Raw genomic sequence first — 72,089 nt, 5'->3', positions numbered from 1 at the left:
GGTGTGGGGGGGTCTTCCCTCTTTTCTTTCTACGGGAGTGGCTTCCTGAGGCCAGCAAAATGGAAGATTTGAGATATTTTCCTCTTTCCTTTCTGCTGGCGGTGGCTCCCCGAGACCAGCAGAATGGAAGGTGGTAACATCTCCCTTTCCAGGAAATCTTCCCTTCCTAGTTTCTGCTGGTGGCAGCTACCCGAGGCCAGCAGAATAGAGGGGGGCAGATCTTGTGAAAGCCATTTAAAGATAACATTCCATATAACTGGCTTTTGCAGGTGGCACCATGCGCGAGTGAAGTCCAAGTGGTGAGTTCCCCACTTTCAGGTGAACTCACCGCTTGGACTTCATTCATGTGTGGCTTGCAAAAGCAATTTAAAGGGAATGCTTGGAAGCTGGGGGGGGGGCAAAAGGGATTGCTGAAATGGCTTACATCTACTTCTGCCTAACAGCTGCTGGGCGCACCAACCCCACTGTTAGGCTGAAATGGATGCATGCCATTTCAGCTATCCCTCTTGCTCCTACCACGAACCTCTGAAAACCACATGTAGGGTTGTGGGAGGGTCACTAGGGATGGGCGTGAACTTCAGTTTGTGAACCACAAACCGGTTATGTTTGTCACGAAATTAGGTTTGTGATGAGGTTCGTGCCCATCCCTAATTGTGACTACACATGGATACCATGCGGTACAAACTTAGTTGTGTGTGTGTAGGTACTACTATTAATATAAGTATTCAATGTGACATCACTAGGCTCCACCCCATGACATCAGGCCCTATCCAATGAATCTCAGCATTTAGGATGATGGGAACCTGGCAACCTCCCTTTCAGTGTACTCATTCTCCTTCACCATAATATTTCTGGCTACAGGCTTGCATCTTCATAATATAATTAAGTAGTAGAAATGTATTAGAACACAGGGTCAGGGTTGGAGACAGGCAAGAACTATTGGAATTATTTGATATTTGGACATTTTAATCGTATATAAATTGATGCTACCTGCTCTGAGCCAGTCATCGGGAAAGTGGGGTATAAAATAAATAGTGATAATCTCTCTTTGGATTCAAGTTCAAGTACTCCAAATTCTTGTCAGAGAAACTGCAAATAGATCACACAGCTAACAGTCAGATTATGAGAGCCCTTTCCTCCTTCCTCACAGTTAAATGGAGCTTCTGCTCTCAGGTACATGTACATTCATTGGATTTGTGGTTTCTGTCATCTGTATATAGGAGACGCAAGGACAGGTGGAGGAAAGAGATGGGGGTATGCTTTAGAGTTATTAGAAGAGCTCTTAAGTGTTAGCTGTCTTTGCAATGCTCAAGTGTGGCGACCTGAGTTTCAAGCTAGAAGTAATGTTTAGCAGCATCTCTATTGTTGGACCTGCATATAAAATAAGATACCATGAACCTCTGTTTAATCATTTTAATCCAGGCCATTTCATCAAGAGCTTCATAGACTTCAGAAAAATAGGAGGTTTCTGCATTAATACCGTGCATTCTTTTTCACTTGCTACAGAAGATGGATAAATCTGAGGCAAGCAAAAGGAGTCAGTGAAAGGCTGTTGTGTACAAACGCCTTTCCTTCTTGTTACAGGGGCAAAGGAGGTTGAGAGACTCCCAGTCTGGGCCGAAAACCCACAAATGTTATGTATTCTGCAATATTTCAAAGTAGCTTTTTTTTACATCAGGTCCTAGTTCTACTATACAGATACCCCTTTAGGTCAAAGCAGTCTTCAGATTTGTAGTAATTCTATCTCACTGAACAAATGTGGTTGCATGGCTTCATACTCTGAGGGCAGCTGCCCTACAGGTCACCAGGTCAAGGAAGGCCTCCCCACCCAGTAAAACAAAACAATTTACTCTGCACTGCATCTGTAATGGCAGTTCATTTCTTATTGAAATACTTGATTTTTCCAAGCCATGGGAAACAATGTCATACTAACATCTCCCAAATGTTGGTCATCATCATTGGACAGCGGTTGGCTGACCCTGTGCTGCTGCTCCATGCCTTGGAGTGGCTGTTCAGCAGGTCAGAGCAAGTGCTAAATGGTTCTAAGTTTGTTTGTTGAATGTTGGTTTATATAACAAAATAAAAAGTTATTTTAAAAAAAGAAATGCTGCCCCTCCCCCTGCAATGGGTCACTAAAGAAATGTCGTAAGAGAGTTCTTCTGTCCTTCTGGAGGGCCGGGAGCTCTGAAAGCATAAGATACAGGAACATGCCAGGGGGCTCATGATTGACATTGGTTATGAACATAAACTTCCACTCTTGGTTCTCAGATTTCAATTTTTATTTTCTAGCCTTAAACAACACACTTCTTTTAAATTTTCTCATTGTTTATTTCTCATCCTTGCTAGTTACTTCACATAATGACCTAGAAAATTATTTGTAGGGCAATTCTGTATGTTGAATGTGGTAACATTTTTAATAAGAAGAGATTGGATTTATACCCTGACTCAGAGCGGCTTACAATCACTTTCCCTTCCTCTCCGCACATCAGACACCCTGTGAGGTAGGTGGGGCTGAGAGAGCTCTGAGAGAACTGCTCTTGTGAGAACAGCTCTGAGAGAACTGTGACTGACCCAAGGGCACCCAGCAGCTGCATGTAGAGAAGTGGAGAATCAAACCCAGTTCTCTGGATTAGTCTGCCACTCCTAACCACTACACCAAACTGGCAATTTAAAAACAAACCCACTGTTTTTGAGGACTCTGGTTTGTTTGTTGTTTTTAAAAAATCTGCTAATTCGTCTGTCAAGTTTTTTTAAACATAAGATTTTATATCTGTATTGATTTTTGACTTGAGGGTCAGTTAACAAGGATGTTGCTAATACTTCCTGGCTGAAGGCAAGAATCTTCAAACAATATCCATTCTGTCAGTGAATCTTTGTGATTTTGCTTTGGGCACTGGCCGTTTTTCTCACTGACTATTTTAGCTTCTCCATAGCCTGTAAGTTCTTGGCTATCCACAAATATATTTTCAGAATTAATAGAATCAGAGTACTTACAAATATTCAAATGATTTCACTTGGATTATCTCAGTAAATTTTACAACAGCCCTGTATAAAAGCCTAGTATGGTGACTATACCTTTGAACTAAAAGATAAGTTTACTGTCTTAAAACCTGAGAATTCTTTTAACCTGATTACTTCATATATGCTAAACAATGCAAATTAATATAGTATTGTCTTTTTAATCATTTATTTAAGCTTCATCAAATTCACATTTCTGTTGAAGCCACTAAAACAATCAATGTGATTTATTAGGGCACACTAAGACATACTTCGTAAAGGTTTTTTGTTTGTTCGCTAGCTAGAATACACCTCCCAGCTAAATTTTATACAATACTGTTCTATTGTATATAACTCTCACAGAAAGTGCTTATATTCTTCCATTTCAGCCTGAAGAAAAATCCCTCTTAAATCTAATAGTTTGTTGCTTGGTACTGGTTTATGCTTACATTTGTTCCTCCGTCTCTAGCAACCAGTGCCCAAGTTACCCTAAAAGACCTGTATCTCTCTGTTATGGAAGTAGATATTTTTAGACCAGTTCACTGTAAAATGGGAGCGGGCAATAGATCTGCTTTATCAGCACTGCATCTTTGGTCTTTTAATACAGAGATGCTTGTTTATAACTTTACTTTCCTCTGAAGATAAATTTCTTGTTATATTATTTTGGCAGTAGCTAGTTTCTGCAGCATACAGTACTGGCTCACTGTCGCAAGCACTTTACTAATGAACACTGGTTACTCCTGTCCATATACCTGAAATAAGAATATGTATTTTGCCCCTTAAGCAGTAGTTCCCTGGGACACCTTTAGTGATTCACATTGAGATCTTAATGACCCTGCAGTAGTCAAAGAGGGGGGCCTGTTAAAAATGCCTCTGCCAAGACAGTATTTATCTCCAAGTTTAACTGAAGAGGGAAGTGGGCACCAGCTGAGGAGGCTGAAGGAGAATATTGGTAACAGGGACAGAAAGGTATATAAAGAATGGTTTTGTCTCAGGTGGCTTGTGGCGAAGTTATATTGTCCCAGACACACACTGTGAGTTTGGAAGGTAGAAAAGAGACCGGGATAGATTTTTCCGTCTGAAATCAGTATTGTAGGCTGTGTACAGACAGATCTTTTCTGCAGAACAAAGACCAAAGCCCTACAGTATCACCTTGAAGTCTCTGAAGATTTGTCATCTGTACAGCTTCACTTTGGGGGCTTGCATGATCTCTCCAGGTACCCAGGAATGGTACCCAGGAACACAGTTCAGGGTCTAGTTATGTCAACACTGATGGTATTGGAAGCAGAATAGTTTATTTTAATCAGGGAATAGATGTTTGGCATCAAAAGCAAACCATTGGAGCATTTTAATTAACTCTCTTTGCTTGATTTCTTGTTGGTAAGTTTGTTGCCTTTTGCAGGTAGTTTTGAATGTTTGTCTGATATATTCTCACAGTTTTTACAGACAAATATAAATATTCTTTGACTGTGGCATTATATTTCCAGTCTGCACTGTCATTCTTTCCTATGTAAAGAATCATACTTGCCTCCTGTATTAACAAGAATGTACTCATACATATGAAGATTTGAGATTGTAATTTCTGAACCAGTAACTTCTCTTTGTGTAATAAAACTTCTTTCCTGTTTCTGAATTTCTCTATAGATGCTTGACTTATCTGTACTTTTATACTGACTTTCTGAATTCCTTCTCCTTTCTCTCATTAAAAGCTGTATTTCCTCCATCTCTCTGCTGTGTTTGTCATACCGATTTTTGAACCTGATACTGATTTACTCCTTTGATTACATCTTTTTACTCCACACTATTTTAAACTACTCTCGTAACCAGTATCTGGCTCAATATGCTAATGTAAGTTCAAATCTTGACACCACCCCTTCTGTGCCTTTTAACTTCTGAAATTCTATCCATTTTTGTACTGGAGACCCTAGTTTCACAGAAGTCTCCACCAGTTATGGCATTTTATTTTCTCATTTACTCTAGAATTTCCCCTGCAAGATTAAGAACTGATAAAATACTAGTCTTGGTGGAAACATCCTCTCTTGTAACAGTCAGAACCCCAACCATTTCATACAGCTGAAGGCTCTCTGTAGGAGATGTGTGATCTGGGTCCCATGGCACTTTTTAAAGCATAAAGTAATGCTGGGGGGGGGGCAGAATCTGATTTGAAGGGGTGTAATCTGTGATCTAACTCCCAGAAGCGGCAGCTGTACTCTGGTGAAACAGGAGGCTGATTCACACATATTACAAAGTCCCAATGTCTCTCATTTGTCCACATCATTCCTTTTGATCAGGCGTGCACTGGAAGTTCCATGCTCAGAACTTCTCAGGCCCGTGTGGGCTGGGTTCTGATAAGGACGGCTGCACATGGGGAGAGGAAGCTGCAATCTCCATATGCTGGTTTCCCAGCAGGAAACAGTGACAGGGAACCACTATATGCCCTGTTGGGGAAACTTACTGTACAAATGGTCTACGTATAAGTTTCCCCAATGAGACATATAACAGCTCCCCGAGGTTGTTTCTAGTTGGAAAAATGGTACATAGGGAAGCTTAAGCCTTTCTTCCCATGTTTTATGGTCTCAATGTAAGTTGGGCCCAAGCATAGAAATCCCAAAGCTTATACCTTCAAAAGGACTGAGGTGGACATGTGGGAGGTACAAACACTTTGTAGTGTGTGAATTAGCACTACTGTATGGGTAGCTGTATGTTCCTTCCCCAGCAAAACTTACATTTATTCAGCCTTGGGCTGTCTGTCTGTGTACGTATTAACAAAGCAATTCCCTTGAAGATAGTATGACAGGGCCATAACCATAAGAGACTGTATCTGTTTCCAGTTCCTTCTGAAGGCCTCACTAACTATGGACATTTACACTATGCTGGAAGGGATAAGGTTTTCCCAGAAAAGATATTTATGTTTTAAGAAACGTGTTTAAGAAACTTAAGAAACCCAAATCACAGGGTATCACTATGATTTATTCTTTTTTTACTTAACAAAATAAATCAAAGACAAGGCAGCAGACAAAATTATTCCAATATACTTGCAGAACAACAGCCCAGCAGAGCCTAGAAAAGACAGCTTTGACCTTACAAAGGCTTTATGAAATAAATATACCTTCAAGGCAGTGCAGGGTCAATAGGACAGGGGGGCAGATAAAAGTAGGTTGGCGGGTGGGGGGGGTGAGAAGGAGAGCAGGTAGCAAGAAAAGTGGAGAGGCTATGGGGCTTTCAGGGAAGGAAATAGGGGAAGCGAAATTGACATACCCGCGCCAAGCCCCCGCAGGTCTCCCACCTTGTAAAGTATGATACTTGAATCTATAATCAGTGGGTAAACAGTATCTGTTATTGTAGTTACTCCTGGTTAGTTCAATTTGTTTTTGAAGGTTCTTAAAATAAAAAAAATAATGGAGAGGAAAAGCCACTTTTCAAAGAAAATGAAGATGTTAGGTTATTGGCAGAAATTATAACCAATAGACATATTAATCTCAAGACATACAGAGGCCTCAAACTTAATCTCGCTTGGTTGTCATATTGTCGATTCTAAACTGGACAGAAGGCACTACCAAAAAGCATACCATACTCTTGCACAGGGACAGCACAGCACGTGTAATCTCCCTCATGTGTGTTCAGAACTGAGGATGGGACTACAGATGACACTGCGTTACTCACAGCGGTCACTTCCACACAGGGCTTTTCCCTCTGAATGGAAAGCAGCTTGCTCCCGTGTGCTTCCTTTTAGTGCCCCCACACGAAAAGAGCCAGACTAATTTTCATCTTCCTGGGCTATGATGGCAGCGTGACCAAAGTGGTTGTTTGAAGCAGCCATTTGGCAGGGGGCATCATGGGGGATGAAGGGACAGGCATGGCTTGCTCCTCTCAACTTGCCCGGCTCCAAAGGGCTGCAGAATTAAATATGCTTAGGATTGGAAGGTAAATATATAAATGTAGCTTTGGCTTAACTGGTTATGAAATACGTTAATTATGGACTCCAGTGCTAGAAACATTATTTTCATCCAATCCTCATATGGTTGGCTACAGTTAATGTGTACTGAAAAACTGGCATATTGGTTGCATAAATAGACATGACAAGAAAGGGGACCTGCGAAAATCGTGGGGGGAGGAGCGGGGGAGCTCCACACAGAGCAGGCGGAGGAGGAAGATGCAGGTAAGCTTCCCCCCCATTCCGTCGGTTCCCCCGTCTCCTCCACCCCCCCTCCACTACCACCCCCAGCTTGCTGCGCCCCCCTCCCCCGGCTCCGAAGCAAGGCCCCGGGCCTCGCCAGTCTCTCTCTCTTCCCCCCCGCTCCAAAGTGAGGCCTGCGCGGCTTACAGCCGCCGGGCCTCGCCAATCTCCCCCCCCACTCCGAGCAGCCTCGGCAGTCTCTTCCCCCCCTTTGCCTCCGAAGTGAGGCCTGCGGCTGTCGCCGGTCTCTCTCTCCCCTCCCCCCGCACTGAAGCGAGGCAGTTCACAGAGCGTTCCCTGCGCATGCGCAGGGGACGCTCTTTTACTTTTGGGGGAATTAAATATCCCCCCAATACTTTTTTACAGTTTTCAGATTTTTGTGCACACCTGGGGACTGCTCCAAGTGTGCACGAAAATCCCCCCCAGGTGCCCCCGATGTGCGGAAATAAGTATCCGCATGCAGGGGGCGCCTTTCGCTATTAGATATATAGATAGTAATTGAAACACCATACATTTGTCTCTTACAGGAATTACTTGCTCAGCTATGCAGAGCAAATGTATTTCCAGTCTAGTTTGAACTGGGAACAAGCTAACTCCCAAGATACTTAAAATAACTAAAACATTGCTGAAGAAGTGGCTGCAATGATTCAAAATGGAAGGAAGATTTAATCGTATAACCTGAATAGTTGACTAGATATATTATAGATTAACAGGGGCCCTCTGCTGGGCAAATTTAGAATTTACAGTGTCATATAGTCAAAGCGCTTTGGTACAACTGCTTTTGTTCCAATTCCTTGAAAGATTTACACTGGGAATGCTTACCTATCATGTAAATTAAATAAACAGAATCCCACTGGTCACCTACAGCTTCCAACAAAAAACACCTCAATATATTCTCCAGCCTTCCTGGACAACAACACTTTTCTTCTGCAGAGCTTGGATGGTAGTGCTGTGCTGTCCTCTCTTACAGACAACTCCCTAACCTAAAACACCTCCTCAGAAACAATACTGGACTACCTAACAGGCCCTGAAACAAGCCTAGATGTGCATCTGTCATAACACCAGCAGCACTAGTGTAAGGCCTGATAACGAACTAACTAGCATTACAAAGACTAGTTCCTATTTTAATACTGCCCTCAGCTGGATAGCCCCGGGCCAGCCTGATCCTGTCAGATCTCAGAAGCCAAGCAGGGTCGATCTGAGAGATAGTATTTGGTTGGGAGGCCACCAAAGAATACCAAGGTCGCGATGCAGAGGCAGGCAATGGCAAACCACCTCTGAATGTCTCTTGCCCTGAAAACTCCACAGGTGCGGCATAAGTCAGCAAAAATGATGGCAAAAAATCAATCATACCATTAGGACCGTATTCATTTGCTCATCCTCCAATGTAACAGATGAAATTACACGCTAATAATCCCCTTCTGTAGTTCACAGGGGGCAAACATGCCAGTCTCAATTCAAAATGCCAAATGGACACAAATGTGACAAAAAGGGCAACATTCTGAAACCAGCAGAGACCATTCAAATGAGACTGAGGGGTGTTTCAGTGGTCAGTTTAGAATGCAGTGTGAGAGGGGGAAGCAAGGAACTCCCACTCTGCAGACAGAAACCTCTTCCATTAGTGGGAATTTACTCCCTGTGTCTTTAACTGAACAGTGTGCAAATAGTGGGCCACGAAAGAGGAGTTGCAACCCACCAAAATCGTGCCAGAGGCAATGTTGTGCCATTTTGCCAACAATGTGCCACAGTGGTCTGTAAACTCATTTGCAGAGCTGATGTCATATTTCAGCAGGTGAAAAGGGTCCCAGTGACCCTACAGTAACAAAGGAAGGGTCATTATGGGAATATGTCAGCAATCTTATTTTATCAGTTGTCAGAGCACAATGTTCCCATTGAACAAGTTCACATTAAAGGAATTGGATTACTTTGCTCTTTGCTGCTTAGACTGGCAACTGTCCCAAGCACATTTAACTTAGTGAGGGAATTCCTAATTATCAGTTTGTCCCTCAGGTGCATTCTTCATTTCAAAACAACAGAGTCATTCTTACTTGTTTGTATCTGAACCAAACAGGAAATCTCAACATTTATGCTCAGAACAGTTTCCTTCATCTGGATCTCTTAATCTTTTATATCCCAATCCTAAACAAATTACATCGAAGTAAGTTTCATGAAACAAAAATCAAGTGCCAACTACTGCATTTCTTTGTACTTGTTAAGAGACATAAAATTCCTATCTAGCTAAATGGTTTTGCACAAACCGTTGGGGATATCAGTGTGTGGTCAGAATATGTATTCTAGACATGTGTCAGTATGAATGCAGACACCTTGTTCTTTCACATATTCGTCTCTCTTAGCAAGTTAGCAAAGGAAAGTGTCCATACAGCAAAGTGTCCATACAGCAATAAAGTTGCTTCCTTTGCTTTGAATGTGCCCAAGAGTGACTTAAACATGGCAAAACATTGATTACAGTAATGAATTCCACTACTGCTATGTTATAGGAGAGAGAGTAACAGGTATAATTGTAACTGCCTGAGGCAAATGGAGAATTAGAAACTCCAGACACTTGGAGAAGGGGCAGCCATCATAATTCGCTTAAATGTGAGGAAAAGAGACAGGTATTATTAATATGGACTGTCATAGTGAGCTACAACCACTGCCATGAGTTTTAGTGTAGGACTTCCACTGTCTCTTAGAAAGTTCTGCAAAACTGAGATATTCAAATGTCTAATGCTGTTTTAGTTGTTGACTTGTTTTAGTCTTGTGTAAGTACTGAAGGATATGATTTTAATATTATATTCATGTTTGAGTCTCACTATTTTAATACAATAATACTTTAATTAGTTTAATAAAAATAAATATTTACTGATAATAAGATCCAACAGACAATCAAAATACCACAAGTTGAACCCTCTTTCAGTAAAGCAATTTGGCCCTGGGTACACAGCCAAGTGATAATGAGGGTTTAAGTGTGGAGGAATGTGAGATAAAATGGGGGTATTAATCCACCCCTTATTTTTAATGAGCTCACGGCATGGGAGAAACTATGTGGGTATGTATTTTATTAGAAAAAAATTGTAATGTGTGTTGCCTGTCTTTTGAAAATGCAGCTAAAAAGACCAAAGATGATAAAGATACAAGTAATTGGAGGGGAGACCTACAAGGAATACTAGGTCTTGGGACGAAGAGGCAGGGAATCAAGCCACCTCTCTGAAAATGTCCACGTCCAATGTCCAAGTTACCATGATTTCCAGATATGCAAGCACACACGTACACACAACCCCCCCAAAAAAAGAAATCTACAGCGGAAAATCAAGAATATCCTAGAAAATTGGATGGAATATTACCACATAGCTTTAGGTCAGTCCTTAATTTAGCAGCATAAATATTGGAGGATGATGTTAATACTTCTAAATACATTTTTATTTTGTCAGGCGTTTAATTGGAGGGAGTTTGGTTTGCACATATTGCAGCCTGATGTTAAATGCTATAAAGATCTATAGCTATCTGTATTTCTTTTTGCTGTCAAATCTCAGCTGACTTCAGCTGGTGCTTCTGCAGGGTTTTCAAGGCAAGAGACATTCCGAAGTGGTCTTCCTTGGCGGTCTCCCATCCAAATAGTCAGGGCCAACCCTGCTTCGCTTCCAAGATCTGATGAGATCAGGCTAGTCTGGCTATCCAGACCAGTGTGTGTGTGTGTGTGTGTGTGTGTGTGTGTGTGTATGTGTGAACGGATCCATTAAAAGACCAAATTAAATATTACAGTGCCCCTGTGCATAACAGTAACGACTTTTCCCTTGCAAAGCACCTTCAGGAGGAGGCAGTTTGCAGGGGAAATTGGGTGGAATGAGACAGATGCCAGCTAGTTGCTCTTGAAATTTCCCCACCATGCCCTTTCTCCCACAACCCCCACCTGCAGGTTTCTGAAGCTGTGTTGACCTCAGACTTTCCTCTCATCCTTCTTCACTGCAAATTGCCTTTTCCTGGTGGTACACTTTCCTGGGTCTGTCCCTGGATCTGGAAGATGTGGGACTGTGCTGTGCAAGGAGAGAGGACACCAAGGCCTCTGTGTCAGAATACCTCCCTCGGTTCTGATCCGCTCCTGTTTGCAACCTAATACAGACAGTGTCATCTGGGACTTTCAGGTAAAAGCAAAAGAAGTTAGTGTATGTTTATCCACCAAATGATTCTGCAGCTGAGAGAAAAAGCTTTGGTGTCATGCTGAATTTAGATTACGCGGGCAAAGATAACATTCCATAGTTTGTTAAAAATTGATAGCTTCATATGACTTCTGTTTTTCTGGAACTGTAAAGTTAATTTTAATAAATTTGTGTGGAATAATTTTTAAATTGACTTTTTCAAAATGAAAGTAGCAAACTATTATCATACTAGTTCCATATCTTAACAATTATGATTGCAGCTGCCAGATTGTCTCATTTAAGACTTTGTTGCAGTTCAAAACCTTGAGTTGATGAAGACTAACGTTCCCACTAGTGTACAGAATATATGCCTTACTATTATTTTATTTTTATTTTGTATCCCACTTTCCTTCCCAAAGCAGACTACATTACAAAAAAACCCAGAAAATATAATAGCAATAAACAAGAGAAAGAGAAGAGGAATACTGAGCAGGTCTTCCTGTCACTACTGACAGCTTAAGTCTGTGATCCTTAAGCACTCTTGGCCACTCCCAGACCTGGGGAACTCTGGGCTGGAGTCTCCAGGTATTCCCAGACCTGTGGGACAAGAGGTGAATGAAGTCAGCTTAGTGCTATTCAGCTGCTTCTTGCCAGCTAGCAGGCTCTTCCCCAGTTCCTACCCTCTCAAACACCACTCAGACACAATTGTACAGCATTTATATCTTGGATGGGTAGTTGAAATAAGACAATTGGATCCATTTCATGTAACAAGAATGTAATGGAACATTCAGACATCACAACAAGCTGAGATCAAGCACAAACTCCTTCTCTTCTTCTTGTTGTTGCCATGCTCATAATCTCTCCTTGCTCCTTCCGACTCTTATGGAGCTTGAATCAAAACTTTCTGGTGTCATCAAGCTCCATATTGTGTAGTGGGTTTGCCACATGGACGAAAGACAAAGACTGGCATAGTGCATAGCACGCTTTATTGGTACACAACAAGACAAGGGACTAACGGCCGGCTGGCCAACTATATACACCCCTGGGGACACACCCCTGGGTTCCATTGGTGGGTTTGAATCTCCCACCACGGTTCCCATTGGCTCCCCTAGTGGAGGGACTAGGAGCCTAGCCCCTATTGTTCTCCCAGAGTCAAGCTCTGGGGTAATCGCTGGCCCTGTGCTGGTCAGCGGACACAACACTCCAATTCAATGTGATGTCTAAATGCAGGCTGTTTGGCAAACTGGGTTTTGTTTATTCCTTCCAAGCCCAATTCTAAACCAAGGGGCCTTCATTTGGATAGTGTTTGTACAATGGAAGTTTTTTCACACAGGGAGAAAAGAGTTGGGACTCAGAGTAATGTAGGTGCTCCAGCGTAATAGCACATTGTGTTCATGCCCCACCTCAGTTTAATCATGGGTTGTGGTAATGTCCAAATGCAGTCAATAGCTTTGCATTTTAGCAACATCCTTATTTCTTAGCTATACAAGACGTTTCCAATGCAGTCTTGGCTCTGAAGAACATGCAGGATGTCCTGGGATCTATCACTGGCATAACCAGTTAAGGTTTTGAGAAGCAGGTGCTAGGAAAGACCTTTTTGCGCCTGAGACCTTGGAGGGCCTCTACTGGTCAGTAGACTGTACTGAGCTAGATGGACCAACAGTCTGACTTAATACAAGGCAGCTTCTTGTGTTTATGCGGTCACTACAGGTGTTTCTATTGGCTTCAGTTACTCTATTTAATCTACAGGTGATTGAATCTGATTATTTGTGGTTATTTTTATTTACTGAAAAAGAAATATGTACTCATGTTGGCACTGAAAAAAGAAAACTAGTGCAACATTTCCTTGTGGAGTATAATTTACTAGAACTGGGCTTCATGTGATCTGATCAACTAGATTTTACTCCTCTGTTTACTTGCATGAGATCAGAGAAATGGCAAACTGCAACTAGGAAAGTTAACCAACCCCCCCCCCCCAGCAATCCTCCTCACTCACACCCAGGGGTCATTTCCTGTGGGAGCGCACAGGAGCGGAGCTCCAGCAGTAAGGAGCCCAGGGGGGCGGGCACATGCAACAAGCCCCGCCCCCTGCTCCCAGCAGCCCTCAGTCGGGCCACAAGCAGCAAGAAGCAGCCAGGTAAGTTGCAGAGCCCCCCCAACCTGCCTTCAGGTACAAGCTCCCCCCATAGCTAGCAATCCAAAAGAGTCCAGTGGCACCTTTAAGACCAAGGTTTACTCAGGTACAAGCTCTCCCTCCTCTGGGAGGACAGATCTTCACATTCCCCCCCCCCAATAGCTAGCAATCCAAAACAGTCCAGTGCAGCCTGAGCGGTGGGTGTTGCCTTCTAACACACTTCCAGTGATGTCAGGGGGTGTGTCATATGCAAATAAGTTATGCTAATGAGTTATGCTAATGAGCTCCTGCACCTCTTTTTCTACAAAATGACCCCTGCTCACACCTTGCATTTGTAAAAGTATCAACCTCCTGATACAGGATCAGGGTAATAGTAGGTAGTACTATGGTAGCACTTGGAGCAAGTTGCTGCTGTTGCTGCTGTTGCTCTGTAGAAATAATTGTTTGTGCCTCAGAATCATAGGCAATAGCAGTTGGAGATCCCTAGTTATGCAACAAAATAGCAAAAGACTCACATATCTGACCGCACTCAGTTTTAAACTGTCTTCAGAACTGGTTTAGCCACTTTAGCTATTGCTAAAGGATGCAAAGAATTAGTCCTAATCTGGTGCGTTCCCCTGTTCTACAGGACCATATTAGATTTTCAGATAGCCATGAATTTCAATTAAAATCAGCGCAAATATTTTTTTAATAGTATCTTTCTGTGATCAGTTGCTATAAGGCTATATTTTCAGTTTTGTTCTTTGAATAGGGATGGGCATGATCCAGGAAAATGTGGTTCGGTCGTGGTTTGTGACATGCCCCATTTGAGAACCACAGACTGTCACAAATTTTTAGCTGCCTCATGAATCAGCTCAGTTTGTGAGGTTTGTGAGATGGTAGAACGGCCCCCTAGCATGCTAGAGACACTAAAGTAGCATGTGATCTCTGGCTGACTCTCCTCTATCTGCCTGCTAAGTTTGGTGAGGATTGGGTTTACGAGGTCTGAGTTATGCCCCCCCCCCCCCAAAGAAAGTGCCCCAGGAAACTGCTCTCTGGGGGAATGACTGCCTGTCATTTTGACAGGTGCAGGTTCAGGAGGTTCAGGAGTGTATAGAATGGGTCTTATGCAAGCTAGAGATACCAAACATGGGGGACATGTAGATGAGCATTCAGGGGAGGTCCACTGTGAGTTTGGTGTCCCTAGCTTGCACAGGATCCATTCTATACACTTTTGAACTTTCTGAACCTGTGCCTGTCAAAATGACTGAGGTCCAGGAGTGTATTGAACAGATCCTGTGCAAGCTAGAGACATCAAAGCTGCGAGAGATCTCCCCCAAATGCTCCTCTACATGCCCTCCAAGCTGTTGCTTTGAAGTTCTGTACACAGAGCAGAGACTGTCTGGGAATGTCTCCACTCACAAACTGGCAGAAACCTCCATGAACAACTTGAAAGTTCATGGAAAATTCATGCTGGGTGACTTGCCATGAACTTGACTTCATAAAGCACAAACTGGCCAAAATTAGGCATGAACTTTAGTTCATGAGCCAGTTCATGAAAATCTCTATCGTTGAACAAAAATATAAATGTTCATACTAACTTGGGCTAATGCAAGAAGAAAAGCAAAAGTGAATTCGGTTTTGTTCCTTTTACATGAAACTGGAAATATTGTTTTTCAGGTTCAAGAACAAAAAAAATGTTTTCTGGAATTTAGCAACCTCAATCCTCTAAGGCCAGTTCTGTAGTTAGATAGCTCAACATAAATGGCACCTAATCCTCATAGGATATGTGCTCTCCCCTCCTTCCCACCAGCAATTGACCAGGAAATGGGCGCCAGAAAATGATGTGTTAGACTTGTGCATTGGCTTTGAAAACTAGTGTGATGAAAATATTCATTTCCAACTTAGGTTACTCTAATGTTTGCCACATTCTTGTTTTCAGAATCTGATATTAGATTTCAGTGAGCAAATGCTGGGACTGCATTCTTATTTGCAATTTTTTAACATGTATTTAGAGTCAATATTTGTGTACTACAAAGCATTTGTAACATAATGTCAGCTTCTCGGGGAATCCTAGGAATCCTGGGAATTGTAGTTCTGGAGAGCAGGGACAGGGTATCTTTAACAGTGATTGAGCAATTCTCAAAACTGCCGTTTACAGAATGATCTGTATATTACAGTAAGAGTTGTGCAGCAGTGGAATCAGCTGCCTAGGGAGGTGGTAAGCTCCCCCTCACTGGCAGTCTTTAAGCAACGGCTGGACAAACACTTGTCAGGGATGCTCTAGGCTGATTCTTCATTGAACAGGGGGTTGGACTCAGGCTTCCCAAGTACTTACCGTGATTCAGCGGGGGACACAGACGTCCTCGCAGGATCATTCCTGCGGGGACAACAGACGCGCCGCACCATGCTGTCGCCAGGAAGTGATGCCAGGCAATGCTCTGGCAATGGGGCTGGAAACTCTATGGTACCATTGACTTTTCAGTCCCATTGCCAGAGCGTCGCCCAGCGTCACTTCCTGGTGATGGCATGGTCTGGCCAGGGGAGCATGTTTCCCCCGCCGGATCACGGTAAGAACTTAGGAACCCTAGTTGGACTAGATGGCTTGTATGACCCCTTCCAACTCTGTGGTTCTATGATTCTATGACACATGATAGAGTCTAATTACTGAAGCTAGGAGAAGATGAGCTTGGGAAGTGCCTGAGAGAGAAGAGCAGCTTGGAATCATAATGGTTAGGTTGTGTGTGCAAGTGAGAGGGAAACAAAGGCAAGAGGGAAGATATCATTTATAGATTGCTTTTTTGACTCAGCTGGAAAGCAGATAGACTTTCTTTAGAAGATCAGGCAGGTGTAGATTCCACTGTTCAGGGAAACATTCCTAGTAAAACTTTCCAACTTTTATCTGTGCTTCCTTACATGACTTTATTCTCATGGCAGTGAAAACTCATAGTGTTCATTCATCATACACCACATGTCCTGTTGTCCTTCGAAGAACAGTGCTGGGAGATGAAGGGAAGATATGCTGGTGTAGCAATAATCAGATTCCTTATGTTATAGACCTGGAGTATAATCATATTGCTAACAACCAGGTGTCTTCTCCAGAACAAATTACTGTGGTCTGTGTGACATCTTCTCTGAGGGTGATAGGTTATGATCCAAGCTCAGATAAGCGTCTAGACCAGCTCTATGATACAATGAACAAGAACAGGAATATGCCCTGTACAGAGGTGAGTCTTTCTGGTGTTCGTGTCCCAGCCACCATGTTGCCACCATTTTGACTTGCTATTTTCTCTTACCGTCTGTTTGAAACCATGGAACCAGCTTCTGTCTGCTAATCATGAAATGCCAAGAAACAGGTTTTCTGTTTCTCAGCATCTCAAAAGACAAAGAACTAGCAGATGAGGTAGAAGCAGGCCATGCAATCCATTCTTAAGTAGAGTTTACACCTTCTAAGCCCATTGACCAACAGACTTAGAAGGGTCTCAGGCCTTAGGATCTTAAGTGCAACCTATCACACAGTGTGTGTGGATGCTTGGATGATTTGGCTGTTAACGTGGACATTCTGATTTTGCTGTCATCACTGTATCCTTGATATAATGTGGACTGCTTGGTTTTGCTAATTCTCTAGGAAATTTTGTTCCCCGCAATATAGTGTTCCCCTCAGTAAGCTTTGTTTCCAGTTTCATTCTATCCGGATTCTCAGTATTCCATCCAAACTTATTGTGGAGCTTCTCCATGTTGTCAGCATATTGATTTTACCTTTTGTGTATGTCACTAGTCAGATTAGGGGCTTTCCTTAAACTGGGTGCAACAGGCGTTCCTTTGGCATATTAGTAAAAGGCAGCAGAAAGAAAGGCTTCTTCAATATACTAAGGTCATTTTACTGTGCATTTGCACCAAATTGGAAAGTGGGCCACCCATATCTCTAACACCAAAAGGCAGCTGGTTGTTTGTTGGTTTTTGTCTCAGAGATATGGTTCAAAGTAAAGCTGCTTGAACTGAGTTTTCAGTATTAAGAGACTCTCTAGAATTTGTGTCTGAAGAATGAAGGATAGCTATGCTGTTCTCTGTTAACGGTCTTTTTAAAATGTTCTCTTTTGCTGCATCCACTTTTCAGGGTGTTTGACTAATGTAATATATCCAGTCCCGACCGCATGGCAGACGGGGGCTCCACGCGGTCCTGCTAAACCTCTGAGCTTTGCTCCAGGAAACAATAGACTAAGCGGATCCTAGCCCGCACCAATCGGAGGGCTAGGCTCCCGGCCGAGAGCCCATGGAACTCTCGGCCACTGTAAATAGCCTATTACAGTGTGGGGGTGTGTTTTGGGTGGTGGTTTCACTGGGAATATAAGCCGGCCTGTGAGCCAGCTAAAGTTGTCTTGTTCTGCATGAATAAAAGTACGAGAGCTGAAATCATTCGTCAGTCTCAGTACTTTTCAACTAAATTACAAAAAAGTATAAAGCTATTGAACTTGGCTGATAAGTCTCATAATTAATCATGGTTTCCATTAAGAGAGGTCATGGATTAGAATGCTAATGAAGAAAACTATATGTATAGCTAAGGGCAATAGTTGTTACTCTAGGGAACTGCCGGGGGGTATGGTGGTGATGGTTCTTTCTCTCTCATTTCCTAGGTGTTCCAAGCATTATTTTTATACTCATGTGAATATTCGGTACCTGAAATTTCATAATGCTGTTAAGTATTGTGAATGAAGCACCTGTGAATGTGTGTTAAGTGCTATCAAGTTGCTTCCGACTTGTGGTAACCCTATGAATTAATGACCTCCAAAACATTGAATTGTTAACAGCCTTGCTCAGGTCGTGCAAACTGAGGGCTGTGGCTTCTTTTATTGAGTCAATGCATCTCACGTTGGACACAAAAGACCATACCATGTGTACAGACTGAAAGACAGGAGGAAGTTCCCATTACAGCCCAAGAACCACTTCAGTTAAGCAACAGAATACACAAGTGCATGGAAAATGTTGTTCTTTCATAAGTGTGATGATATATATTGTCTAATTGTTAAGGGGATCTGTATTTCCATGCCAAAACATCAAGAAAAAAATATATTTTGCAGGCAGTTGTATATATAATATAGATGTGAATTTTGTATTTTAATACTAGGCAGGGAAGGAACAGGATTATTTTAGCAGACAGTGGTCAAGCACTGTAAAAGAAAAAGAACCTCAGTACTTAGCAACATACATAAAGGAGGATTAATATGAATTTATGTGGAAGTCCAGTGATATACTCTGGAAGCTCATCAGAACAAAAGAATTGTTTTGTGGCACCTTTGAAGGCTAATTAAATTATTGTGGCATAAGCTTCCATCAACATGCGTCTTCTTCATCAAATGCATCTGACAAAGTGGATTTACGCTCACAAAAGCTTATGCCTAAAGACATTTGTTAGTTTTCAAGGTCCTACAAGGCTCTTCATTATTTTGACTGCAACAGACAAATACAGCCACCTATCTGGAAATAACTGGAACAGGCACTCTTACCAAAAGCTTCACCTGTTTAATATATCTCATCTTATCTTTATCTGACAATAAAATTAACCCCAAATTGAATTCTTTACACTGTCTGATGCATCTATTTTCTATTTCCAAAGCATAGGACTGTTGCATTAGTCAGCAAGGGATAAAAAAACCCTGTCTTTTCAGAAAGAGTTATTTCTATTACTTATATTTCCTTCCTTTAGAAAGCACAGAGTATTTGAAAGTGCTGTTAAGAAAGGGCAGAGTATCTAGTAAGTCTGAAAGAGTCTTTGTTAGATTCCCCCCCCCCCCTTCCTGGCATGATGATAAATCGGCTGCTGCTGCGCAGCAATGAACCACTTTATATGGGCTTCACTGTAAAGCTTGTCTTTAATTAGCCAAATTGCTGATGATAAGACAAAAAACCCAGCAGATGTTATAAAAGAGGAGAATGTCTGACTTTGTTTTCCTTTTGATCAGGGGAAAACACCCACATTTCTTCCCTGATCCATATTAATAAAATCTGTGGGCTCTTAAAAAAACATGAAATATCCACAAATGGTGCAGTGTGTACAGAAACATTGCCATGAAGTTGGGATAGAGCTGAACAAGCAGGTCAGTTCCAGACTCAGCTGCCCTTGCTCACCCCTCAGTACTTGTGTCCAGTTTACATGGTACAAAGTCCATGTGCACCTTATACAGACATGTCCTGGGAGTTCCTAGTTGTAAACCTAATTCCCAGATGAACATGAGTGTGATGATTCAACTTGTGGCCACAGCACACAAGGGGCTTCAGCTCTTTCCCCCATGCCATTTTCTCAAACAAAAATTGGCCTGCAGAGCCATTAGTTTCCCATTGGAGAAACTTATATAGTGGTTCTCCAGGGTCATTTCAGATTGGGAAAATGTGTAAGTGTCATGAATGGCGACGATAGTGCTGAGTCCCCGCTTGAGTTGGCATCGCAGCTAGAGGCGCCGGCATTGCCAGAACCAGAAGCTGGCCCCTCTGACTCCTCACAAGTTGATAGTTTGCCAGCGCCTGAGCCTGTAAACCCTGCACCTGGTCCTGCAGCAGCCAAGGAGGCACAGGTGCAATCAGGGAGCCCACCTGACTTACCTCCGCGGGTGGTTCAGCTAAGGGAGCGGTTCCCCAGAGACCTAGCCACCCACCACTGAGATGCACGCTGGCAGGGAAGGCAAACGCTGAGTCCTGAGTATTAGCAGGAGCGCCGCTGCCACCACAGGAAGCCCGGCCAGAGGCTTATATAACTCCCTCTCAGGATTGGGTTATCGTGGAAGCAACAAGTCGCCTCCATGCATGCCTCGCACCTGCCTTTGGCTCCTGTCCTCGGACCCCCACTCTGGCTCAGATTCCTGGTTTCCTGACCCCTGCTTTGGACGACCCCTCTTTCGGATTCCCGATTTGGCTTTCGCTCTGACTCTCCTGGCAACGACCTCGGACCAGACTTGACTTCTGCCTCTTAGCCCAAGCCCAGCCTGTGACAGTAAGAGGGGGAGGCTGAAACTCCTTGCAGGTCACAGTCCAATCCACAGTGAGCCCCTGCATCCCTAGGAACTGAGTTCCTAGCACAGAACTCAAGAGGCATGTCTGACCCAAAAGTCTTTGTGAAAGTCACATAGACCTTGTGAAGCCTTTTGATCCACTTTCCTTATTTTGACCCATGTTCCTTCACTGTCATGCCCCTACCCCTTGGCAGCTACTTTTAGCAAACCACCTCTCTTTGGTGTCTGTCTCATCCATAGGAGACTTGCCTCCTTTCCTTCTCATTCATTCTCAGCTATATCACATAATAATGAGATGGCTGGAATGAATACTGAAACCTGGAGCTTTTCCACATTTCTTATTTTTGTCACTTGTGTGCCAGTACAATGTTGCAGTTTTTTGTTTTTCTGCACTTGTTTTGCTCCCTCTAATGGTACTTTGATATCTCATCTCTGTATCTCCGGTTAATTTCCCTGCACTTTTAAACCAGTGATACAGTGATGAAATATCAAAGCAACCACTAGAGGGAGCAAACACAAGCAGAAAAGGGTGGGAAAAGATGCAGTACAGGCACACAAGTGACAAAATGACACATGAAGAAAAGCCTATGGAGATAAACATGACTAGAAGCTAAGTGGGCATGTGAGCAGGATGACTAGAAGCTAAGTGAGCAACATGACTAGAAGCTAAGTGGGCATGTGAGCAGCAACTGCAGTTTTCTAACAAACTTCAAACCAGTTTCCTTATACTTGGTCAATGCTCTTTCCGGCTTTTAGTCCCTTTGATCCTGTCCATTACAACGAACATGAAATTAAACAAACTCCGGAGCACGATGTGGTCCATGGGGTCGCGAAGAGTCGGATTCGACTGTGCGACTGAACAACAACAAATTACCTCATCTTCTTTCTCCATATGTTAGGCCTCTGCCCGCTCCCCATTTCCTTACCCCCGTTTCCTCCAGAGTTCCTAACCTCCTCAGCTGATCTTGTTCAAGATCATCTTCTCGCGGCCTCTATTTCCTTTAAGCCTCCTTTTCTCAGCCGCCCTCTCTCTGCATCCCACATGACCACAGTCCCTGACAACATCTGCTGCCTCTTCTCTTACACTAAGCCCTGGTCCCCTTTCCTCCTTCTTTTCAGGACCATTCTTATTGCCCTAACAAAAAGGATTATCCTTGGAGCATTGTGGACTGGTCCCTTGCTCCCCACCACCACCAGCAGCCCTTTCTGGCCCCAGGAAAATTTATTTCCAGGGATATGTGACTTGCATACCTAATAGCCATGTGGGATGGGGGGGCTACAGTAAGAAGGAAGAGGATGAACTCAACCCTCCTATGTATTCGGTCAGTGCAGCTGCATTGACAGAAGAGGGCGGATAGGGTAATTCCACCTCCTCCACCCCTATGGTTATCAGTCCCTGAGGGCTTCAATTTTCCCAAGGTCAGAAAGGACTGCTGGGGGAGGGGGAAAGGGAAATATTTGCATCCTTCTACTGCTGGACTGCTGGATCCAACCCCTTGGTTACCCTATGTCTGCAATGCATGACAATCATTGCCCTCTATGGTTGCTTGCTTTCCTACTTTGTTCACATTCATTTCCAGCTTCAACGTACTAATTTCTGATGGTGTATTAATCCTTTTTCTCCCCAAAGGGCTCAAACCCCAGGCATGTAGATGAGATACCATCACAGCTCAGAGACCCAGTGGAACCCAGGTTCAAATCTCCATTCTGCCATGAAGTTCTCTTGGTGATTGTGGGCCACTCACTTTCAGCCCAACCTTCATCTCAGGGAAGGGGAGAACAATGTATGCCACTCTGAGGTAATAGTAGGAAGGGCATGATAAGACATGAATGAGGGAAGGTAGAGAACCTTGCAGCACCTCTCCCCACAGCACATGCCAGAACACCCTCTTTGTTACTTAGCAACAGTTGCTTGGCAACACTGGGAAGGAGACAGGTGTCTCATAAAGACAATAAAGCCTACATAGCCAAGAAGATCTTTCTCTTCTGCACTTTTCAGGACTGCAGGGATTGGGGCCAGGGAAACTTCAGGACGGAGGGTCCTACCGCCCTCAGACAACACGGTACCTTCCCCTCACTCTCCGCAAAGGACCAAAGTACTTTTTATGTTCAGACTGGATTATCTGCCAATTTTTAACCTACTATGCATTTCTGGAGGATGGTGTGTGTGTGTGTGTGTGTGTGTGTGTGTGTGTGTGTGTGAGAGAGAGAGAGAGAGAGAGAGAGAGAGAGAGAGAGAGAGAGAGTGTGTGTGTGTGTGTGTGTGTGTGAACTGGGCTGTAGCACTGGCTAAATAAAAAGTTAACTGCTCCACAAATTGTTTTCTCCTTGAAACTGTCCTTCTACTCCCTGTCTCTGAGCTGCAAACAGCCCGACACACACACACACACACACACACACACACACCAGAAAGCATTATTGCAGCCAAAGCCAGGAGGAATTTTCAATAATGAAAGAGTTAAACTACCCTTCGCCAAGTGTTACAGCCCCTATACGAATCATACCCACACTATCATGGCTGCTTGTTAAGTGGGGGGGATTTAGAGACCCAATTATTGATCTCCACCACAACATTAAGTTTAGCTCCAAGCCCTGGTGAAGCAATTCAGGAACAAAAAGCAGGCAGGCAAATGTGTTACAGCAGACATATGAAACATTGCTATTACAAAGCCACCCAAGATCCCAATGCAAATAGCTACAGCTCTTGCACAATTTCACTTGCTTTTCTGCTGGATTTGCCAGGACAAGTTCCTAAACAATTGTGCAAAGAGAAATGAAAATTGCATTATCTGAAGAAATGTTTTGCTTACAGTTTTACAGCATATAAAAATAAGCCAGAGAGACAGTATTGTTTCAGTGTCTAAATGAATTATAAGAAGACCCCCGCTGGATCAGACCAGTGGTCCATCTAGTCCTTCATCCTGTCTCACACAGTGGCCAAACAGTTTCTCCAGACAGCTATCAACAGGGCATAGAGAGGCCTTCCCCTGATGTTGTCTCCTGGCTCTGGGATTCAGAGGATTAGTGCCTCTGAATGTGGAGGTTCCCCTCAGTCACTATGGCTAGTAGCCATCGATAAACTTATCCTCCATGAATCCACCTAATCCCCCTTTCAAGCTGTTTATTCCTGTGGCCATCACTACATCCTCTGGCAGCAAATTCCACATCTTAATCTATGTAGTGTTTCCTTTTGTCCCTCCTGAACCTACTGCCCATCAGTTTTACTGGATGCCCTCGAGTTCTAGTATTTTGGGAGAGAGAGAAAAATGTCTCTTTCTCAACTCTCTTCACCATATGCATAATTTTATAAACCTCTATCATGTCTCCCCTTAGCCATCTCTTTTCTAAACTGAAAGTCCCAGACTCTTCAACCTTTCCTCATAGGGAAGGTGTTCCAACCCTGAAATCATCCTGGTTGCCCTCCTTTGTACTTTTTCCAGCTCTACAAGGTCCTTTTTAAGATATGGTGACCAGAACTGTACAAAGTATTCCAAATGAGGCTTCCCCATAGATCTATACAGGGGAAATACAATATTGGCCATTTTATTCTCAGTCCCTTTCCTAATAATCCCTAACACAGAGTTTGCCTTTTTCACTACTGCAGTACACTGAGTGGACACTTTCAATGACCTATGACCCCAAGATCTTTTCCCTCTCCATCTCAGCAAGTTGAGACCTCACTAGCCTATACTTGAAGCTGGGATTTTTTTTAGTCCCAGTGCTTACCAGCACTAAAAATTTGCCACAGTGTCGCCCACTCACCCAGTTTGTGGAGGTCGTCTTGGAGCTCTGCACAGTCAGCCTTGGTTTTCACCATCCTGAATAATTTTGTGTCATCCACAAACTTGGCCACTACACTGCTCACCCCTAGTTCCAGCTCATTTATGAATAAATTAAATAGTACCAGCCCCAATACCAATCCTTGCGGGACTCCACTGCAGGATAGACAGTGGGAAGAAAGCTGGTAGAAAAAAATAAGTTGCAGCAGCCCAGAAATAACATTACATTTTCTGTTTTAATACTGATAGGTGCTTACTGGGATGTGGAACGGTGTTGTATAGCAGACGCTAGGCTGGGTTGGTACTTGGCTGGAAGACCACCAAGGAAGACTTTGCAGGGCAGGCAACGGCAACCACCTCTGTTAGTCTCTTGCCTTGAAAACCCCTGTGGAGGTCCCTTAAATCAACTGCAGCTGGAGGGCACTTTTTACACACAAAGCTGCTCACTTCTTTTCTTCCTTCGGTTTTTTATAGCTTTCTTTGTTTCCTTATCCCCTAATATTTTGCTGTGCAGAACAAACAAGCAAACAAAGCAGTTTTGCTTATGGGCAATGTGATTATGTGCAGAAATGGAATTTCCATCTTTTTTTCTTTCTGGCGAGTCTCCTGAGCTTTCCACGGCTGCAATGCACACAGCTCAGAAGTGGAGACGTTGCCTGGTACGGAGATGCTAGAACTCATTTCAGGTGTTGGGAGGCCCTCTCAGCAAAATGCCTTCTGTCTCCCACTAACCAGGATACCCCCACCACAGGCAGCAGTTCCTCCACCCTCACCATCCCCCTCACTGCCAATCACTCGCCCTCCTGCTCATCCCCATCAATATCCGCCCTTTTCACCATTAGGAGCAAGAGGTCAGGGACTGATACTGGATGCTACTGCTACCCATTGCCAATAGCCAACACCCCACCCCTGTATAGGTAAATAGATGTCACCTAGGTGCTGCCACCTGGAGCAGGAGGACAGAGGAGCAAGAGTGCGCTGCTGCTGCCTCTGGCAGTCACCGGTCTTCACAGCAGAGTGACAAGAGAGCATCCACTGCCAGGAGAGAGCAGCAAACACCTGGCATCAGTGTCCATTCAAGGCAAGCACATGAGAAAGAGAAGCCAATCATCAGGAGGATGTGCTGCGTCCACTGCCAACCATCTGTGCCTGGATGACAGATTGGGGGGGGGAGAGCTGCTGCTGCCTTTTATGGTAGAATGGCAAGATATCAAAGAGAGAGGGTGGGCCACAGTCTTCCAGGAAATGCAGCCCTTGACACAGCCCAGGGGAGGAGGAGGAGAACGGCAGTAGAAGACACTTTTTAGAGTTCAGTATTGGGCCTTCCTGGGACACTGGACCCTGAGACTGAGGTTTATTTATTTATTTTATTTATTAGATTTTTTTTTTAGTTGCCACTCACTCAAAGGGTCTCTTGGCAACTTACATTAAAGCCAGTAAAGTAAAAACAACATAAAAACAAATAACAAATATAAAATATGAACATTAAAATACGTGGCTATCACCATGCCACTATTAAAACAGCCCAAATATGTGATTACCCTCCAAAGGCCAACATAAATAATCCCGCTTTGCATGCCCTGCAGGAACTAAGCCAGCAGTCTGGTCAGGCAAGGGTGTCATTCGAGAGTGAATCCCACGGGGGAGGGGCCACAACGGAGAAGCTTGCCTACCTTGATGAATACTGTAATGGACAAAGTGTCAGGAGGATGAATCCTTGCCTGTTATACAAGGCTGATGAAAACTCAACACTTTTCCCAGGAAAAAGTGACAGCCCCGCCTAGGTAATTGCAAAGGGATTACTTGGAAGAAATAGGATTAGGTCATCGCTATTTCTTTAGCCCCGATCAGCAATGGAGCTGCAGTGTCAGTGCTTAAAATCTGCACTGCATCAAGACTGCTCCACAGAGGAAGCTTTCTTCTGCATTACCTTCCCATTTACATGTGCTACTTTAAAACACCAAGGAATACACATGGTGAGCTGCTACGCATGAATCTCTTGCAGAACATCTTCTTCCCATTTAGATCCCCAGATTCCTCCAGCTGGCCTGGATTTCAGAGTGCTACACAGTACTATTGTGCATGAGAATCTGTTGGGGGGGGGGATGGACCAGTCTCAGGAAGAAGCTCATCTTATATGCAGAAGAAAAGAATGCACCATCTCCTGCATATCTGGGTGCAGCATCCAGGTGCATTCAATCCAATCTAGAAGGTCCAAAACTTACACAGAAGCAATGTTCTACAAACTCAAGGGCTTCTGCATTGACTTTGATATCAAGGGTAGAGCATTCCCCATCAGAGCTAGCCTCAACACCAAATTAAATGGTGAAGCCTCTTTTTCACGACAGCAATGTGTATACAGGAGGGAATACAGAACGTTGCGGAAGCTCTTTTCTGTGTGGATTAACAACCAGGAACTACAAAGATGTACATGTCCAAAAAGGCTTCCTGAGCTCTCACAAGAGTCCCAGAAGAATAATTAGGCACATTCAGTTTGCAGAACTGTATTTAAAGATGCCCAGGGTGGAGGGAAGGAGTTATTTTGCCCCCTGGGCAGGACAGGGAAAGAGATAACTGCCCCCCAAAAAACCCCACATCACCTGAGGCCACTGCCTCCCCTCCCTTCATGGTAGAGCCAGCCATTGAGATGCCACATAGTAGCTGACGTGCTGTGTGGCCTTTGACAACAGACTAGATGCAGCTTACCAGATTTTCTGAGTATGGAACAGCCACATCTTGCACTGGAGACAAAGACAAAGACTACACTGTTGTGTAGTGGGTTCGACGCATGAAGAAACTGGACACAGCATGATTATCAGCTCATGGTTTACTGGTACACAACAGAACAAACCACAAATGGCCGGCACGGCCAACTATATACAGTCCCTGATACACACACACAAATCCCATTGGAGGGTTTGAACTTCCCGCCACAGTTCCTATAGGTGCTAACTGGGAGGCTCAGGATCCTAGTCCCTATTGTTCCTAGGAGCCAAGCTCTGGTTGCAGACCACTGTCATCTAGTGGCAGTCAGCGGACATAACATACACACTTGTATTTTGCCACTTGTAAACCAAACAGATAGCAAAGCATCCTTCAATCTTCACAGTGATGTATTTGTTAACCTAGATTAAGGCAAAAATAATAAATACTCCAAATTATGGTTTAATGGAAATTTGGCAATAGATCTACATTGCAAAATGAAAGTAGGAAGTCATATACATATTCAAAACCTGTTATTCACCATCTTTCTTTGTTCCATAGTTGAGATGATGGACATAGAAACAAGCCTACAGTTTATCTGAAAAAAATACTGTGATAATTTATTTTACATGAAATTTCCTTAGACCTTTGCTTACACACTACAGACAGAGAGCCAATTTGGTGTAGAGGTTAATAGTGGTGGACTCTAATCTGGAGAACCAGGTTTGATTCCCCACTCCTCCACATGCAGCCAGCTGGGTGACCTTGCGTCTCTCATAGTTTTCTCAGAACTCTCTCAGCCCTACTTACCTCACAGGGTGTCTGTTGTCAGAAGAGGAAGGGAAGGCGATTGTAAGCTGCTCTGGGACTCCGAGTGAAGGGCGGGGTGTAGATCATCATCTTCTTCTTCTTCTTCCTCTTCTTCATCTGTTGCTCTGGGAGACCCAGGTTCAAATCCCTACTCTGCCATGGAAGCTCAGTGGGTAACCTTGAGCCAGTGTCTTTCTCTCAGCTTAACCTACCTCACAGAGTTGTTGCTGGGGGGATAAAATGGAGGAGGGAAAGACTATGCTATAAACTGCTTTCAGTTCCCATCAGGAAGAAAAGAGGGATATAAATAAGTGACACACACACATACCTATACTCACACAGAGTGGGAGACAGCTTTAGTTGTAATGCTTCCTCATTTTAAGCCAATAAAAACATTAGAAGTTCCTCTCATGCCATTTTAGGTTCTTTTGTGTTCTGTCCATCACTGCAGGGAGGAAGCAGCCACATCTTCCTGTTTTTATCCTGCCTTTGCTTCAACAAACTCAGAGATGCATACATAGTTCTCCAGTGAACTGTGAGACAAAGAAGACAAAATGTTGGAGATCCGTGACTGTATCTCCCATTTATTTAAATGTCTTTTAATAGCATCAGTTAATTCAGAACCACAGTGCTGAAGGGGGAAGGTTTTTTACCCCTTTCCCACTGCACCCTTTTTAAAATGGAAATTGCATCAACACACCCAAAGCTGCTATTTGTCCCTATAGGGAAAACATGTTAACTACCCATTTCCTCTATCAAAACAAACAGAAGCTGGGGGGGGGGGGGGTTTAAGGGGGGTTTGGGGTGGGAGTGATTTGCATCAGGGAAATTACACAGGGGTAAGGGTTAAAGTCTCTTACTCCTACACCACACTTCTATTCAGTTCTGGGGTCCACCACGGCTGCTATAAAAAGAAATGTAAAGAGATACAGCTCCACCATCTCATTGAGCTTGGCCTTAAGTAAAAGAAACTACAACCAGGGGAATCATCAGCAGAGCTGTGTTTGCAGAAGAGGAAGAAGGAAGGAGACCATTCTGCCCCTTTCCGCTTCCTCTATGCAGCCCTGATAATCATGGCTGTTAATCCATATGGGTTCCACAACTCTGGGAATCAACTTTCTGGAGGTGAGAAGGGCCTGTTGGGAGGGAAAGGGGAATGGAGCAAAAATTCCCATTTGCCAAACCCTTCCACTGACAGCATTGCTGGATTCAACCCATTCAGCCTACAGCCTCATGCTTAAACAACTGAGCAGAGTTTTTGTGTTTTTATAGGAAGGATATATTGTGGTTATGTTTACATTTTTAAGATTGGACATCTTTATTGGATTTTAACTGGCTGATGTTTTGTAAGCCATCTGTCATATCACAAACATGTGGACAAGGGGGATCCAATAGATATTATTTACCTTGACTTCCAGAAAGCTTTTGATAAAGTTCCTCATCAAAGGCTCCTAAGTAAGCTCAAAAATCATGGGATAGAAGGACAAGTCCTTTTATGGATCAAAAACTGGCTAGTTCATAGAAAACAGAGAGTGAGTGTAGGTGGGCAATTTTCTCAGTGGAGGGTGGTAAGCAGTGGGGTACCACAGGGATCAGTACTTGGTCCACTGCTTTTTAACTTGTTCATAAATGATTTGGAGATGGGAGTAAGCAGTGAAGTGGCTAAATTTGCGGATGATACAAAGTTGTTCAAGGTGGTGAAAACCAGTGAGGATTGTGAGGCACTCCAAAGGGATCTGTCAAAGATGGGCGAGTGGGCGTCAACATGGCAAATGGGGTTCAATGTGGCCAAGTGCAAGGTGATGCACATTGGAGCCAAAAATCCTAAATATAAATACACATTGATGGGGTCTGAACTGGCAGAGACTGAGCAAGAGAGAGATCTTGGAGTTGTAGTGGATAACTCACTGAAAATGTCGAGACAGTGTGTGACTGCAATAAAGAAGGCCAATGCTATGCTGGGGATTATTAGGAAGGGTATTGAAAACAGATCAGCCAATATAATAATGCCCCTATATAAATCAATGGTGAGACCTCATTTGGAATACTGTGTGCAGTTCTGGGCACCACACCTTAAAAAGGATATTATAGCTTTGGAAAAAGTGCAGAAAAGGGCAACTCGAATGATAAAAGGGTTGGAACACTTTCCCTATGAGGAAAGGTTAAAGCGCTTAGGGCTCTTTAGCTTGGAGAAAAGACGACTGAGGGGTGACATGATCGAGGTTTATAAGATTATAGGACGTCCTTCTTCACCCAAAGAGTGATTAACACTTGGAATTCACTGCCACAGGAAGTGGTGGGTGCTACAAGCATGGATGGCTTCAAAAGGGAATTAGATAAGCATATGGAGCAGAGGTCCATCAGTGGCTATTAGCCACAAGGTATAGCTAGGGGCTCTGGGGCAAGTGATGCTCTGTCTTCTTGGTGCTTGGGGGGGGGTCAACAGTGGGAGGGCTTCTAATGTCCTGGCCCCACTGCTGGACCTCCTGATGGCACTGGTATTTCTGGCCACTGTGTGACACAGAGTGTTGGACTGGATGGGCCTTTGGCCTGATCCAACATTGGCGTCTCTGATGTTCTGATGAAGAATCTAGGGTCAGTCCAAGCGGAATTCCAGGGTCAGAGTCAAAGTTCAGTCCAAAGCTCAGTTACTGAGAGAGCAGAGCCCAGTTCAGAGAGTTATACAGGAAGCAAGGTCCAATGGTCTGAGGTCATTCACAAGTGCAGGGAGGAAGATTTCAGAGTCAGAGTCAAGAGCTGGTCCAAGGGGTGCAGGAACAGAGCAGAATTCAGAGTTGTGGTTGCTGAGTCAAGGGGTTGGTGACTTGTTGCTTCCACATTGAGCTGCCTCTCTTGACTGGCTTTTATAGGCCTCTGCTGGAAGGTCTTATAAAAGGCAGATCTGGTGACTCTGGCGACCTGGACCTCCATAGAGAGTGAGGCATCCAATGTCACCATAGGCTCCTCACCTTCTGAGCTGGAACCAGCGGTGCTCCATCCAAGATAAGGAGCCTAATTCCCAAGTCTACTCCATCCTGACTCAGGTACAGGACCTCCGTCTTCATAGGATTTAGCTTCAGCTGACTCTGACATAACCACCCAGCCATGGCCCCCAAAGCCCTCAGGGGCAGAGTCCAGATGGCCATCCAACACAGATAGAGTTGAGTGTCATCAGCATACTGGCGACAACCTGTCACGGCTCAGGTGGGGTGTCACCTGATGCTGCCATCACTCTGGATTTAGGATCCCTTGAGAAGGCCCAGATAGGCTTGCCAAGCCCCCACTGGGGGTGGATAAATTCCCGCCCAGGAGGCCCGTTCCCCGCCGCTGGCAGACCGGGCCCCAGGGGGAACTCCACCCCCTTCTGGAGGGCGTCCTCAGCATGATGATGTCACCTGGAGGTGACAACATCACGCTGGCCACCTTGTGGGAGAGGACACTCTGTGAATCGAGGGAAAATTCTATGGTTTTCCCTTGAGTCACGGTGCCCCACCCCCAACGTGTGCAACACAATGACATCACTTCTGGTGACATTGTTGTGGCGCACAGGGAGACTCCTGACAGAGCCAGGAATCCCCCCGCTTTGAAGGTAAGTCGACTTGTCAACCCTAGGCCCAGAGCCCCCTCCAAAGACCTTCAGACCTCCCTTTGGGCTGAATAATAGGCGTGAGGACTAGGCAGAGTGAACAATGAAAATAGTTTATTTTATAGGAGGTCAAACAAACAAGGTGCAGAATAATAACAGTAAGTGGGTGAAAAGAAATCAAATGCCCTAACGCATCTAAATATATACTGTCCCTAGCTCACTATCTCAAGTGGCCTTAGACTACTCACCCTTCCCTCAGGATGAGGGTTTCTTCCCACAGCAGCCTTCCTTCTGGCTCTGCCCTCTGGGAAGAAGTACAGATTTCCCTGTTATACCAGTTCTCTTATTCCCTATTGGTCAAAATCGGCACCAAAACTTCCCAAGGGCTTCTGGGGTTTGTAGGCCCAGCCTCCTCCTACTGCTAGCTAGGCTCGGCCTGCTAGGCCCTACTTGCACAGCCCAGATCATGACACAGCTCAATCCAACCCCCTGGACCAGCTGGCCGAGGGGGGCACATATAGATGTTAAACAACATCGGCAAGAGGATCACCCCCTGCGGCACCCCACATTCTAGTGGATGTTGGGGAAAACCTCTCACCTAGTGCCACCCTCTGTCCCTGACCATGGAGAAAGGAGGAAAACTATTGTAAGGCAGTCCCCCCGAACTCCTATGTTGGCAAGACTGTGGGTCATAAGATCATAATCAACCATGTCAAATGCTGCCATTAGATCTAATAGCAACAGCAGTGCCGACCTGCCTCGATCCAGATGTCTCCGGAGGTTATCTGTGAGGGTGACCAGCGCCATTTCCATCCCATGATCAGGCGGAAACCAGACTGGAATTGATCAAGAATGGAAGCATCATCCCTGAGCCAGCTTTGGCTGAAAGGGCGGGGTAGAAATTTAATAAAATAAATAAATAAATAAAACCTGAAGCTGTTCTGCCACCACCCTCTCAACTACCCTTGTGTTGTATATGTACTATGCTACATATATAAACATCTAAAATTGTTTAATTAAACCTGTATACTTCTGCAAGGGAACTGCACAGAAAAACTGGATGCAGACAAACATCAGCCCGCAGCCCTACATTTATATATTTGTTCTATATGGTGTGGATGCAAGTTGACATTGCAATGCAGATAGAAATCGACAGTCCAGTAACTGCTGTTTCAGGTTGCATTCCTATTGACAGTAAGCAAAAAATACTGAGACCAGTGTTCCCTCTAAGCTGAGTTAGTGTGAGCCAGCTCACAGTTTTTTAGCCTCCGGCTCACACATTTTTGTCTCAGCTCAGGAAGGAGGGATCCAGAGCAAACTAATTGATGCAGTAGCCAAATTGCTTGCTCACAACTTTAATGCCAGTAGCTCACAAAGTAGAATTTTTGCTCACAAGACTCCACAGTTTAGAGGGAACACTGACTGAGACCGGGGTCTTTTTTATCAGTGATATTGCTACACACTGGTCCCTACTGTGCAGTAATCCCAGCATATAAGGATTCACATCTGCAGAGGTATCAGGAATGACACTGGGTAAACTGCATATCACGCATGACGATGGAATACTCATCCAATGCTGCAGCGCCACAGTCACAGGAGGCACAGGCTGGCTCATCCCAGCACTGCAGCAGAACGTCTTAAAGTTTCAAAGAGCCCCTCTCCCGCTTCCCAGACGAGATGCAAATATTAATCTTGTCCCTAGAGCCGTTAATGGGGAAGATGAAAACACTCCTGTGTGAGCAGAAGATTCTGAGATGCCATCTCAGTTCACAAGGGGAGGTATTCATGCTGGAATCAACACGAGAGCCTGGACTTGTGTGCTTGATTCAGCACGGGAAGTTCCCCTTGGACTGCAGGTGCTCAAGTGTATGCGCCTCTTCGGCATATATCATAGAGCCTGCCTTTGCAAATGGAATTCTTATGGACTACGTCTTCCTACCTGTTAGGAAAAGAAACGCTGGCATAAGATCCAAGTCAAGTCATTAAATATATTGGTGTCCGCCCCGCTGGCAAGCAAACGCTAATACGTATTAAGCAGACAGCAGTGCTCAGGGGCGGAAGCAAGCAAAACAGTGACGGAGATTGCAGTAGTTAATTGAATAGATTATGGGCCTTTGCAATTGCTTAAAAATAGCACATTTTAAGCCTTATTTACTGCTACTGCTTTTTTGAAACGAGATTATCAGAGATGACCAAATAGGCAGCCCAGATGCCAAAAAGCAAGTGATCGCCATTGGTGGGTGCTTATGTCTTGTGTACATACACACCTAGTCTTGTGTTAAGACAGACCCCAGGATCCTCAGGTTCATATGGATGTTGCACAAGTGCTGATTGGTACTATTGCACCAGCATCAACACCATGGGTGACATCACAATGAGAAAGCAGGGCAGGAGCCTGCTGGGAACATGGCCCCTTGCCGCAACCACATTGCACCCTAAGGGCTTATTAGCTGCATTGTATGTGGGAATGGCAGAACAGGATTCCACACCCTTTTAAAAATAACACCCCTTTGTGCATGTTATAACCGGGCACACGATGACATCATGATGCTTTGGTACATCTTGACAGTATGGGATGCTGCAATAGGTGTAGCAGTGTAGGCCACTGCTGGTTGTATTACAACTATCATTGCTGGATAGGATTCACATGCCAGATACATTTTGACCTGTCATCCTTTTGGAATGTGACAGGAGGAATCAGTGTAAACACACCTTCCTTCCGCACAGCTTAAGCATTTTATGTTTCAGGAATGAAGGGCAGAAGCAGAGCCAAGCAGCTGTGATTTCCTTCTCCTTCAACACCATCACTCATTCGTAGCTATGTGTTGTTTCTTGGTGGGAGGAAGAAAGTGAATTCCTAGCTTCCCATTCTTGATTAAGCAGAAATTCATTCTACTGTGAGCAAGCTCAGGTAGGTAGCTTTCCTTCATTGTAAAAGAAACTCAAGAATTCGCCACCTTTGGAATTAAAATATTTCCCAGAAGGAAAACTGTGTTACAAAAAAAGTCTTAAAAAATAAAAATCATACCTATATAATTACTGGGTCATTAAGTTTTCCCACTCCAGGCCATTTCCACTGGCGTGGCATTTCTCCATCTCTCTTAGTCACCATGCCTCCTTCTTAGTTAAATGTCACTGCTATGTTGTTACTGCAGAAACCAAAAGCCAGTTTTTCATGGTATCATTTAGTAAAACATAATAAGTAACCCAAGCACTTTACTTTGATCTTAGCAGCTACTTAACATAATAAGTTACATGTACATCATCTTATCATTTTTTCACACAGTATGCAACACAGGTGTGCATGACGGATGTAACTGAATAATCCAGCCTTGGAGATGAACAAGGCAGAGTCATAGACCTGTTTCATAATGGAGCAATTATTTTACAATTTCAAAATGGGACGGTGCATGAAACTTGCAAGTAGCTAGGATTCTTGCAAGCCTTTATTTTAGAGCACAGTTTGCAGAGATGAGCCATATAGCCCATTATGCAGTTATCTGCTGCAACCCCCCCCCCCACCAAACGGTGGTGTTATTTTCTATGGCTGTGAATCACAAATCAATTATGGTAGAGTATTTACAGTAAGCTAATTCATGCAAAAGATCCCAAACTTATTGGAACTGTGAGAGCCAGGACTGTGCTTGCTGCTGCACTGTCTGAGTTGACAGTGTTGAAGAAGATGAGAGATAAGGGTCATTTCCATTTGTTTAAAACTTTACACAGCATAAGATTCTGTTTCTCCCCATTCTATTTAATGGAAATTTCTTTATAACTAGAATGCCGCCTTGCACACTTCCAGAGGTTAGTCCATAAATCACATCACTTTCCTTTCCCGTACTTCTCATTCATTAAAACCAACTCAGCAACAATTTTGTTCCAAATGCTTTTGCTGAAGCAGCACAAGGGATATCTGAAAATCTTCAAGGGATGTTATCTATTGAGGGATAAGCAATATAGGCTACCTACAAAAAAGAACCAACTGTGATTCCACACAGAAAAGCAAATGCCTATCTCAAGATCTGAGTCCTCAGTGATTCCACTCATATCACATAGTCTGATCCCTTAAACCACTATGTAAATAAACAAAATAAGACTCTTACAAAAGAGTGTAACAACTGCTGTTGTCAACACAGCACTGCCACCTGTTCTGTTGTGCAGTATGGTGATGCAGCCAAACAATCACACAGGAATAACCAGATTGATCAGTGCCATTACACCATAAGCAGGCACCACACTAGACGGGATATAGAGGCACAGAGTTGGAAGGGATATTGGCAAAGAATTGCCAGAATCAGGGCTGCCTCGAGGTTTTTGTGCCCCACCCTAGGTGTGGTGAAAAGATCTCTGTATAAACAGAATGTTCTGTATGAACAGAAGGTTTCCCAGGGACGTATCTGGGAAAAGTGTATTGTGTAGTCAAGCCCAGGTCCAATCAATTCACATTGGCAGACAATCAGGCTGCAAGCAACATGAGAGCTGTGCTGTCGCCAGCATTGCAAGTGTTCTCCCTGTGCTGCTGGTATCATACACTGAAACATTTCTTCCTACCTAGGGGTCATTTCATAGAAAAAGAGGACGTGCAGATCTGCCCTCGTAGAGGAGGGAGAGCTTGTACCTGAATAAAACTTGGTCTTAAAGGTGCCACTGGACTGTTTTGGATTGCTAGCTACCGGTGGGGGGGGAACACGCAGATCTGCCCTCATAGAGGAGGGAGAGCTTGTCCCTGAAGGCGGGCCGGGGGGGGGTCAGCAACTTACCTGGCTACTTCTTGCTCCTCATGGCCCGACTGAGGGCTGCTGGGAGTGGGAGGCGGGGCTTGTTGCATGTGCCCACCCCCTGAGCTCCTTACTGACGGAGCTCCGCTCCTGTGCGCTCCTGCATGAAATGGCCCCTGTTCCTACCTGTTCGGAAAGTAAATGTTGCCATCTCCAAAAGGAGTAAAAGTTTCAAGTAAAGCTTGATCAGGGAAATCGTTAAAGGTGTTGGTGTACATGCCTCCACCAGGAAGAGCTGATCAGCTCTGGCAGACTGCAAAGTGGCCAAAGGGATAAGTAAACAGTCAAGGAGTCTCTAGCATTTGTCTGAGATAGCTAGGGCCCTTTCCACATGTTTAAAAAGAATGCATTTTTATCTCACTACTACAGTGGGAACGAGTCTTTGTAGCACTACTAGAGGAGGGGAAATTTTGTAGCCGAACTGATCATTAGATTGCAAAGGGATCTTTGGTTTAGTGCAATTATTCTCCCTGGTAAAGAAAGTGCATTTGCATTCTCTCTCCGGAAAAGGACAATCAATCAGTCAAGGAAAAAACATTTAAAAAAACATGGAGAAGGCAAACACGTGGGTAGTCATGTGGATTTTGTTAAGTATCTTGGACAGCTCACTGAAACAGTACAGTTGGGACTACTCGGTTTGTAAAACATTAAGAAAAATAATTTAAAATCGCACAGCACAACCACAGAAGATACAAGTATGATGCAGATCAGCAGATATTCCAGAAACATGTATTTAAGATCCATATGAAACCATCATTTAAGCAACACAACTAGCAGAATCTCCTTCTTGTCCCCCCAGAAAAAACTATGGAGAACTGAATTAAACAAACTAAGCAAACAAGTCAGTGTGGGGGTGGATAAAAATCAGTGGCTGTTGTGATGAAACAGTAAATTACTCATCATTTGGACTTCTTATCTATCCTGCATTTGACTGCAGTTCAGATTAGCAGGGTGCTGATTCACAGTTTGCTAGCTGTTCTTCTAAAGGCTGCCAAATTATTACCAACGCAGCAACAACCTATTCTGAGCTAAAATGGCTGGCCTCAGGCTATGTCGACCTCCATATACAGAAGCAGCACACCTCTGAATACCAGCGGTGGAAGACAGCACCCAGGGAAGGCCTTGACCTCTGTGCCCTGTTTGTTGGCCACTGTGTGAAAATATATGGACCACTAGTCTGGTCCTACAGGACTCTTCTTATGTTCTTATCCTTTTGGCAAGAGGATTTTTGTCTGCATATCCTAATAGGTTGTTCTTTCAGAAATATCATAATATTATTTTTGTAAACTTAGTAAATGGTTACTAAGACTCCTTCTTTTTAAATTGTGAAATCTTAGATCATTTTAACATTTTAAGATGTTACCCACTGGTTTTTATAAGTGAGATTTTTTATAAGTGAGCTTTTTATAAGTGAGCTGTCCAAGAGAGCCAGTTTGGTGTAGTGGTTAAGTGCGCGGACTCTAATCTGGGAGAGCTGGGTTTGATACCCCACTCCTCCACTTGCACCTGGCTGGATGACCTTGGGCAAGCCGTGGCTCTGATAAGAACTGTTCTTGAAAAAGAGCAGTTACTGTCAGAGCTCTCTCAGCCACACCTACCTCAGAGGGTGTCTGATGTGGGGAGGGGAAGGGAAAGGAGTTTGTAAGCCACTCTGATACTCCTTTGGGTAGTGAAGGGCGGGGTATAAATCCAATCTCTTCTCTTCTTCTCTGTAGCAGTTTACTTTAGCGTCAGCCTCCCTGGTAAGTAGGGGGTCGCTGCAACTGCATGCCTGCTTCCCCCCCCCTTCCTTCCCACCCAAGGTAGGCTTCTTAACAATGTGGGGATCTGAACCCAGGTCTCGCTAGTCCTACTGCAAGACTCAGAGCCAGTTTGGTGTAGTGGTTAACTGCACGGACTCTAATCTGGGAGAACCGGGTTTGACTCCGCACTCCTCCACTTGCACCTGGCTGGATGGCCTTGGACAAGCCGTGGCTAAGAGCTGTTCTTCAAAAAGAGCAGTTTCTGTCAAGAGCTCTCTTAGCCCTACCTACCTCACAGGGTGTCTGTTGTGGGGAGGGGAAGGGAAAGGAGTTTGTAAGCGAGACACCTTTGGGTAGTGAAGGGTGGGGTATACATCCAATCTCTTCTTCTTCTTTTTCTCCTCAGGCCCAGTAATTCCTAGAAGAAAGATAAAGAATCCTATCAGCTTTCTAAATCAGCTGCAGATAAGGATCTGGAGTTCTGATATTCAGGTGAATAAGGAATAAAAATGGTTCAATCTCAGAAGTTGCACACTATTTTTATTTTTTTTTAAATTCCAAGGTAAATCCACTTACCTATTCCAGGCTTACCTGCATACACTATTATATTGTGTTCTGAAAACAAAAAGGGGGGGGGGATAAACCAGTGGGTAACATCTTAAAATGTTAAAATGATCTAAGACTTCACAATTTAACTCTGAAGTTTTGCTCTTCATCTAGTCATAGAAACTACTCCTTCACTTTCTGCTAAATGGAACTGTTAAAATATTTTTTATAAGCTCAAAGGATATTAAATGAAAGATGATCCCTCAGCCAGTCTATAGTGTAGATTTTTAAAGAACGGCTCAGCCTGCTTGACCACTGGCATGTGAAGTTTTTCATCCAGCACCCCAGAAGAGAAGGCCCATCCTCTGATGTGTTTCAGAAAGGTTTCTTTCCTAACATCTCCATAGTGGTGGAGAATAACTGGCTTCTCACAGGCTTCTCCTGAATCTAATTGGTTCTGTTTGGACGAGTGGTACCTTCCTGGTATTACTTCCTACCAGTTTTGCCACACAAAATGTCAATAAATCGACTTCCGGTTTGCAGCAGCACGATGGCGGATGTGACCCTGGAGAGGTCCCAGGGTCGTGATCTGTACGCCGGCGGTGCGATTGTCCGCTACCCCCCCTGGAGTCCTTGCGTTTGGACTCCTAGCCATGGGGCTTTTGAGGGATTGCCTCTTTTCCGGCTCAATGCTGGGGAATTGAGGCTTCCCTCCGCCCCGAAGGTCCTGCTGCTCTGCGAGGGATTGAGAGTAGCTGACCGGGGCAAGCGTGTGAAGATCGGGCGTTTTGCACATACCTTTAGCGGGTCTTAGGAGCAACGATGAACTTTGAGTTGGGTTGAAAGCAGAATACTGAGTTCTGACCAGAAAGCCCCTTCGATCTAAGTGAGCGGGGGAGGGGACTCCCAGGCACGAAATCTAAGCAGATAATTTTGAAATGAGGGAGCCGAACATATAAGCTATAAGAACTGATTTAAGAAGCACACAAGAGTGCAGTTAAGCATTCTGGTGAATAACAGAGACTTTGGCAAACTTTACTAAAAGTAAACAATCCTCAAAAATGGTGGGGCGGAGAGGTGAGAAAGAGAAACCATCGCAGCTCAAGCCTCCTTCTGGAAGTAGAAGCCCGAGACCGGAAGTTACCAACGAGCTTTCACAGCTTTTAGCTGAATCTTTGCGTCCTCTGCTGGACCAGATGACAAACATCATTCAGCAATTGACTACTTTGAACCAGAATTTTGCTGCTCAACAGATGAACTTGAATGAAACTAAGAAGTTAACAGAGCAAACAGCATAGGCACTGAAAGAAGTTCATGCCAAATCTAAAAAGGTGAAAAAGAGGGTACAGGTGTTGGAAAAGAAAAGAATTACTGATGAATCTCAGCTTTTACAGCTACAAATGGAAAAAGCAAGCTTCATCCTGAGATTCCAAGGGGTCCCTGAGACAAAAGGAGAGAATATAAAACAAGTGTTGGCCGCAGCCCCCAAAAGAGACTATGATTTGAGGAAAAGAAGTGCCAAGAAATGAGATGCTGAGGAACTCTGAATTTCATCTTAAAGAAGCTGTTTTTTCTTTATTTTTGAGGATTTGTGATTGCCTTAAACAGTAACTTTCATCGGTTTTTGGAGAGTATTAGCTAGATTTAAACATTCAAGCTCATTGTATTATTAATAGACTAGACTAACATTTTATAAGCTTATGTAATGATCTTCACTACTTGGGTTTTTAGTGTTTTCTTTCTTATGTAGATGTTAGACTCCCTACCCTATTTTTCTTTGTAGTTTATAGAAAATCAATTAAAAAATCCCCTTCGGGGGCCAAAAAAAAGTCAATAAATCTAAGAACAATAGAATTAGAGCTTAAGGGTGTGGTATTTTATTTATTTATTTATTTGATTTATACCACGCCCTCCCCGTGAAGGCAGGCTCAAAGCAGCTCACACAGTTTGATGCATAAATAACAATTAAAATCCACATAAAATCATCTAAAAACAGTTCAGTTATAAACACTTAATTAATTACTTAGCAATGGTGTACTGTATGAGTGCATACAAAGGTCTAACTAAGTGTTCTGCTCAGCGGCACAGGCTGTAGATGTCGGAGCCAAGGGCCAGGGCTCTATAATTAGGATTGTTGGTGGTAGTAGTGGCAGTGGCTTCTTAGTTAAAAGGCCTCGTGGAAGAGCTCCGTCTTGCAGGCCCTGCGGAACTGCAAAAGATCCTGCAGGGCCATGATCTCTTCTGGGAGCTCATTCCACCAGTATGGAGCCGTCACTGAGAAGGCCCTGGCCCTGGTAATAGCCAACCTAGCATCCTTGGGAGGGCCAGTCAATTTTGAGACCACGACTGCAGTGCTCTCTGGGGTATATATGGGGAAAGGCAGTCCCTCAGGTATGTCGGACCCTGACCAATGTTCCCTCTAAGCTGTGGAATCTTGTGAGCAAAAATTCTACTTTCTGAGCTACTGGCATTAAAGTTGTGAGCGAGCGATTTGGCTACTGCATAAATTAGTGAGCTCTGGAGCCATCCTTCCTGAGCGAAGGCAAAAATGTATGAGCTGGAGGCTAAAAAACTGTGAGCTAGCTCACACTAACTCAGCTTAGAGGGAACACTGACCCTGACCATATAGGGGTTTAAAGGTAAGAACCAGCACCTTGAAACGAATTTGGTAGGCTATTGGCAGCTAGTGCAATGTCTTCAGCACAGCACTTATTTAGCCTATCTATAAAATTTGAATAACCAGTTAGTCACAGGTTCTTCAAGACAGCAATCTTCTGATGAACTTAGTCAAAAACAGTTTAGTTGAACCACCAACCCAAATGTCAGTTTTAAGCAAGAAAACATTCCAGAAGCTTGTAATTCTAAACATTAAGGAGAGGAAATCAAAGGAGAATCCCTGATTGCAAGCCAACATTCTTTACATCTTAAATTGTGAAACAAGATAGCACTGAGGACAGCTTTTTGCTGACCGGGCTAAGCATAAGCATTCAATAACACTAAGTCAAGTGCTGGAGTGCTGGCAGAGAAACTTGGCTACAGTCAGCACAGTAAATTCCAAAATGAGGCTCAGGGTTTCAGTGCCAGATCTGTGTGCCAGCAGGGGTGATTAGACACTGAAAAGAAAACATGCTCTTGTCTCTGAGAATGGACCGATTTCCATGGGTTTTGCCTACAAAATTATATTTTAAATGAAAATACATCTATTTAATAAGAAGAAAACTGTGCATAAACAGCTCTCGATAGTACAGTGCAGACATTTGATCCAAAAGCAACAAGCTTGATCAGATTACTGAGGAGGGCAATACAGGTGATGATAATTTAAGGCTTCTAAAGAAGCTAAGTATTCATTTTTAAACTAAAAAATAAGGATTTGGGAGGGAGCCTACACTGGGGACAATTGTGTCTTCCCAAGACATCATCTGTTGAGGGTTTTTTTTAAAAAAATCCTTATTTCCCCCTATTAAATACTGAATATCATATTAATAGTTTGAACATCCCCCCCCCCACCCCGGACACTCAGTGTTCTCTATGTGGCTAATCAAAGGAGATGTGGGAGTTGCTGTCTCACGCCATATCATAGATTACAATAGGTCCATCTGGGGCCTATACAGGTAGAGGCTGTGATTTGTGCAATTAAGGGGAGGGGCAGCAGCTACACATATGGACACACTGGTTCACATAACTGATGTATACAGTTGATGCCTTCACATGATCTCCACTCAACTGGTATTCTGCCAGTCCAGGGACCCAGCACACTCCCATGAGGCAGAGCCTCACTGACTGTCTGACCAAGAATTATTCTAGAAATTCAACAGATCTCAAACAATTCCGATTATTTTAGTTTTTTAAACACTGAAATTTAACTATCACTTAACCACTAGGCAAGCAAGTGCCCCAGAAAAATCCATTTTAATACATTTGGATCTTATCCTGTGGTAGTTTCTCCACTGCACGGAGGATTCTTTCCATTCTGGATCTCTGGAGTTAGAGGCAGAATGCTGAGAGACCCAGCCTTCACGACAAAATGACAACTTGGAATTAGTCATCAGAAATATTAGAGGGGGGAAATCTTGAATCCCTGTTAAATCCCGAGACATAGGTATGCCTAGCAAACAATGTACTGTGCTGTTTGATGGAACATTTCAAGTGTGAAGACTGCAAATATAACAGAATGGACAGTGAGACAAACTGAGTAGAAGACATTGCATTTTAGCCACAGATCAATCAGGTTGCTTTGGGAAAATCACCTTCTCTCGTTGCTGGTCTGCATTTATAAACAGGAACAATGGTGACATACCTTATGGAGCTGAAACAGCAAGCACTAACTAAATAAGGCAATGATATTTAATTTAAAAAAACAATTCCCTAATTCTGAGCACCAAAAACCAGAACTTTTGTGACACTGTAATCTGGAAAGGAACACATATCTCCAGCTCCTGTATTAGGGTGAACAGGTGATTCTTCTGCTCACCTATGTCTGGCATGGTAGGAGTGCGTATATCCTGACCTGGATAGCCCGGGCGAGCCAAATCTCATCAGATCTTGGAAGCTAAGCAGGGTTGGCCCTGGCTAGTACTTGGACGGGAGATCACCAAGGAATACCAGGGTCGTGATGCAGAGGCAGGCAATTGCAAAACATATCTTGCCTTGAGAACCCTATGGGGTTGCCATAAATCAGGTGGGACTTGACAGCACTTTCCACCACAACCAGGAGTGGATGTGTTTGTGTGTGTGTGTGTGTGTGTTTCTCTCTCATTCGCAAACAAATTAAGAAACATTACTTTATGGATCAAAATCATAAAATAAATTAAATACGTCAATCTCAATACATTATTACATCACCAGAGCATGTCTTTTGGGATACTGAAGGCAGAGTGAATTATTTACAAAGAAAATGCATCATTCCTTGGTAGAAGGAAAAGCTGTATTTAACATATTAATTTTAATTCTCCTTAAATTCAACACACCAAAACCAAAATAACCTAAAACAATCACTCTCAGTTTTTCCTGATAAATGTCTCCCACCTAACTTTACTTGGTTAATCTACCCATTATTCTGATTAAAGGGTGTAATGTATCCATCTCCGACCGTGTGCGTGGCCATGCGAAGCGACCAAGCTTCGCTCTCAGTAACAATGGGAAAAGCGGATCCAACCGGCACCTATTGGCAGGCTAGGCTCCCGGCCGAGAGCCTATGGAACTCTCGGCCACTGTAAATAGCCAATCACTTGTGTGTGGGTGTGTTTAGGGTGTGGAGTTGTTGCACATATAAACCAGCCTGCGAGCTGGTTACTCTCGTCTTGAAATAAAGTATGAGAGCTGAAATCACTAGTAAGAAGTCTCAATACTTTTCAAAGACAAAGAGCACAAGAGAGAACCTGTGTACCATACCTCTTCCCTCACATAGTTTTGACACCTGTGAGAAGCTGATTACCACAGGTAAATTATTGGCGTGTTGTAGTAAGACTGCAAGACTGCAACTGAACAGAAGAGAAAGGCAACAAAAATTGTTGAGGAGCAGTCTGCTCTGCTAGTACAAATGACATAGATCAAAAACGTATGCTACTGTTTTGATTATACTTGCATATAGAGAGTCAACAAACAGAACAAGTGCTTGTGTGCTGCTAACTTTTTCATTATTTAATAAAAAGCGTGCTGGATATGGATTAATGCTTCTGGCTGAATGCAATGCAACTGCATTCACCTTGAAATATGAAAGAGAAACTGCTTTAATAAAGGGCTTGAAATATTGGCTAGTTTCTCTGCAGTTTTTAATCCAAAATACTTGTACAGCTACAAGGCCATTTTCTTATGTTTTTCAGCAACCACCCTCTATTACAAGCAATTTTTCACCTCCTCTAGTGACCCCACTCTGGGATGAAGACAGAAGATTTTACTGTTGACATTTTCTCTTACCAGCCAAGAACTGTTGAAAATATAAGAACTAAGCGGGGGACGTGCAAGGACTTAGAGGAAGGGAAATCTCATCCCCCCCCCACTGGCCCTCCTCCCCATGCCTTTTCTGTTTCCCCCCCCCCCTTCTCTGGTTCCTGCTTCCCATCTCCCCAGTTCCTTCCCTCCCATCCACCTATATTTTCCTTCTTGTCCCCCTACCACCACCTCAACGGCCTCTTCCATTCCAGCCTCTTCAAGGACTCCTTGCCCCAATCTGCATCTAGCATTTGATCCACTGTTTTACCAAACCCACAATGGAACAGAAAAAGATGCAGCTCAAAACCACATTCAAATATTATTTCTTTATTATTTGGATTTTATCCCACCCATCCCGCGAGTGGGCTCTGGGCGGGTAACATCATTATACTAAATACAATTTCAGTTTAAAACATGATAAAACATTCGAACAATTAAAACAATGGGTACAGCTTGAAACAGCATCAGTTGGCTATAAAGTTCTGGCCTGATGGTGCGGTGAGTTAAAGGCCAGTTGTCGGTGGTCAGTAAATAGACGGGTGACAGCAACCTCAGGGAGGCCTGAGCCCGCTTGCGGGGAGGGCGGGGTATAAATATAATGAAATAAATAAATAAAATAAATAAATATGAGTGCCTGTTGCCTCAACCAAAGGCCTGGCAGAACAGCTCCGTCTTGCAGACCCTGTGGAATTGAAGGAAGGCCCCGGTCTCAATAGGTAACGTGTTCCACCAGGCTGGTGCCAGGACAGAGAAAGCACGAGGGGCGTCCATTGGGCCAGGGATCTTTTGAGTGTAACGCTCTTCGAGGTGTATATGGGAAGAGGTGGTCCCTTAGATATGTTGGTCCCAGGCTGTATAAAGCTTTAAAGGTCAAAACCAACACCTTGAAGAGAATCCTGTACTCCAATGCAGTTGGCGGAGCACGTGCCTAATGTGAGCCCGCAGAGGCACTGACGTCGGCAGGCGCGCTGCCGCATTCTGCACCAGTTGTAATTTCTGGATCAGCTTCAAGGGTAAGCCTACATAGGCCGAGTTGCAGTAATCAGGTCTGGAAGTGACCATTGCATGGGTCCCTGTCGCTAGGTCTTGGGGGGAAAGATAGGGCTTCAGTAGCCTGATCTGCCTAAGACTGGAAAAGTGCAGATCTGGCAACTGCAGCAAACTGGGCCTCCATGGAAAGAGAGGCATCCAGTGTCATTCCCAGACTCCTCACTGTCTGGGTTGGCACCAAAGTTGTGGGGAGCCTCTCGCCCGCATCCAAACCCCTCAACCCAAGTACAGGACCTCCGTCTTCGATGGATTTAACTTCAACCAACTCTGCCGCAACCATCCAGCCACGTGGTTCTGACTGCAGAGTCACCCCTGAATGGCCACAAATCTATGCAGAGGCTACCATAAAACTGAGATATCAAATGAAGTGAAAACGGCATGCAGTCTGGACACTGCCATAAAATCCGAATCAATGAAAATGAAAGTGGCATGCAATGTGGAGGTGAATTTCTGTTCCAGCGTGAGTTTGGTAAAACAGCGGAGCAAATGCTAGATGCAGATTGGGCACTTCCCTTCCCCTCACAGTTCCTATACAGCCTATCTCACCTCCAATCGCTTAGTATGGTCTTCTTCACACCCTGGTGGGGACCACACAATGCTAGGTATAATTTTAGGTTGCCTTTCCCCCCTGTGATGTCTACATATGCACAACAGTAATTTTGCTGGGGTTTTTATCCTGCTTCTTTTAGCTTCCGGATTTTTCTGTAAATATAGATTTGTCTACGTTTGTAGAAACATTTACCTAATCCCTGAATAGCAATATTGTGTGGACGTTTTGACCTGAACAGTGGGGCAACAGTTCATATATAGTTGATATATGACAAGCGAGATGACCAGGGGAAAGATATATTTGCTCCCCCCCCCCGTTTCTCATTTCTTCCCACCATTGCCACTTTCTCTCCCGTTTTTACCTCCCAATGATTGCTTTCATTCCCTTCTCCCACGCGTGGTACCAAAGTTGCTTGCCAATCCCACAATGCCAAGAGTTAGAATGCCTACCTAGGTTCCCCATGTTTGCAGAAACATATCCATCTGTCCCTTGTACCACTGTGTGGTTTTTTTGATCTGCACTTTGAGGCCTGGTTCAATATAGATATGCAACACTAGATATATAAATAGCTAATAGCCAAGTTAGTTCTATGAATCTGAAGCCTTTATCTTGCTTACACATTCTATTATTTAGGCCTAGTTCATGCTGGTGAATAAGGTAGGAATGAAGAGGCAGGACCCTGAGGTGCAGAATGAACTGTACCATTTCAGATTGTTGGTGGTGGATTCCAGTTTGGATGTTCCTTCGTATAAAAAAATTCCCAAAGGGGGTGCTGGGGGACTGCTGCTCAGCCCTATGGCATTTATGCTATGGGGTCCCATCTTATCTCCCCATGCTATCTAACGCGTATATGAAACCACTGGGAAAGGTCATCGAAGGATTTGGAAGAGTTACCACCCAGCTCTATTTTGTCTTAACAACTAAGCCAGGTGGGTCGGTGGAAGTCCTGAGAAGGTAATGGGATGGATGAGGGCCAATAAACTGAAGCTCAATCCATACAAAACTGATCAAGATGCTCTGTTAATCTGTCTGTAGCAGCTGATGATTTCAGCTTGGGCCTGGAGGCAGAAGCAACATGTGGTGTTGCGGCCTTCAGAAGGCATCCACATGGAGTCCTTCTTTCTATAGTGTCAAGTGGGAGCTAATTGGTCACCCTTATACTGTTCATTGGTGGGTGAGGAAGTGGCTGTTCAGTGTTGTAAGAAAAAAAATGTGTCCCCACACTCCCCCTCTGGTTCGTATCCCCTGAGTGTTGCCTCCTCACCAAAGGCGAATGGTGAAAGTTAGAAACCACGAAACACTGGCAGAGACACTCAAAGGTCTCTTCTTAAAATAATACTTATCTTTATTAAAAGAAAACCATTCAAAGGATACAGAAAGGAAAACATTCAAAGGACACAGAAAATAAACATGCAAGCAAAGTTCTATCCCACCCAAAGCATGCAGAGACAAAAGGCTAGGGTTCCCAAATGTGCCCGGGGGGCGGGGAACCCCCTGCTTTGAAGCCCCCGAGTTCCGCCCCGGAGGAATCCGGGCCCGGGGGAAACCCCGCCCCCGAAGCTGTGTCAGCGGAGGTGACGCAGTCACGTCGCTGACGTTGGGGGCGTGGCTGAGCTCGTCGGGGGGGGAAACCATATGTTTCCCCCTTGACGAGCTCGGCCACGCCCCCAACGTCAGCGACGTCTGACGTCACTTCCGCAAGGACGAACAGCAAACAGCAAACACGCGCAAGGACGAACAGCAAACTCCCAGCCGGGACGGAGCCTCCCCCGCTGGTGAGTTAAAAGGATTTGGCAACCCTACGAAAGGCCCTTTTGGGCTGACTCCAAAAGGCTGTCAGAGGGCAAAAACCTCTCTTGTTCCTTCAAGAGCCAGCGAAGATCTGTTGGATTTTACTAGTATTTATACAAAATGATCAAAGAGGTCCCTTTAATAATCAAATTACAGTTGTAAATTAACATTTAGAAGTTGAAATTGTTTTACTGGCAAATTGCTTCCTTGGTCTCACACAGGCAAAAGTTCACATCCCACAGGATCAATACAGTGTCATTGTTTACTCCTGGTGTTCCCACATTGGGGTTGGATAAACTGTTCTTTGAAGTTATTAGAGAGATAACTTTGAAGTTACCTCTGAGGTGGAAGTGGGGTTTGTGTGAATCTCTGTATCCCAGGAATTAGTTTGCATTTTGGATTGGGGTCTGTCATTTCCCAAATGGCCTTCCTGACCAGCTGCAGTTTTTTATTGCCTAGGAAATTTTGGGTCTCACGCCTATAGAAACTTACATTGATTCAAATCCTGGGAATGGAATGTTGTGAACTTTTGCCTGGGTGACTGATAAAGAGATTTGTCTGAAACAAAGGGCTTGAACAGGCCAGGCCTCCTTGCTGTGTTTTTTTTTCTCTAGCAAAAACAGAGACAGATATATGGATTTCATAAGCTATTAGGTTCCGTTTTAAACCCAAACTTTCTATAGTTCTAAAATTTCTTACCACATTCAGCAGTAAATTTGTGAAGCTGTGTTCTGTTCTGTGGTGAAAGTATTCTTTTAAACATTGATGGTGGAGAAAGGCCTCCAGATCTCCACAGAGTTGTATTGTCTGTGTGGGTTTAGTGGGGCAGAAGGATGATCCTCTTGAAAGGACAGATTCCTCTGCTAAACTGAGAGTACGCTGGGAAAGGTTAACAATATTACTGCTAAGGTTGTTGTTGTGACTAGTTGTGACCTGTAAAAGGTTGGAAAGTCTTTGTCCTTCTGCTTTTGTAGAGAAATTAGCTGCGTATTGTAGATGCCTTGTCTCCTGTTATGAAATTCCTCTTAAAAAGACAAGACTGAGGTGCTGTTGGTGAATGGAGAAGCTATTTGGGGATTGCACTCCAGCCTGTCCTGGAGGGGAATGCACTCCCCCAAAGGAGCAGGTTTGTAGCTTGGTGGTGCAGTGCTACTAGATCATGGCCTACGGCTGGAGGCTCAAGGCCTCAAAAAGAGTGATGTGGCCACAGTTATCCATGCTCTGATCACATCCAAGTCAGATTACTGTAATTGTATTTGATTTTTAGCCCTCCCTCCCCTGCACAGCAGACTCAGGGTGGATTACAAAATTTTTAGTACAAAGATTTAAAATAGAATATAATTCATAAAAAGTTATAATACAATATTGATACATACAATATGATGTGCTCTACAGAGGGCTGTCTTTGAAAGCAGTTTGGAAACTTCATCTAGTCCAAAATATGGCAGCCAGGCTACACTCAGGGATCGGTTACCGGAATAGTATCACCCCTGTGCTGAAAGATCTGCACTGGTTACCCATCTGTTTCTGGGCATGATTCAAAGTGCCGGTTCTTAGTTTTAATGGCTTGGGGCCAAGGTACCTGAAGGACCGTCTCCTCCCACTGTCCAGCCCAGCAGTTAAGACCTGCCTCTCAAGCCCTGTGCCTCCCCTTCAGAGGTGAGGCAAGGTATTCTCTGGAAAAATATCTGACTAGAAAATAACTAGAGACAGGATATTTTCTGTGGTGGCACCTCACCTTTTGAATGTCCTCCCCCTTGAGCTTCACCCCATAAGCTAAACTCCTTCCTCAGGCTAACCTACCTTGTAAGGCTAAATTGAGAAGGTAAGAACTATGTATGCCATGGTGAGGAAGGGCTGAATAAAAACAGAGTATAAAAACAGAGGCACTTGCCTCCTGCTGGAATCAACATTTAGATCCTATTCATCTTTACAAAAGCATTTTTTAAAGTCTGAAACCATTTTTAATTTGCAGTTTGCCTTTAACACTCTTGCCATCCGAGCTAGATAGCCAATAATTCTACATGAGAATGTCAAGAGGTTAATAACTGTTTCTACTATCTATGATGGTTTACTGGTGATTCACAAAGCATCAGTCCAAAGGGGTTCAATAGATCAATTGAGTGCCTGAAAATTACTTGCATGACTCATTTCAATAATAATTAGTTTGTTTTATTAGCATGCCAAAGTTACAAGCTGCTCCCCTCAAGTGACTGTGAGCAATGAAGCAGCAAAGCACACTTCAAATAAGACAAGCACACTCCTAAGCATGGTAATGGGAGCAGAAACAAGGACAATCAGTTATATTTTAAAACCAGTGAGGAAAATGAGCCAGCCCACTAAATGTTTATTTACTGACAACTGTATACTAGTCACTTTATAAAGCTCAGACAGGAAGTGCTTTTTGGAGGCTCAGTGTATTTCACATAAGAAAAGAAAAGGAGGAGGGAGTAATCTGGGCTTGACAAAGCCACAGTGAGTCATAAGAATGGTGCAGAGAGCATAGGCAGGTTGAGACTAAATAGTTCTGTAAAGGCTTTGCTGAAGAAATGAGCTTGAGAATGGTTTTGAAGGAGAGAGATTTACTTGGAAGTACTAAAATACAACCTTTATATAGGTTGTGGCTAAAGGCACTGTTGGTTGCTTATGCACAGTGCACAGGTTGCTGATCTGCCATTTTAAAAAAGGAACTGGCCAAAATGCTGTAATTATCAGCATGTATATGAATGTTACATAACACCAGTGCAGGTAGAAATGGTTGTATCTTACTACTCCAGTCAGCCAAAGGAGGTCACTCTGTCAGCACAAGAAGCATTTTGTCAGCAAAATAGGCTCTTTCTTTTGCTATAAAGTTCTGTGGATTGCAAGGAAGTTGAAAAGTACTGGGTTCGCCGCATGGAAGACTCGGACGACGACATGCCGTGCACACACAACGGCCCTGCAAGGCCAACTATATACACTCCCATCCCCGGGCCTCCCACTCCATTGGAGGGTTTGAATTTCCCGCCAAGGAGCCCATTGGTCAGCTAGGGGGGGGACTAGGATCCTAGGTCCCATTGTCTTTCTGGGGCCAAGCTCCTGTCTTTCCTGTGGTCGCCGTGTGGCGGCTACATACATAACAGAAGTATTCCCCCCTTAGACAAGAAGAGTGGTAGGGTACAACCCATTGTGAGCTGTCTTGCTGGATCAAACCAAGGTCTGCTGGGTCCAGCATTCTGATGACTTCTACACAGTGAGAGTTTTCTGTGATTTCCTTGTTGCCACTGCCATTGCCAATTCAGCATGGTGTCAACAGGACTTCTACATGGTGGGGATCCTATTGTCCTTGCCCCAGTTCCCAGAGGAGGCCATTTTCCCTCTCCTGCACTGCAAGACTTTAAAAAACCCAAACCCCCACAATAGTATGGGAGAGGGATGGTTGTTGCAGGGAACTGGGACAGCGAAAATGTCGTTGATATTGGCAGAACTCGGAAAGGTCTGGACTTTCTTGTTCACATGACAGGCGCTATGACTTTGCTATGATCTTTCAAAAAAACTGAAGTAAAGTTGGTTTTGGAAAGTTTGCAAGAAAGCCAGTGAAACCCCAGAAGATGCAGGAGAACACAATGCTATGTGGAAATGGGAAAAAATTGCTTCCCATTAGCATCCAATCCAGGCCAAACACTCAGTGTGGAAACAGGGTGTTTCCTGCAGCAGTAAGCCAAAAAACATTTTTTGAATGTACATTATTAATTCATGAAGGGATGACCTTGTTCTGTTGCTGTCTCTAGCATATCATATTCAGGCCCATATCCTGCCTCTGAGCATGGGTGTTCAAGTTAACTGTCATGGTTTATAGATGTTGCTAGGCCTTGAATGTATCCATAAATTTCTCTAATACTTTTAAAGATCTTTCTAAGGTAGTAGCCACCATAGCCTGCAGCGGTTAATTATCTGTTGTTAAAAGAAGTCAAGTACGAAGAAATTTACAATTGTTTTTCATTTGCCTCTACAAACATTGGTTAAGGAGCACTTCAGTGGTATTCCCTGACTTTTCAGCAAATGTTGGGGGAGTCAAAGGAATGGTAACTGGGTTTTGTGTTTGGGGCTCCCCCCCCATCCTGTACTCACTTTGTGGCTTTAGACAAGTTACTTTTCTTTCAGCCTCACTAGTTTGCCTTTTGTCAAATGGATAATGTCCACTGACTTCAATAAGAAAGGTCTGTGTGTGTACTTTACTCTCCTGTTTGAATCAATGGGATATGAAAGTGCTTAACTTTTGTTGAATGCTGCTATGAAAATTTAGCAAAAAGTGCTTTGGCAGCAATGCAACTAAAATAATTACCACTAAGTTCCAAACAATGGGGCACGTTAGTGGCTAATTTGTTCTATTTGGTCACAATTGAACTTGGAAAATGACTTACTATAGCTGGATCATAACCTTTGTGCAACAATTTTTTAACTTAAAAGGATTGGATTACAATTTCTGAAAACATCTAAGGCTTCAAGAAAACAAAAAGGCCATTTTTAATCCATAATAAATTAATCAACTAAGTAATTAATCAGTTTGGTGTAGTGGTTAAGTGTGCGGACTCTAATCTGGGAGAACCGGGTTTGATTCCCCACTCCTCCATTTGCACCTGGCTGGATGACCTTGGGCAAACTGTAGTTCTGATAAGAGCTGTCCTTGAAAAAGAGCAGTTTCTGTCAAGAGCTCTCTTAGCCCCACCTCCCTCACAGGGTGTCTGTTGTGGGGAGGGGAAGGGAAAGGAGTTTGTAAGCCGCTCTGAGACACATTTGGGTAGTGAAGGGCGGGGTATAAATCCAATCTCTTCCTCTTCTTCTTCTACTTCAACCTTAGCAGAAAAACATTCATCAAAATCATTAGGTATGAATACACTGTTTCAAGACGATCTGTATTGACTGAATTTAAATCAGCAGATTGTTCGTCTGGTTCCATTTTCTTTTAATTTTTGGCTAAAATAAAATACAGGCTTTGATTAAATACGGGTTTTAATTAGGCCATTCAAAGCTTTGAAGAAAGCAATAAAATAAAATTAAAATGGTGGGGAATTAAGAAAAATATGGGTTCTTGTTTTAGAGTTTCAGTCATTTTCCTCAGTAAAGTTTTGTGCCTATAGGGATAAAAATTATTATTTCAGAGTTAAACTAGAACAGCCAACAATATATGACTGATGAAATGCTTATATTTTGTGAGCTACAATTTATGCTGATGTTCTACTAGCAAATTCCTAAAGCTCATAAGCTTTCTTCTCATACTACGTAAAGGAAGCCCAGCAAGTTTTAACAGTTTCTGGGTCACAATCTTTATTGTTGATTTATTACTTTCAGTGGATTGCTCTACAATTGACCCAATGACATGAATATTGAGACTAAAATTAGTTTAGATTATATCTAATTATTATATATTTATATATTAATGCAGTTAATTACAGGATTCTTGTCTCTTCAATAACCATTGCTTTTGAAAAGCAGTTTATAGTTCCTGCAAGATACAGTTAATCAACAGTTAATCCTTCCAGAGTGTTTGTTGAGGATATCAGTTTGCAAAAGCTGATTTAAAAGTTCATATTCTGCATCTTAAATTCTCTATTTTCAGACTTGGTAGTTAGGGAAAGTACTCTTATTATATCTAAAATCTAATAGAATATTAGTTCTATTTGCCAGATATGATTAATACTGCTTTCTTTATGCAGATCTCAAACTATCTTGTTTCCGTGACTGGAAGCTGGTAATTATATCTACAAACACACTTATAAATTAAATGGAACAACAAAAGAACCACAACCTTCTTAAACTGAACCAATACAACTTCTTATTCCAACTCTTTTGCTGGTTTTTACAAATAATTCCCTTTCTTACTTCTTTACTACATGCCTCTTAGAGAAGACTTCATAAAGAAGACTCTAGATTTCCCTGGTTTATTAATCTGTAGACTAAAGTAAAGGAATATCATACCCTTTCCTTTAAAAAACACTTTCTACAGACAATTTACTTGATCAATAATGTAAAATTTAATAAACAAAGCTCATCCAGAAAGAGAAAAGGAGTTGTTTTCTTTATATCGGCTGTCTGTCAGTATAATGTTTAAAGCCCTGTTGCTTGGTTACCAGATGGTGTGGGTTATACTCAAACACACTCCCTTTCTCCAGCTTTTTCCAGGCTTTTAACAGCTATCTTAAAAACAATTCAGTGCAGTTCATTCAATGCAATTTACCTCACACACACAGAAATCAATGGATATGTGTACTTAGTTCTGCTCTGAACTGAACCCAATGATTAAAAAATATATTTCACTGAAACTAAGCTTTCACTTAGTCTTTGTGGTTTATCAGAGTAAGGCTATTGGTGTCCCACTCTGAGAACCATATTGTAACTTTACTGAAAGAAGGGAAAACATTGCTCCAAGATTAAATGAATGTATTTATGGCTTGGGTAGGCCAGCACCAATGTTCCCTCTAAGCTATGGAGTCCTGTGAGCAGAAATTCTACTTTGTGAGCTACTGGCATTAAAGTTGTGAGCAGGTAGTTTGGCTGCTGCATAAAATTAGTTTGCTCTGGAGCCAGCCTTCCTGTGCTAAGACAAAAATGTGTGAGCTGGAGGCTAAAAAACTGTGAGCTATCTCACACTAACTCAGCTTAGAGGGAACACTGGCCAGCACTATAATTCACATTGTGGTTTTTTCTGCTTTAAAGGTAACCTTTATTATCAAACACATACCCATTTCCCCAAAATCATAACATTTCCTTGAAAATGGCACTCAACGTTAGTAGTAGTAGTAGGAGCAGTAGTACGGGAACAAAAACCTTAAAAACTGCCTAATGTAGAAAGATGGCAGAGTTTTTGTTACATCATTGCAAAAAATTCCTCCCTTCATACTAATAAGGATTGAAATCTACCCCAACTACATTTTAAAACTCTGTTGCACACAGTTCCTCAGTAAAAAAACAAATTGGCTCCTTTCTTTCAGTATTCTGACTACTGATTGCAAAACTAGGGTGGGTCAGAAAAAAATAAAAGCACCTTATTCTGTCTCAATAAAGAAGGAGGCAGGATTTCTGTGCTTCCTTCCCTTGTCAGTTACAGTAGGAGTTTTGCTCCAGTTGGCCAAGGATGTATTATATTCCTGGCTGAATTTATTTCCCTTGGCAGGATAGTTGAAGCATTAATTTTCTTGGCTTGAGAATACATTGGTAGGTATAGAACTTTTCATCCTGGATTCAGAACAGCTTGGGTAGGCACTTGGCACCACTTTTCTTTAATTATTAAAATTAAATTATATGGTATTACGATTATTTCATAACTTATGTAACTCTCCTGATCCAGCTCTAATCAAAGAGTCTTGTGGATGACTAGTGGTCCTTACAGGGACGCACATCCCCAGTCTCATCTACAGATGCTATCAGCCAATACATTAAATACATTAAATAAGGACCAAATGAACATTGTGATGTGGATGGCACTTGTGGATATTAGTTCCTGAATATATATATATAGTACTGCTTATATAGTGATAGCCTTGAGCAGAAAATAAAATTATAAAATAAGACTTAGTGTTATTCTTCTGTTGTTTAATTAATGCCCCCCAAATTTTGGCACAGAGAGAGTAACAAAATCATTTATATCTGATAGTAACCACATCACCTGTGCCATCTTACTGTCAGATACCTCAGTGGGCATTTCCTTATTTCTAAGCAAAGGAGTAACTAAACTAGCCCTCATCGCTCTCTCTATATAGTGACATGTTAGTGACATGTTCAGGAAAATCTTTGACCTACAATAAGATTTCTTTTTCTAGCAACATTGAAATAGGAAATTTTGTTTGTGGGCATACCTTTGAGTATTTCCTGTTAGAATGTTAGATTAACATTTAAAACAAACATTGGAGTGTTGGACTAAGACCTGGGACAATCTCCAGTCTGCAGTGGAAGCTCTCTGGGTAGGGGTGCCCAGTTTTAGTGGGAGACCTCCCACCGGCTGTTTCCGCTACCTTTCAGCTAGGCAGCAGGAGAAGAATGAGGAGGGGAAATGCAGGCCAATCAGCATCTCTGGCAACACAATAGCATGACTTCCAGCACACCAGAATCCGTGGCATCATGGGCAAGGGCACCCACCCACTCAACTGTTAAGTCTGCTGCTGGCTGCCACCCTTGTGCTGGCAACCCTATCATTGGGCACAACCTTGGGCACATCACAACCTTTTAATTTAATTCACAAGGCAGTTGTGGCATAAGGATAGATAATGGGGGCTGAGCGTTCAATCAGTTCATAACTTTGACAAAACCAAGGGATACAACTGAACTTCTTCTCCAGCCCCCCCCCCCCGGAAGCGTATTGGAAATCCTATATTTAAATAATTCCTAATGAACAAAATGTCTTGTGCAAAGAAAAACAGCATGCCAAGGCGTCGGGCCGCTGACCTCCAGGTGAATCTTGGGGATCTCCCAGAAAATTATATCTAATGATGTCCAAACTACAGAGATCACTTCCCCAGGAGGAAACGGTTGCTGTGAAGCTGGCAACCCCAAAGAAGAATCCAAAACGGATCTTCCCATGTAGAGCTTTACTACTAGGTTTTTTTTCTTTCTTTCTTAACCGACTGCCTAAAACAGCCCTGAGAATACAAACAAACCTAACCTTCGCGCCTTCCGTACTACCTTTCTCTCGCGCTTTAATTCGTCGCACGTGCTCGCCGTCCCCCCCCCCAGCGTCCGGTCCTCCGCCTTTCCCAGCATGCCTTGTGTTGCGCCATAGAGTAGTTCGGGCTCGAGCGGCGGTGCTTGCTTCCTCGGTCCGCCTGCCCGTAGCAGTCGCGGGAGTGACGGCGGGCACTGCAACATGGCGGGCGTGGAGGAAGGAGGCAGCCCCGCGGAGGAGAACCAGCACCTGAATGGAGAGTTGCTTTTGGATCCCGACGAGAGGGAAGGCGCTGTAGGGCCCGGCACCGACGAAGGGGCTAAGAAGAAGCGTAAAAAGAAGAAGAAGGGCAAAGGAGCCGGCGCGGGTACGGGCAGGGCACAGGGAAGAGGCAGAGCCGGGGCTGAGGAGAGGCCGCGGGAACAACCGCGCAGAAAGAGTGGGGCCTTAGCTGGCAGTCCTGGTTGCTGAGGAGAGGGGGGAGGTGGGGAGGAGCCGGGTGCGTGCAGGCGGAGGGGGTCTGGCCTGGACGGGTGTTTATCCCACTTGCTGGCGTGAAAATGCCTTCGTTGGTTCTGAAGGACTTCTTCGGGAGCCTCAGGATGGCCAGTTGCCGATGTGGATAAAGTTTTAGGGGAATTCGGAAAGTTGGGGGAGGGTGGTGGGAATGGGGAGTGGTAATCCTTGAGAGAGCTGAACGAGAATGTGGGGCATTTGTAGAAGGCTGCATTGTGCCGGGGCGAGGGGGAAATAATATCTTACTGGGGCTTCTTGGTTGGGGGGCTGTGGTGCTACTGTCATTGGGCGGGGTGTTAAGCTGGGTAAATAAAGTAGTAATGCTTTTTTAATTGTTGTGTGAGTGGAGGGATATGCGCGAAACTCATATAGGATGTAGGCTCTCTTGCATTTCGGGTTCGCAATCGTTATATAGGGAAGAAGTTCTCAAAATGGGGCATATGATCAGTTAGGAAGAAGTCATAGCACTACATACATGTTTTTGTTAATTGTTGTTTTCATGAAGATGTAAGAGTGTGGGAGTCAGTTAAAAAGTAAAAGATGGTTTATTGTATAAGGTGGGGAAATACATTTGTATCACATAAGTACTCTGCATCTGCACTAAGGGACATGGAAGAGATTTGTGAGGCTGTTTGAAATATTTTATTTATTTCATTAGCTGGGGTAGCCACAGGAACTGAGAAGAGATGGGTATCAAAGAAAATTAAGAACATTATTAGATGTATCTTGTCTTCTTGACATAAGTTTTGCATTGGCACATTGTGGAGAGTTGCATATCTGAAGTCTTTAGAGATAAGCAGGGAATACAGTGGGAAATCTTTGTGTTTGTGTGTTAGTACCATGATTTCTTGAACCACCTGCTTATTTTGCAAATAGGACAACAGGAAACTGAAAGAGAGTTGGATGTGACTCTTGATGAAGCTACAAAACAATTGGATAAACAATCACTGGAAGAAAAGGAAAAAGATGAGGATGATGAAGGTAAGTATACTTCTTTCCTGTATTGCTGGAATTTGGACAAAATTCCCTAATGCTGCTGTAGTTTTGTGTGGTTGCTTGGAAAGGGTTGTCACTGCTTTAATTAACAGACCATTTATTTGTAGTCATCTGATTTCAAAAGATTCTTTGGATAGCAGCTTTAGAAACAAAAAAGGCATATTATCCTTCTATGAAGGAGTGTAGCACCATATGTGAATGTCATGTTGAAAATTGCTGTTTGAAGCCAAGTTTCCCTACATCGCTCTTTCTGCTCTTGCTGACTGGGTACATTGTATATTGAATTTCTTAATTTCTTATTTAAGAATAGGGTTTTCAACAATCTGTTCCTTTAATAGAGGCTTAATGTTTGGAAATAAGCAGTTGAAGTAAATAACCACCTGGTGAATAACATCCCATTAAGTCTCTATTAAAGAGGCAGGGCAGTTTTTTTCTGCAGGCTGTTAGCAACTCTATTTAGGAACAGCAGTAGAGAGTCAAATTAGTATTGATCATAATATATGACAATCTGGCTAATCCAGTTACTGAGCCTGTTTCATTAACATTCATAATTCTGCATTAGTCATTATTTGAAACACATGTTTAGAAGTTACAACTATTAATAGTCAGAAAGAACTTTACAAGCTGAGTGCAAGGCGTGTGTCTTTTTTGGTCTTAGAAATAATAAAGGAGGACCTGAAATACAAGTTACATTTCTTTAGCTATAATCAATTTTAGATTGTTTTGTTAGTAGGGATTAAAGTAACAAACCTTTAAATGACTAAACAATGAGTATGTAAGAAGACAAGAGTCACTGGAAAAGACAATCATGCTAGGCAAAGTTGCAAGCAGCAGGAAAGAGGAAGACCCAACATGAGATGTATTGACTCAGGAAAGGAAGCCATGGTCCTTCTACCTGAGCAAGTCTGTTGATGGTAGCATGTTTTGGAGGACATTGATTCATAGGGTTGCCAAGAGTCAGAGGTGACTTGACAGCACTTCACACATACACACATTTATCCTTTATGCATTGCTTTAAATGTTTAAATAGCCAGATAAGCATGTTGCTGTCTTTCTTGCCTTTGTGAGAAACCAGAAGGAAAGACATAGAAAAGGGGTATGCTCAGAATGAGAGAATGACCTCAGGAACAGTCATCATGCACAAACATGGGTAAATGGAAGGAGACACTCCAGTTCATAGCTTGGGCTGCTGAGTGCCTGTGTTCCTGGTTGCTTGCCTGCAGGAACTACTCAACGGGCCCCCTATACCTCACTACTTCTCCTTGCACCTGCTGTGCAAGAAAATGTGTGTGGATTTCCTTTTGTTTCTTTCCTTCCAGTCCATTGTCAAAGGTAAGACAGGCTAATTCAAAAGTAAATCCCTCCCATGAAATGGTTCATAGGATTGTGCTGGCCAACAGTGAGACCAGTAAATGAATTCAAGTCAGACTGTGCATTTAAAAAAAACACAACTCCCAGAAAAACAAATTCTGAGGCTGATGTTCTTTATAGGTGGCTGCGTTAATTGACAAAAACAAGAGCCTTTCTCTTGGTTCCCAATGTTATGCGACAGAGAGATTTATAGTCTTTTTAAGGATGATTATCTAGAAATGTCCCTCTTAGTCAAATGGAATTTACTTCCTAGTATGTCTTAATCAGAAAGGGTGGAAATAACTATGGCTGAATTATGGGATGTTTACAGCAGTTTTCAAGGACATGGCAGGCCAAATAGTTTGGCTTGCTATTGGCAAATACACCAGCAGTACTGCGGGGGGGGGGGGGGAGTAAGCTATAATAAATGAATAGCATGAGCTACAGAACTGAGTTTGCCAGAGTCTGCAGTAGTTAGCTGAAAGTATTCCAAATCTGTGGATGAATAAGCCAGAACTTTTTGGGAATGGGGGTGGACTAAGCACAGCCAAGGGCAAAACTTAATGTGATACAGTTTTCATTCACCAAGATGACGGTGTTCAGAAGCACTGACTGTTTAAAGAGCAAATTATCTTGTATCAGAATGTGCCAAGATACACTGAAATATTTGTAACTTGGGGTCTTTAGAATACATTTTATGACTGCAAAACAAGAATGTTTACTGTTCGTTACTTCAGTTTAAAAAATTACATTCACACTGTAGTGCTTTGTCTTCGTAAGAATCCGGAGCACTTAAAAATATTGTTTCCAAGCATGAATGATCTAAAATTCTGATTTTTTAAAAAATCACTTTGTGTAAGCCAGTAGCTGAGAACTGCTGGCTCCTTGACCAGCTAGGGCTACTTGGAGGCTGCTGCCACCAGTTGCCAAACAGCCTTCTTTTTCTCCTTTTCCCTTCCTCAGAAGAGAAACAAGTACCCCTTCTTCTCATAGATCTTTCTGCTGCCCCAATGAATTTGCCTTAACCTTTTCAAGATGCATGTATTGAGAAGGGAAGAGAGAAATAGGTGTATGGTCAGAACAACCAGTGGCAGTATTGAACAATTTATGATTCACCCTTTTGTAGTCCTAAGCCTCACTGGTGGTGGAAAGTGCCATATAGTTACAGCCAACTCCATAGGGTTTTCAAGACGAGATGTTTGCTATTGTCTGCTCCTGTGTAGCAACCGTGGACTTGCTTGGTGGTCTTCCACCCAAGTACTAACCTGGGTGACCCTAATGTGGATCCAGTAATTACATCATACATGTAGTTTTCATCTAGCTTCATGTAAGAGTAGTGCATTCTTGTCCATACTACTTACACTTTCCTACAAAGATGTAAGAACCATTTTTGTTTTCTTTTTACTTTATTTCTCCTGGCGTGCCCAGGTGCTTGAACTCAGGCCACCTAGACTTGGCAAGTGGAAGTTTTGCTTTTGTATGTATATAATTAATATATAAAAACAATTTTAATTATATGTAATGCACTTTTAAGCCTGGTGGCTGTAGCTTAAAGTCCCTGAGTTTATTAACGTGCAAATGCAGCCCAGTGATGGGGATTGCTTTTCAGTTCCCCTGCTACCAAGCTGTGACTTGCTTCTTATTCTGCTGCATGGACATCAAAAAGCTTCTTGATGGCATGGAAACAAAAGAAGTAGTGTAAATGTTCACTTTGTAAAGCCTAGAGGAGGGATACCTGACTCTGCACTTTTGCACAGAATGTGCCTGCAAGCAGTGAGAAGGGAAAGGAGCAACATCAGGCAAGTAAAGTTTGGGGACAAGTAGTCAGAAGCGTACTTTGGCTAGACTTAGCCTAATCTCCTTATGCCTGCGCAGGTTTGACCACCTGACTGAAATCCAGACAATTCTTAGGGGACATGTCTGGAACTAGTTTGAGAAATGTCACACATTGTAGAAATTAGTAGGCAGACCGTGTATGTTCACACTGGCAATTCAAACTTAATGGAAAATTATCTTTTGCAACGGTCATTGCAACTGAGTAGTTCTTTGTGAGGTAAAGTATCGGCAGGGAGGGTGGGATATAAATCAAATAAATTATAATAATATATAAAAACTTGAAACTGAAGTTGCTCTGTAACAACTTGTTCCCATATGCAGTACTGTGACTCTGAATGTAGCCCTGTGTAACGCATGAAAGCAGTTGGTCTTGGAACTGTACATTGTATGAATGGAATATACACATAATAAAAAATACTTTCACATTATATGAGGAACACTGTGCCTCAAATTACACATCACATTGGTGGGGTGTTTAAATTGACAGTCATTTGCATTTGGTTTGAAAACTAGAATATAAAATTATATATATAAAATTATATGGTTTGAACAACTGTTGCAAAATATTATTTTCCAAGAAGTTTGAATTGCCAGTGTGAACATATATGGTCTGCCTACTAATGTCTACAGTGTGTGACATTTCCCAAAATTAAGCCTGCATACACCCACAGCAAAATGCAGAAACTAGTGGGCTCATAATCACTGTGCAGAACCACTATGGCCTCATTGAAATTGGTAGGATTTCCAAGGAAATAAGGATTGTGGACCTCAAACTTTGCCTTAAATTGTCATAGGTAGGGGCCTCTTAGTGATTTGTAAGACAAAAAAACATTTCTTTAATGTATCTGTATGTATGTATCTGAGTATGAGTATGTATGTATAAGAGTATGTATCTGAAGGTTCGGGATCCTTAGTTACTACTTTGAGTGGTATCAGCCACTGTTTTGTGTGTGTACTCATAATAGGTGGTTCAAAAGACTCAGCCTTTCCAGACGCATTTCAGTAACAGCACTGTTCACATTTCATGCTGCAGGCACATAGCATCACATTCCAGAAGAATATTTTCTTCAGAAAGGACAGCATCACAATTTATAGTCTTCTCAGCACAGTTTGGTGTGATATAGTTACACAGTATCAGCAAGGTAGCAGCAAAAGTTTGAAGTGTTTGCCTCATCCAGTCAGCCTGTTTCTGCAAGAAAGCCCTACATAGTGTGATGCTCTTACAACATGCAGTTTGGGCAAGGTTGGTCAGGCTGCCATGATGTAGCTTTCGGTGTAGCTGTTAGCCCATCCTTTGGTTTTCCCATTTTTTCTTTTATAACACTAGAATGATGCCTAGCTGTACTAGGGCTGCTGCCTTAGTCTTTCTTTGTGTTTTGTCTTCTGTAGATGGAGAAGGTGATGGTGATGGTGCAGCAGGAAAGAAAAAGAAGAAGAAGAAAAAGAAGAAAGGACGTAGGTGTTGGTGGCATTTAAATTGTGTGGTCTTAGTTTGTGTCCTTTTAGTAAGGATTACTCAGAATTAAACTTTGTTGGTCTTAACGGTGCCACTGAACTCAAACTTTGTTCTATTGCTGTATACCAAGTCAGACAGTTGGTCCATCTGGTCCAGTATTGTCCAATTGGATAAACAACAGGGAGTGATTCTTACATATCTTTCCCAGCTGTGCCAGGTGAGATCCTTTAAAGAGGAAATGCTCACAGCTAAACTTCTACATGCAAAATATGCTGCTCCACTGAGACAGGGCGTCTGTCCTGTTAACTCTTCAGCATTTTAAAAATGGGAGGGAGAAATATTTATGTGGTGTTTTCCAAGAATCATCCCAAGCCGATTGCCTTGTGCATAGAGTACCAAACAGAGGCAAGAAAACACAAACCCTTAGCAGCTCTCAGTCCTCTAGCTAGTGGGCAGGTTAGGTTCATATGTGCTTGCTCTACTACAGAGGCCCTCCTTATTGCAAGGAGTTACAAGCTCTCAGTAGCTGTGAGTTGGGTCAAGTGGAGTGTCAAGTACCTTGCATATTCGGAAGTGTGATGAGTAATATATTGTAATTCTTTGAACATGTTATAACGTTGTAGATACTCAGGAACTATTTACAGGATGTGAATGTAATTGGAAAATTAATTGTTCACTGTTTGAAGTGTTAGAATTGTAAAAAATTGAAAAAAATAAAAAAAACATTAAAAAAAAGTATCTTGCTCATTATGTGCTGTCAAGGCAACTGGCAACTTTGATGGGATTTTCTTAGCATAATTTTCAACATTTGACACAGGAAAAATCAAGTAATTTCATGTATTATGGTGCCATGGATCACTGCAAGTCTCCCCCCATCCCCCAGCTTGCTGAAGGTCCTCCATTTAATGTTTTATTTAAAATAAAGTCCCTGTTTGCCAATAAATATATAGTGCTCTTCTGGCAGCACTCAAAGCAGCTTGTCTTCTTCACTTAAACTGTAATATTTGTTTCAACATCTGTGTCTTGTTTCTTAGCCCTTATTGGGCTGACGTGATAGTTTCTGAAGCATAGTATACTACTGTACAGACTGTAGCAGGGATTGTGTTGTAATCCTCCTTGAGTCCAAGTAAGAAAGGCAGACTATAAATAATGTAAATAAATAACAGCATTTACTCTCATCTTCTCCCTTAAAGATTTAGCATATGGAGATGTGGGGAGCAGCTAGAAGTTGTAGAATTTTAGTGCCTGAGTACAAACTTTTTTAAGGGTCAGTGAATTCTCCAGTGCTTGCCCTTGTTAATAGGGTTTATCCCAGGAAATAGGAGCTGTTGGCATACATGCACAGATATTATAGCTATTTGTTGCATGCAAAAGGCAGGTCTTTATGATAAATGCAGCTCTTCTTGGTGATTGTAAAAGGCACTCCATGAATTGGAGAAACTCCTGGCATGTTTTCTGTTTTGGGTGTTTGAGCCAGACAGGAGGCGTGGCTTCTTTACTCATATTTTAAAAGTGATAGAACCAGATGTTGCAGTGTAAGAGAACTAAACTCTGCATTTCACCTAACAGCTAAAGTCCAGACAGATCCTCCATCTATTCCAATATGCGATTTGTTTCCCAGTGCGGTATTTCCAAAAGGTGAAGAGTGTGAGTATCCACCAACACAAGATGGGTATGTATCCTGTTAGAAGTTTTAAAATGCACAGGGCAACAAACTGCCAACATATCTTCATATAGATATTGCAATATACTGTGGTGTTTACTGTTATTGATGCCACAAATTTTTATTAGTCTACCAGGCATAAGGAACAAATCCTGGTTCCTGTGTAAACCTTTGTCTCCTTTTTGCGAGTCTCCTGGCAGGAAGGTCATCCTTCTTATATTGCTGTCTCTTTGGCTAAACGGCTGAGAAGGGAATGCTACTCAACAAACTCTGGGTTGTCAGTTCAAGCATAACAACAAATGGCCATTAGTACAAACTCTGGTTAATAAAGAAACTACAGACTCTAATTAGAAGTCCCTATTTGCCAGTATTTAGACATCACAAGTAAACAAATTTTGATCAAACCACAGTTCAGAAACTACAGTTCATCATGTTATCTGAATGCAGAGGGTTGAACTGTGCAGCCCACTACACTCCCAATGCTGGAGATCCAACTATATTACACCTTGAGTTTCACAAGGGAGAAAGGGGACTAATAAGGGTTTTCAGTAAATATCTCTGCATGTGTTTGTTTTGCTTCTGCCATTATCCTTGGGAAGAACGAAACTATCCTTAATTAAGTAAGACTATCATGTTAGCATACTGCTTTGTACTTGATAATTTTTCTTGCGTATAGGATAGGTATGGATTTCAGGGGCAGTTTTTAAAGTTCCACATACATACATACCTGTGTTTGCCAGCAAAATATACTTGAGTGTTGGAAGGCCTAGCACCTTTGCTTGTATTTTGTTTGCAAAAACCAACTCATGCATGTGTATGTATGTGTGTTGTATCTGAAGTCTTGGGAGTCAAATAGTAACGTAAGATGCAGGCCCTCAGTGCTTTCACTTCAACTGTTTCATCTGTTTTCCCCCCAAAGATGCCCTAGGATCTGTCCTTTGTGGCTTTTACAGTGTGCCATGGCCTTACGCACTGGAACTCATATTTTATTTAACACTTGCCAAACTCACCTTAGTAGTTTAAAAAGTAGTTAGGAGATTCTGTGATGGCACCTTAAGAATAAATTACCAACAAGCATTAATTATAAGTGCATTCTTTTAAAGTTATTTTTTGGTATTTGTGTGTGTGTGTGTCTGCACCTGGAAGTCACGTTGACCTCTGGTGACTGATCCCTACTGGGGGCCTGGAGGATATTCAGAGAGGTGGCTGAATAAAGCCTGCTTCTGTCCTCCTGACTTGGGATTCCAAGGAAGTCTCCCATCCAAGTACTAACCACAGATGACTCTGCTTAGCTTCTGAGATCAACAAGTGCATTCTTGACAATTCTTGGTTAAATAGGGATGGAGAACTCAAGTGACTGTGTGTAACGTGTAAGGATATTTCTTTTCTTTTTCTTTTGGTATTTCTGTGTGTGTGTCCATGCCTGGAAATCATGGTGACCTCTGGTGACTCCTGCTGGGGCGTGGAGGACAGAGAAGTGGCTTGATAGCCTGCCTCTGGCCTCCTGGCCCTGGTATTTTCTGGAGGTCTCCCATCCAAATGCTTGCGAGGGTCAGGCCTGCTTAGCTTCTGAGAATCTGACAAGGCCAGGCTTGCCTGGGCTATCCAGGTCAGGGCAACTTGTGTCTGGGCAACTTGTGTCTGATGATTAAAAAATGTACTATAAAACATTTTTTCATGGTACATGGAAGCTTACTTAATCCTTGCTTACTTTTTAGTCATCTACATTCTGATTACATGTGGTGACATCTGCCTGACTTTGCTTGTATATTAAAGGCGAACTGCTGCTTGGAGAACCACAAGTGATGAAAAGAGAGCACTAGATCAAGCGAATGAAGAAGTCTGGAATGATTTCAGAGAGGCTGCTGAAGCACACAGACAAGTGAGGAAATATGTTAGAAGTTGGATCAAACCTGGAATGACAATGATAGAAATCTGGTGAGAATAAACTACTTTATTGAAGGACAATATACAGCGACAGTTTTAGGGGAGTTCTTCAAGAGTTAAATCTTCATGGGATTGAATGTGCTGTTTCAGTACACCATTCTGGTCCTCTGCCAGTCCTTGAGGCCATTGGAAGTGATTGCAGAGTCAGCAGAGATTGCAGTGCTTGAACATAGCTATGTCTTTTTCTCATTTTAAACAAGAATCTGTTCTGTATTTATATAGTTTCATTTTTTTTTTATTTTACGGGCCACAAAACTAAGGTGTCAAGTAGCAGTTATAATATTGATGCTGGTTGATTTTCGAGACATGACATTTTCCTAAGTACTTTCCTGATCAGGGCAGCAAATGGTAGTAAGAATATTGGCTTGGATCCTATGAAATGACTGTAGTAGTACTTACACACTGTCCTGCTTCCCTCTTTCATCAGCAGCTGCCTAAGATCTCCAAAAAGTTAATGCTGAAGATTGCAGAACTTATGTAAACAAAACCATGTGGCCTGGGGACAGCTAGACAGGCACCACTGTTGTGCTTGTGGAATTTCTTGTCCAGTTGAAACACTGCTGTTGGAAGGGGAGGGTGATTTTTCCCATTTTTGTCTTCCCATGGCAACACCTGCACTCCGGATTTTTATCCATGCCAGTCCTGCCACTTCCAGAGTTGGTGTTCTTGAGGTCTCAGGGTTATTGGGGAAAGGGGGAAAGAACTACATTGCAATCATCCTTATGCTTGCAGTTGTACCGAGACTGTTGTCTGTACTCAGTGTAGCAAAAGAAAAAAATGAAATTGGCTTGTAAAATACTGTTAAAAGCTCTTTCACATTTGCCCTTCCTAGTGAAAAATTAGAAGATTGTTCCCGGAAGTTGATCAAGGAGAATGGCCTAAATGCTGGGCTTGCATTTCCCACAGGATGTTCTCTCAATAACTGTGCAGCCCACTACACTCCCAATGCTGGAGATCCAACTGTATTACAGTATGATGATATCTGCAAGATAGATTTTGGAACACATGTCAGTGGTAAGTGTCGTCTTGCTTGTCATGCAGTTGGGCAGCTTGGTTGAAGGCAAATTACTTATTTAAGTTGTCTTATTTCAGGTCGAATAATTGACTGTGCTTTTACTGTCACATTCAATCCAAAATATGACAGACTGTTAGAAGCAGTAAAAGATGCAACTAATACTGGAATAAAGGTATACTCATCAGGGGAATTGTGACTCAGTTGTTATCTATGTATTTTGTGAGAAATAATTCCCCCCCTTCAATTTCAACCTTGTTTTTTCATGTGTAATACAGTGTGCTGGGATAGATGTTCGTCTTTGTGATGTTGGAGAGGCCATCCAAGAAGTTATGGAATCTTATGAAGTTGAAATTGATGGCAAAACATATCAAGGTGAATTTCCTACTTTCTCTACTACATGTGATTAACCCAAAAGTATTTGTTCATGTTGTGTTAATTTAAGGTGTATTGATACAGCCATGTATGACTGTTGATTACAGTTGTCAGTCCCAATGAAGACATTGTGAATACAGTTCCCCAAATGATTGTTTTTTTAAAATTAAGTATAATTTTCAAAAATTATATTAGATTCAAAGTTTAAAGTATATTCATTATAATAGAAATGTTGTTTAAATGTTATTTAAATATATTAATTTCATAATGTTTTGCATTTTATATAACAGTGAAACCAATTCGCAATCTGAATGGACACTCTATTGGACAGTATAGGATACATGCAGGTAAAACAGTGCCCATTGTGAAGGGAGGAGAAGCAACAAGGATGGAAGTAAGTGCATTGTTCTTACTGTTTCATTTTGTGTATGTTCACTTAGTTAGTCCCACTGAGTTCAGTGACACTTACGCCAAAGAAATGATACGTGGGATTGTAGCCTTTTGGTAATAAAAATATTGAACCCACTTTAAATGGAAACAAATCTTAGTTTTTAAAAAGGTATCAGTGTAAACAATCTTCTGTAAAATACTATTCTTCCCCACCCCCGCCCCGTTGAATACTTGTGAATGGTAAACATGGCCTGTATATGTAAAACTTAATTTTTAAATAACAAAACAATTCCCAACATAGATTGTGGTCTTAAATTGAAATCAATTGTGCATTAAGTGTAGCTCTATATTAACAAATTATTTTGATACAAAAGCAAAGGATAAAGTCCTCCACTAGGAAGAAATAAGAGAATGGGTAGCCATTTTGTTTAAGCTGTTAAAAAGGCAGTGGGATTCTTATGATAAGCCAACAAAGAATGTTTGCTTAAAATGTATATCTCACTTTTCTCCCAATCAGTGAGACTTTAAAGCAGCTTACACAATTTTAAACAAAGAGAATCTCTTACCGTCATATGGATCATCAGATCTCCGGAAATAACCCCCTGCTCATAGAATTTATCCAGTTTATTAATAAACCGTTTTGTGTGCTATTACCAGTGGTAAGCTAAATGTTCAAGATGCCACTGCATCTCTTGCTAATGTGATTCTAGTATAGAACATGACTTTAGTCAACCAGGCTTGAGCCATCAGCCCATAGGAATGATCTGAAGCTGCCTGGATGGGAGTTTGCTTAGGAACCATATATAAGCCACCCACAATGCCAGTGCTTAGTGCACTGACAAGTTAAATACAGTTGTGCTGACTATTGCCAGTGTATTGGCTCAGTCTATTAAACTTGATGATATACAGTACAAGATCACCCTGGCAAAGCTAAGAGGTATTGACTATGTTCATTGTATATTTTGAATTTGTGCTACTCGTATCTCTGCTATGTAAGATCTTGCACTTTTATAGTTGAGAAATTCTAGGAGGTGAGGCAATGTTTGTTCATAGCAAAACAGTTCTATGACAACTGCCACAAGATCAATCAAGTGTATCGTGGCTTAACATTTATGGGCCAGATTGCATGATTTCACATGTAAATAACATTTGAGGGTAATCATACAGTCTGCTTCTCTGTTTTACTTTAGGAAGGAGAAGTATATGCTATAGAAACATTTGGTAGCACAGGAAAAGGTGTTGTTCATGATGATATGGAATGTTCTCATTATATGAAGAACTTTGATGTTGGACATGTGCCAATAAGGTTAGTTCTGCTTTTACTACATGGTTGAATTATTTAGAACTCAGAAAGAATAGTAAATATTGAACGTAAAACAGCCAGCATGACCTTAATGTATGGTTCTGATTGCCCCATCTCAAAGTAGTTACGTCATAGAGCTTGAAAAAGGCACAGAAAATTAGCTAAAATTATTAAGAGTTGAACTTTTCCTACAAGACTGTAAAACATCTGGAATTTTGGAAGGACTTAAGAATTAAATTTATTTATTAGATTTTTCCCCCCTCCCGAGATTAGATCTCAGTATCTGTTCACTGGGATAGTGAAATAGGAATCTCCGTGTTCAGTAACAGTTACTCAGGGTGTCAGTGTTGTATTTGTGCCCTGCTTGTGGGCTTCTCCCAAAGCATGGTAGGCCAGCTAAGAGATTGGCCCAAGATCATCCAGTGAGCTTCATGGCAGAGCAGGGTTTTGAAATTGGGCCTCCCTGTCAAACAGTCCCAGCTTCTCAGAGTTCTGCTAGATCTTAACTGCTACTGGGCCTGTCCCTGTGCAGACAGATTAATTTCATTGGGCTGCTTTTCCAGGAGGAACGCCCTTATCATTGGGGAGGGATATGATAGAGCTAGCAATTGAAGCCAATGGTAGAGGTGAGAGTGGAGGACTAACTTCTGGGTCAGCATTCTCATCATCCTTTCAACTAGGTTTGTTATGTAAAACAGCAGCAAGCAAAAATGGAAGACTGCACTTCAGTGATTGGTTTTAATTAAATGTAGTATGTCTGAAACTTGTATTCAGGATCTTTTGATATGCTAAGTGTGTTTACTTTCTCTAGTTTCTTGTTTTGTTTTACAATTTAGAGAAGAAATGCCATCTTAAAAGTTCAGTTAATCCATAATGATACAGAAGAAATGAAAGTTTGTTTTATTATTCTGAAGCTTTTCAGTTTTATTTGTAAATAGTGACAATATAGTGTAAATGACTTCTCTTCCATGAACTCTTCTTCAATGGTTGTCTTAATTTCAGAAGCCAATGTTTCTTTTGCCCCAGCCTTTCTTCCTGCTAATTCAATGTACTCTTTGTTCTAGGCTTCCAAGAGCAAAACACTTGCTGAATGTTATCAATGAAAATTTTGGCACTCTTGCCTTCTGCCGCAGATGGCTAGATCGTCTGGGAGAAAGTAAATACCTAATGGCTCTGAAGAACCTGTGTGACTTGGGTATAGTGGATCCATACCCTCCGCTATGTGATATTAAAGGCTCATACACAGCACAGTTTGAGCATACCATATTATTGCGCCCTACATGCAAAGAAGTTGTCAGCAGAGGAGATGACTATTAATTTCAAGGCCATTACCTCAACTGTACTCTAGGCTCTGTTGGGAGACATTTTGCCAGAATAAATTTGCAGTCTGTTTTAACAGCGGACCCAATGTGATCTTTCCGTGTTCAGAAAGAAAGGAATTTAATCAAATGTAACTAACCAAGGAAAAACAGCTTTTGGGGCCTCTAGAATATTTCAGAAGTTACTTCTATTTTTTTTCTTTTTGAAAAAATATGCTATAAAATGCAACCTTTAGTTTGGAATGAGTTATACATATTGTTTGGAACATGTTTGAAAAAAGGCTTTTCAAATATTTATATTACCATATTCCTACCTGAATGCTTTGAATGACTACACCTGATTTCTGCAACTAAGTTGTCTTCTGGTATTGCCTTTTAAAATTCCTGGAATCCATTTTGTAAAAAAATAAATAAATACAGATTTTCAGATCTAAAGCCAAACTTGCTTTTACAACTCTGTTACAACCCTAGGCAACCACTGTAAAATACCATTTTGGAAATGTTCCTGTTGTATCTACTTTCACTAGAAGTTCACACAAGGACTGATCCATATTTTTCATGTCTTGCCTTCCTTTGATTCATGAAGCCATCACCTTTCTGGGAGGTATACTGTGACCTAGATTAATTAGGCTGATCTTTATAAGATGTTACACAAATAAGTTATGTAGCAGGGTGAAAGTGGTGGAAAACAGATTAGCACAAACAACAAACTTACAACATTTAAAGTCAGTGTAACAGTTTGTGAATAGTGTATTTATCAAAGCTTTGTTGTTCCTTCACTACATTTTAAAAAAAAGCTGGATAAATTCAGTTCTGTACCCACCTATTATCAGTAAAGTTGAAACTAGGCAAAATAGTTCTTGAGGTATGTGCTAAGCAAACAAGTTAGCAGAAGATATAACAGCACCCTATACTATTTTAATAAAATTAACAGTAATATGAATAAGTATTGTAACTTCTCAGGATGTTTTGATGGAAGTGTCTTGTATAAGCTGTAAACAGTTTTTTATACTGCAGGTGACATTTGTGTAAAATCTACTTCTGAGACTGGTTCTGGATATTTTTTCTGTTTGCAATACGTGGAATATAACCTGGAAATTGACTTAATGTAATAAATTTTGAGCTTCCACTGACAGGAACTGAGGGGTATTTTTTGGGTCTAGATTACTGTTTCCATTAAATTCAGTAGCATATATAATTAAATGTCCAAATTCTCTTAATATCTCTTATTTCATCCTGAAAGCTAGATATAATTTGATAGTTTCCACACTAATACTAGATGGGTACAGAATATACCTTTATCAAGCCTTTAGTAATAGAATTAGGAAAAGGTATAGTATAATTAAGCAAGACTGCAAATAGAACAGCCTTCCTAATTTAAAGTCTTAAAATATGTGCAACAGGTTCCAAGTCACTAGTGTGCCAAAATATAAAATGTAAACACTTAGATCCTTTTGATTCCATCTATATTTAGCCTTTAGACCAGGGTGTCAAGACATGCAGGCTGGATTCAGCCTGTGAGCAAGTGGCTCTCTGCTGCTTCCTGTTCCCTTTATCGCAGCTGATTTTGCCCAGTCTGTCCTCCTCTGGGAGGA

At 42.6% G+C, this 72,089-nt stretch overlaps 1 protein-coding gene across 1 annotated transcript; it reads left to right on the top strand.

Moving 5' to 3' along the window:
- The first annotated feature begins 56,458 nt into the window (after positions 1 to 56,458).
- METAP2 (methionyl aminopeptidase 2) lies at positions 56,459 to 70,694 on the top strand. Its single transcript, XM_015414642.1, has 11 exons — positions 56,459 to 56,698; positions 57,724 to 57,828; positions 62,419 to 62,484; positions 64,055 to 64,157; positions 65,925 to 66,086; positions 66,928 to 67,109; positions 67,188 to 67,282; positions 67,386 to 67,482; positions 67,773 to 67,876; positions 69,063 to 69,178; positions 70,240 to 70,694. The coding sequence occupies exons 1-11, from the start codon at positions 56,533 to 56,535 to the stop codon at positions 70,490 to 70,492; spliced, it is 1,449 nt and encodes a 482-aa protein (XP_015270128.1). The 5' UTR covers positions 56,459 to 56,532; the 3' UTR covers positions 70,493 to 70,694.
- The last annotated feature ends 1,395 nt before the right edge of the window (positions 70,695 to 72,089 follow it).

Source organism: Gekko japonicus, unplaced genomic scaffold (genome assembly GCF_001447785.1).
Source record: "Gekko japonicus isolate JY-2015 unplaced genomic scaffold, Gekko_japonicus_V1.1 scaffold969, whole genome shotgun sequence".
Classification (NCBI taxonomy): Eukaryota; Metazoa; Chordata; class Lepidosauria; order Squamata; family Gekkonidae; genus Gekko; species Gekko japonicus.
Note: the sequence above shows the minus strand (reverse complement) of the source record. Positions and strands in the feature narration are given on the sequence as shown.

Coding starts and splice junctions, on each gene's coding strand:
- METAP2 (XM_015414642.1), top strand. CDS start 56,533: ATGGCGGGCGTGGAGGAAGGAGGCAGCCCCGCGGAGGAGAACCAGCAC. Junction 67,283..67,385: donor CAACTAATACTGGAATAAAG/GTATACTCATCA, acceptor TGTGTAATACAG/TGTGCTGGGATAGATGTTCG. Junction 67,483..67,772: donor TGATGGCAAAACATATCAAG/GTGAATTTCCTA, acceptor TTTATATAACAG/TGAAACCAATTCGCAATCTG.